The sequence below is a fragment of the Lactuca saligna genome, chromosome 3 (genome assembly GCF_052625555.1).
Source record: "Lactuca saligna cultivar CGN05327 chromosome 3, ASM5262555v1, whole genome shotgun sequence".
In the NCBI taxonomy this organism is placed as follows: domain Eukaryota; kingdom Viridiplantae; phylum Streptophyta; class Magnoliopsida; order Asterales; family Asteraceae; genus Lactuca; species Lactuca saligna.
This window is the reverse complement of record NC_136419.1, coordinates 140,312,140-140,384,228: the sequence shown is the minus strand read 5'-3', so window position 1 is coordinate 140,384,228 and position 72,089 is coordinate 140,312,140. Positions and strand designations below refer to the sequence as shown.

Here is a 72,089-nt window from a genome sequence, read left to right as displayed (position 1 = left end):
GAAGGACTCGGGACTCGCGACCCGACTCGTCGAGTCGTTCTTCCGACTCGCCGAGTCGCCGCCATGCAACTGATTTCTACTTGATTTTGTTTGAATCCAAAGCATACAATTGATAGATCTGAGTCCAATAAGCTGTTTTACCACGTAAAGTTTCCAACTTTACGTGCACAACCTCATGAATAAGGGAAATAAGGCTAAAAGATGCATAAAATGGGTAGATCTATGGTTATCATGCAATATAACTCCAAAAAGACAGTAGATCTGGGCTCTACAACACCCCAACATTCAGATCCATAGATATTCCGACTTAATAAGACATTCATGCAAGTGTAAGGCTTGGAACAAGCACCAACTAGCTCTTAAGAGAGCTCTAATGGAAGTTTAAAGCATATAACAAGATGGAACTCCGAAAATACCTCAATTAACTCTGATTTGGCCTTGGATCTTTGCACTACAACACTTCTCCTTGCTTCTTCCTTCTTCTCCTTCTTCACACCTTCACAAAATGGCACCAAAACACATATAAGCTCTTCAATGGAGGTTTGGGGCTCTAACACTGTGTTCTCAGGGTGAGGGAGGCGAGAATGGGGGCTATAAGGTGGTATAAATAGTGGGCAAACCCGGGGATTTAGGGTTTCACCCAGACGGACGGACTCGCCGAGTCCGGGATATGGACTCGCCGAGTCCCCGGCTCCCGCGTGCACAAAATACGCGACCCAACTCGGCGAGTCAGGCTAGAACTCGCCGAGTCCCTCTTGAAAACTTAGACAATTAACAATTAATTAACATACCGGGAACGGGTCGTTACATATATAGACCGGGTCGGAGGGCCCATCGATACTGACCGGGTCGGAGGGCCTAACGAGCTGTGACTGGACCGGAGGGTCCGACGAACTGCGGGACTGGAGGGTCCCGCTGAGACATCTTGACCGGAGGGTCGGGTTTAGACTTGAGTGTCGTATTTGTGATATGTGGTATTTTGGGGAACTCACTAAGCAATTATGCTTACAGTTGTTGTGTTTGATGTCTCAGGTACCAGCGAGGACCGTGGGAAGGCGAAGGCTTGACTTGTACACACCCACACCGATGGAGTTTACGTTAGAGAGATCTTGAGATTTTTTTGAAAACACTGTTGTTATGGTTTTGAGATTATGATATGATATAGATTTTGTTGTTTAAAAATAAAAAAATTAAATTGGAAAATTTAGGTTGTTACAATGTTTCTCTTATTGAAGACCCAAATGATCTTCGTGCTCTTAAGTTTGTTAATGTTCTTAACAATGGAGTTCAATGTGATGTTCTTGATGTTCAAGAAAAAGGAGTTCAAGTTGATTCTCATGATGAAAAAGTTTTTTTGCTCGATTGGAGTTCAAACCGATTATATTTTGTGTTCTTGTGATTCGTTTGAAGGTATGATTCCTTATCGGAAGCCGGTGATCCAAGAAATTCACAAATATCAAACTCCAAAAGATTTGATTCAAACTTACAAAGTTGATGTTGTGGAAAGTGGGTTTGTTCATGAGATCAAGTCTTCAAGATGCAAAAATATGAGAAAGAAAAAGAAGAAGAAGATTAAACGGAAGAACAAGCGGGTTTATTCACAAAAATCGTCAAATGTTGTTGTGAAATCTAAATCCGTGAAGCAAATTTGGGTTCTAAAGCAACAATCTCCAAATGTTACATTGAATTTGAAGTCAATACCTAAATGTGTTGGTGGTTCTTTTGAAGATGTACTTGGATCGTTGAAGAACACGAAGAACGAGTTGTACATCACGCCTAGTGAGTGGTATAATATTCGATTTGGATATTTTCTCATTCCAACAAATGAACCAAGATATTCTAAAACTGATTCGTTCGTTGAAAATGGAACTCGATTCATTAAAAAGGTATCTCAAACTCTAAAATGGATTCCAAAATGTTCATGATTTCGATTCGTACTTTGCATTTTTCAATTTTTGATCGATTTGTCTCATTGGATCTAATCTATTTCAACCCCATTGTTAATCTAATTATTTTTGTTTAGATCAAAAACTAAATCAAAATCTTATTCAAATATTTTTTTTGAAATCAATTTTAGTTATTGTAACAAAATATTTTTATTTTCAAATGCTCTTAAACATTGTTCATATGATGAATAGATTGAAGCCCAGCCCAACTCAAAAATCGTATATCGTTCATGATTTGTTGTAGCCCAAAACATGATCATTATTCAGTGAGTCCAAACTTACGCATAATTCCACTTGATAGTTACTATTTGTAATCCATTCACTGTGTTCTATTTGATTGTACGATTACATCTCATTTCCGTCAAAGGATTTCTATATTTGAACGTTGACTTGGGCTTGATGTAACATTGGAGTCGAATGTCTTGAAGTCGACTAGTTTGATTTGGAATTAAGAAGTCGTTTTGTATGTCGATTGTATTTGGAATCGATGGTTTGGAAACATATTGAGGAAATTGATTTGAATTGACCTTTTGAGGTCAAACTATGTTATATTAATTTCGAATCTACAGGCTAGATCGATTTTGAAGGGTTAATTGATTTTAGATTTTGAATGGTTACAAGTTTATGATTTTGATTTCGAAATGAGAAGAAGTGCTTTGATTGGTGTTATTTCAGTTTGATAAGAGCAAAGGAAGTTCAATGGTTCATATTCGACGACTGAATGTTTGATAATGAAGGATTAAATGATCGATTTGGGTATATTGGATGTAATTTTAAGGGTCTGATGTTCACATGTTTGGATGAAGAAGCGAAGCCAATGGGTTATCAATTGTTGACTGATTTGGGTATAGAATCAGAATGATTGGAGTAGATGGTCACCTGAATTTTGGAGTCCCTGTGAAAGACCCCAACTTTCGTATTTTTGAAAGACCCAAACTTTCGTACTTCACAATATTATTACTCCAAAACATGCTATTTGCATATTCATAAAAGCAAAATTTTACATTGATATAAAGGATTTACAAACTATTGGATACAAACCTTCTATTACAAAGTCCTATATATATATATATATATATATATATATATATATATATATATATATATATATATATATATATATATATATATATCACATAACTACCCAGGATATTGTCAAACATAAAAAGTAGTATAAAAGTACTATTACAAACTATTCTACATCTTTCAATAGTATGTAAACCTACTAGTTATTTATCACCTGCAATTGTTAAATATTGATAGGGTAAGCGGTGACGCTTAGTGAGTTCAAAAATAGATACAATATAATGTTATGCCATATATATACTTCAATGTGGCAAAGCAAAGAGGAACAATAAGATGTATGTGAGATCATGTGACAAGCGTTCATATCAATCAAAGACATTATTCAAAGATTTTCTTTTCAATTTTTGATATACATCAATAAAGCTTTGGTCCAAATGGCATAGATGACATGCAATTTCTGATTAACCTCTTGTTAGATTTCAGGCTTATAGTCCTGTCTAACCATTTTTCAATGCCATAGAATAGAAGTCATTCTCTTACGGAGACATGCTCTACATGGCTAGAGACTACGTACCAGTACCAATGTGAATCTAAGTCCTTTCACTAATCACATGGTCAAAGATATTACAATTGCTATAAACATAGCGAATAACACGAGAAAATAACTCAGAATGATAATACTGAAAAGCACATAGCACATATAACACATAACGTACAATTGTTCCTATATATTGAACTCACCTTAAGTTAACCGGGGGTTAAAATCATAATTTTTACAACACTTCGACTTTAAATATGTCTTTTTATGTTGAAAACCGGGAGCTTGATTGAAAACCGGGCTCTGCGAATGTAGGGCTTCAAAACTGAAAAGATAAATTTTACGGGCCTCTCGGGGCTCTCGGGATGTGTTTCGGGAGATAAAATTGAATTCGGGGCTTCGGGGAAAGTCAAAATGAAGAAAATATGGAAAGAGGGGCTAAAAGTGGCAAATTTTTGAAGTTAGTCGGAAGATCTCGCAGGTCCTCTTTATATAGGGCCGAGGTTTGGAGCTGGCTTAAGCAGCGAAGGGCTCGGTGGCAGCAGCAGAGCGAAGCAGGTGGTGCGAGAGGGGAGGCTCGGATGCGAGGCGGGTAAGCACGACGTGGAGGGGCGAGACACGGACACCGCAGCGAGGCGCGTCGGAATTTCCTTGGACCGCGCTTCAGTCGAATCGTTAAGCAACACGTGGCATTGCGAGGTGAGGCCACGTCTCCGGTGACGCACCTGCTTCGTGCGAGGTGACGTGGCCGGCTACTATTCATGCGAAATTTTTCGATTTTCGGGCCCCGAACTTCTAAAATCCATAACTTTTGCATACGAGCTCTGTTTTTGACGTTCTTTATATGCACGTGTAGCTAAAATAACGTTCTACAACTTTCGTTTAGACTTCGTCGGCTAGTTTTGAATTTATTTTTAATATTATTATTTTTAACAGACCGGGACAGGAAAATCCGTTAAAAATTCATAACTTCTTCATTCGACATCCGTTTTCGTCAGACTTTTTACCGTTGTACTGCATATGATGAGACCTTCGATTCTCGTTTAGGATGTATCGGTAAAATATCGCTCGATCTAAAATTCGAGTTTTTAGCTGTCTACTGCTAAGTTGAAATTTCAAAAAATCATAACTTCCTCATACGAAGTCAGATTTTGGCGTTCTTTTTATCGAATTTATCGGTTTAACGAATACTACAACTTTCATTTAGATTACTAAGGCTAAAAAGTAGTTTATCAAAAACTCACTTTTTACGTCATTCGGTGCCGTGCCGGTTTTGTCGCACATCTTCGGTTGGTCATAACTTCTTCATTTATTTAAAATTTCATATTTTCCCTAAATTTTACTATTTGGATTTTAATTGGAATCTCATAAGACTTCCAATATTTTCTGAGTGATTCTAAACATAGTTTTACTTCATTTCTAGTAAAAACCATCTGTTAGAACTCAACACTCAATTTTACATAATATTTCACAATTTTATTCATTACAAAACACGATTTTAAAACGTGTATGTTACAAATACCTCCTCCTTTTGAGGATTTCATCCCCGAAATTACATCGATTAAAATAAATGGGGATATTTTGCTTTTATCTTATTCTTATTCTCCCAAGTATAGTTTGGGCCACGATGGTGTTTCCACTTGACAAGCACCAATTCTACTTCTTTATTGTGTAGCTTAGTTGTTCTTTCATTCACGATTCTCTTTAGGCTCTTCTACATATCTTAACTGATTATCCAATTTCACTTCGGATAATGGAACTGTCTCATCGTAGATGCTCAAGCATTTGTGCAGATAACTTACATGAAACACATCATGAATACCCGCCAAATCTTCAGGCAATTCTAAGCGGTAAGCTTGCTTTCCAATTCTCTGGATGATTTTGAAAGGACCAACAAATCTAGGACTCAACTTTCCTTTCTTCCCAAATCGCATAAGGCCTTTCCATAGGGATACCTTCAGCATCACGAAATCACCCACTTGAAATTCTATAGGTCGTCTTCTCTTTTCCGTATAGGACTTATGTCGATCCTGGGCTGCTTTCATTCTTTCTCGTACGATTTGAATCTTGTTGGTGGTGTCTTGAATCATTTCAGGGCCTCCAAGGATCTTCTGTCCTACATCACGCCAACATAACAGCGTACGGCATTTGCGACCATATAATGCCTCATATGGTGGCATTTTGATTGAAGTGTGGTAACTGTTATTATACGAAAATTTGACAAGCGGTAAGTATTTATCCCAGTTACCACCGAACTCCAAAACACATGCACGAAGCATATTTTCTACTGTCTAGATTGTTCTCTCTGTCTGACCATCTGTTTGAGGATGATAAGCGGTACTGAGAGCAACTCGAGATCCCAATTTGCGTTGCATACTTTCCCAAAAGTGAGAAGTGAAGCGAGTATCACGATCGGAAATGATCTTTAGTGGCACACCATGTCTTGCAAGAATTTCATCCATGTATACTTGTGTGTATTTCTCTATTGGAGCTATTTCACGCATGGCGAGAAAATGTGCACTCTTAGTCAGACGGTCGACGATTACCTAAATGCTATCATGCTGTCTAGCAGTCTTTGGCAATTTGGTAATAAAATCCATGGACAGCTCTTCCCACTTCCATACAGGAACACTAAGGCTTTCTGGAGTTCCATAAGGCTTTTGGTGTTCTGTTTTGACTTGTAAGCATACTAAGCATTCCTGTACATATCTTCCAATGTCTCTCTTTAATCTAGCCCACCAATAATCAACTCTTACATCATAGTACATTTTACTTGTACCAGGATGTATTGATAGCTTAGACTTATGAACTTCATCTAAAATCTTCTGTCTTAATCCACCAATCTTTGGAATCCATAACCGATTCTTAAATACTTTTAATCCTCGTGGATCATCAAGTAAAACATCGGCATAATGTACCATTCCTTCCTTCTTTACATTTTCTGGCTTTAAGGCTTCAACTTGCCACTTCTCCAGTTCATCAAGAATGGTGAGCTTCACCGTAGTGTGAGTAATAGTATAACACATACTATTACGATACACTTTTCTGCTAAGTGCATCTGCAACCACTTTAGCCTTTCCAGGATGGTACAGGATTTCGTAATCATAGTCCTTGATCAGCTCCATGGGTCGTTGTTGTCTCATATTCAGAGTTTGCTGAATGAATATATACTTGAGACTCTTGTGGTCGGTAAATACTTGGCATTTTCGTACCAAAAAGGTAATGTCTCCAAAGTTTTAGGGCAAATACAACTGCAGCGAGTTCAGGATCATGAGTAGGATAATTCTTTTCATAATCTTTCAGTTGTCTTGAGGCATAGGCTATCACTTTACCATGCTGCATCAACACACAACTGAGTCCCAATCTTGAAGCATCGCTATATACGGAGAAATCATCATCACCTTCTGGGAGTGATAAGATGGAGCATGAGTCAAAAGATCTTTTAGAGTTGAGAAAGCTTTTTCTTGAGCTTCACCCCATTCGAACTTCACTTCCTTCCGTGTAAGACTTGTGAGAGGTACGGCTATATGAGAAAGTCTTTAATGAATCTCCGGTAATATCCCACGAGACCTAAGAAACTTCGAATTTCGGAAGCATTACGGCGCACTTCCCAATTTTGAATGGCTTCGATTTTGATGGGATCTACAGATACACCGTTACTAGAAATAATATGGCCAAGAAATTGAACTTGACGGACGAGAATTTAGCATAAAGTTTCTCATTTCGAAGAAGTTCTAAGATTTCACGAATATGAACGGAATGATCAGCTTCAAACTTGGAATAGATTAGAATATCGTCAATGAATATGATGACAGACTTATCGAGCATTGGGTGGAAAACTCGATTCATCATATCCATGAATACAGCAGGAGCATTTGTCAAACTGAATGGCATGACAAGGAATTCGAAATGCCCATAACGAGTACTGAAAGCAGTCTTCGGTACATCTTGCTCTTGTACTTTCAACTGATGATAGTTAGATCTCAAATCAATTTTTGAGAAATAGCTAACCCCCTGAAGTTGATCGAATAAATCATCAATGCGAGGTAGTGGGTACTTGGTCTTGATAGTCACCTTATTCAGCTAACGATAATCAATGCACATTCGCATCGATCCATCCTTCTTCTTGACAAACAATACTGGAGCACCCCAGGGAGAGGTACTTGGTCGAATAAAGCCTTTGTCAAGTAATTCCTACAGTTGGATCATCATTTCTTTCATCTCGGCTGGTGCAAGACGATAAGGAGTCTTTGCAATCGGAGCAGCACCGGGCACAAGGTCAATTCGGAATTCTACTTGTCTGTCTGGAGGAAGTCTAGGCAGATCATCGGGGAAAACATCGGGATATTCGTTAATAATGGGAATATCATTTACAGTTTTATTCTCCTTTCTTGAGATGTCAACTATATAGGCCAGATAGATAGGACAACCTTTCGATATGAATTTACGAGCTTTGAGGAAAGAGTTTATTTTTAAGATTCTTTGTTCACCATAAACATGAATAGGATCTTCCCCTTCAATAGGAATGTGTACCATCTTTTTGTAACACAAGAGTTCTGCATGGTTCTTTCACAACCAAACCATGTAGAGAATAATATCGAAATTGGGCAAAGAGATAGGGATTAGGTTAGCAAGAAAACTATAGCCTTCAATTTCTATGACACAATCCCTATAGATTTTATTAGCAAGTAATGATATACTTCCTGCAGTATCTACGTGAAACGGTTGCGCGAGTGCATAGCAAACAGTTTGAAAAGAATGCGCAAATTCATAAGATACGAAAGAATCCAAGGCACCAGAATCAAATAAGATGTGAGCAGGTCTAGAGTTGACAAGAAATGTACCCGTCACGACATTTGGGTCCTCACGTGCTTCTTCTACGGTAATCTGGAATGCACGACCCTTAGCTTTTGGCACCTCCTCCTTTTTAGTTGGAGTATTCTTCGGTTGTTAGACAGGGACTTGACTTCTCGCTGGTTGTTAAACAGAAGCTTGACTTCCCGTCACTTGGCTGGTAAGAGTAGGACAAAAACGCTTCTTGTGGCCAGTAATACCACATGCATAACAAGTCACATCCTTCATTGGGCAAGCTGGCTTGATATGACCTGTTTCTCCACAACCATAACAGACAATGGATTCCTTGTCTATTTTGCATTGACCCGGGTGATTCCTTCCACAAACGCGACATGACGGCGATTGAATAGAAAAAGATTGTGACCTACCATGGCCACAAAAAGCACTCTGAGATTGTGCTTGCTTGCTTGGATCAGTTCAAATAGATTGAGCTGGTGGAATAGTGGAAACAGGAGTAGTTCTTTCAGTACGTGGATGCTTTGGAATAGTAAGAGTGGCACCACGTATTTCTAAGTCATGCTCACGCCTTCGAGCATACTCAACGGCTTTATTGAATGACATAACATCCCAGTTGACAATGAAATCATGGATTTAGTGTCGTAGTTCCTCCATGAATAACTGAATTTTCTCATCTTCAGTTGGAATATACTTTGTAGCAAACCTTGATCTTTGATTAAATTGAGTTTCATACTCATCCACAGTCATTCCTCCTTGTTTAAGCTCGAGGAATTCCTTATCCAATATTCTCCTCATATCTAGAGGACAATACTTCTCTAGCACACGAGTCTTGAACAACTCCTAGGATAAGTTCTCCTGGTCACATCCATCGAGAGCTTCATATGTTGCTTCCCACCAGAATAAAGCTTCTCCAATGAGCATTGCAGAAGCGTAGATAACCTTGTCTTCATCATCCACATGAGAAGCACGAAATACTTTCTCGGTGTTCTGAATTCAAGTTAGAACAATTATAGGATTAAGGACACCAGAAAACTCCGTAGCACCACTACTCTTGAAATCTTTGAACGAGGGATGCTTCACCTTTCCACTTGAAGATTCTCCAGCGACTTTCTCTTTTCCTTTATCATCATTCTTTTTGTCTTCTTCGAAAGTTTGTCGAATAACACCGGTAAGTTCACCTAGAAGTCGCTCCTCACGAGGAGATACTGGAGTATTCACTTCCGCGGGTTGAGGATCTCCACCAACATTAGGGGTATGGCTAATTACTTATTCAACCATCGATCTGAAATACGGAGTAAGATAGTATTTTAGAATATTAGGGTTTACTATTACCTAATACTTTTACTTATATATTTCCTATGGTTTGTATCCCTATACTTACAATGATTAAGTTCATATATTGAACTTCCTATAGTTTAAGTCTAAATACCAATCCGTGGAATTTAGTTCGCCTAAAATACTGCTCTGATACCATGGTTGAAATATCCCAACTTTCATATTTTTGAAAGACCCAAAATTTTGTACTTCACAATATCATTACTCCAAAACATGCTATTTACATATTCATAAAAGAAATATTTTACATTGATATAAAGGATTTACAAACTATTGGATACAAACCTTCTATTACAAAGTGTTATATATATTACATAACTACCCAGAATATTGTAATTTATACAAATATAAAAAGTAGTATAAAAGTACTATTACAAACTATTCTACATCTTTCAATAGTATGTAAACATACTAGTTATTTGTCACCTGCAATTGTTAAACATTGATAGGGTAAGCGGTGACGCTTAGTGAGTTCAAAAATAGATACAATATAATGTTATGCCATATATATACTTCAATGTGGCAAAGCAAAGAGGAACAATAAGATGTATGTGAGATCATGTGACAAGCGTTCATATCAATCAAAGACATTATTCAAAGATATTCTTTTCAATTTTTGATATACATCAATAAAGCTTTGGCCCAAATGGCATAGATGACATGCAATTTCTGATTAACCTCTTGTTAGATTTCAGGCTTATAGTCCTGTCTAACCATTTGCCAATGCCATAGAATAGAAGTCATTCTCTTACGGAGACATGCTCTACATGGCCAGAGGCTACATACCAGTACCAATGTGAATCTAAGTCCTTTCACTGATCACATGGTCAAAGGTATTACAATTGCTATAAACATGGCGAATAACACGAGAAAATAGCTCAGAATGATAATACTGAAAAGCACATAGCACATATAACACATAACATACAATTGTTCCTATATATTGAACTCACCTTAAGTTAACCGGGGGTTAAAGTAGTAATTTGAACAGCACTTCGACTTTAATTATGTCTTTTTATGTTGAAAACCAGGAGCTTGATTGAAAACCGGGCTCTGCGAAGGTAGGGCTTCAAAACCGAAAAGATAAAATTTTCAGGCATCTCGGGGGTCTCGGGACGTGTTTCGGGTGCTAAAATTGATTTCGGGGTTTCGGGGAAAGTCAAAATGAAGAAAATATGGAAAGAGGGGCTAAAAGTGGCAAATTTTCAAAGTTAGTTGGAAGATCTCGGAGGTCCTCTTTATATAGGGCCGAGGTTCGGAACTGGATTAAGCAGCGAGGGGCTCAGTGGCAGCAGCGGAGTGGAGCAGGTGGCGCGAGAGGGGAGGCTCGGATGCGAGGTTCGGCTACGAGGCAGCTAAGCACGACGTGGAGGGGCGAGACTCGGCACCGCAGCGAGGCGCATCGGAATTTGCTTGGACCGCACTTCGGTCGAATCGTTAAGCGACACATGGAATTGCGAGGCGAGGCCACGTCTCCGGTGACGCACATGCTTCGTGCGAGGTGACGTGGCCGGTTACTATTCATGCGAAATTTTTCGATTTTTGGGCCTCGAAATTCTAAAATCCATAACTTTTGCATACGAGCTCCGTTTTTGACGTTCTTTATATGCACGCGTAGATAAAATTACGCTCTACCACTTTCGTTTAGACTTCGTTGGCTAATTTTGAATTTATTTTTAATATTATTATTTTTAACATACCGGGACCAAAAAATCCGTTAAAAATTCATAACTTCTTCATCCGACATCCGTTTTCTTCAGACTTTTTACCGTTGTACTAAAAATGACGAGACCTTCGATTGTCATTTAGGATGTATTGGTAAAATATCGCTCGATCTAATATTCGAGTTTTTAGCTGTCTACTGCTAAGTTGAAACTTCGAAAAATCATAATTTCCTCATACGAAGATAGATTTTGGCGTTCTTTTTATCGAATTTCTCGGTTTAACGAATAATAAAACTTTCATTTAGATTACTAAGGCTAAAAATTATTTTATCCAAAACTCACTTTTTACGTCATTCGGTGTCGTGTCGGTTTTGTCGCGGAACTTCGGTTGGTCATAACTTCTTCGTTATGACTCGGTTGGTCATAAGACTTCCAATATTTTCTGAGTGATTCTAAACATAGTTTTACTTCATTACTTGTAAAAACCATCTGTTAGAACTCAGCACTCAATTTTACATAATATTTCACAATTTTATTCATTACAAAACACGATTTTAAAACGTGTATGTTACACCCTGGGTTGTCGACAATTGGGAATCAAGATGTAAAATCGAACTTTATTTGGAAACGAATTAAAGATGATTAGGAATCGAAGATTTGCATTTTGATGTCAAAGGCTTGAACGAAAAGCGCAGGGTGATAAAGGAATTTACATTACTTTCGAAGGTCTATGGAATTTGTTGATCGACGAATTTGGGTGATTGAGTATTCGATTATTGAATGATGGGTCAATGTGTGAAGTCATGGTCGATTGATTTCGAAGTGATGAGGTTGATGAAACGAAGTCTGGAAAATCAATGATTTTGAGTCGATGTTTTGATTTTGAATGCCAAAAGTGAATATTTGTGATTTTGAACTTGATTAACGAATCATAGATGGTCAAATAACGAAGGGTTCGTGTTCGCAAGTGATTTGGGAAGTCGACACTTAATAGTCGAAGATTTTAAAGTCGATGTGCGAAGAATTTGACGAACGTGCGAAGAATTTCACTAAAACTAACGAACCAGAAGAATTTTTTTTCGTAATATGCTCTTAAAGTTTCGTGTTTGGGAAACAATTGGGAGAAGAAAATGTACAAGTTTCGAAATTGGTACTTAGAGTTTCAAAAATTTGACAGTTTATACATATTTCGAAATGAGGACTCAATTTTCGATATTTTAAAGCTTTGTGAAGAACTTTTGAAAGTAGTACCTGATGTTTCGAAATTTTGGAAGTTTATACCCAAAGTCGAAAATAGTGTTACAAAGCTGAGAAACTGAGAATATTCAATTCTGGTCATTGTAGTTTGTGCGAATTTACGCTTTATACCCAGTTACGCAAATGGGGTAGAGTTTCACATATTTGGCTCTTTTTGGTGCAACGGGTCCCTGTAGAATTAAGAAAATGACAACTTTTACTCGGTTTTTGAAAAATATTGCAACTTTCACCTAAAAAGTCAAAAATTTTCACAAATTGGAAATTTTTTGAGGCTTTTCGTGATTGTTTTTCTGTGCAAGATTTTTGGTGATTCATTTTTGGTACACATCAAGGAGGAGTATTGTATTATTCATTCCTCAGGCGCTTCTCATCCTTAATGGGTTTTATAATCATTTTTTGATTATAAAAGGGGCAGAATGATGGGTATTCGAAGCAGGTTTCTCGGATATTCGTTTGCGTATTTGAAGACCGGTGTTAATTCGAGGGGGAGTTTAGGTATTGATCGCACTAGCTCGTTGGAGACTGAAGTGGGGGCATCCAATCCTAACATTGAGGGGGAGAATGTTAGGGTGCAAAGTCACGCTTGGATGAGGCTTTACCCACTTGTATGTGTAATGAGTTGCCTTTCCTTTATAAGGAAGTGAGTGACACTCATTTTATGAAAAGAACCATTTGGAGTGTTAGACTAGAGAGAGAAAAACTTTCTACAAACCCATTTGTATATTATTTCTAGATCTAATAAGAGCTTAAAAAGATTTATTTACTTCTTGTGTTCTTGATTTTACATGATGATTCACAAGATCTTTCATATTCCGCACATGTCAGCATATTCAACACCATTACAGGATCTCATAAATGGAGTTAGCCTTCATGACGTGTGGCTATAGAGGCAAGTTAAAGAACACTTTCACAGTGCGTCGGTTCAGGGGTGGAGCAGTTCGTTGGTGGAACACTCTGGGGAAAACCCTAAGCCCTAATGAGCCACTGCAACTGACATGGGCAGAGTTCTTGGTGCAGTTCAAGCGCAAGTTCTGGTGGCCCAAAATCTACTAGAGTTGGAGAACATGTTTCTGACATTGACAAAAGGCAGCACGTCAGTCGACAGTTATACTAATGCCTTCACCAAAAAAATGGAGTTTTCTTTGTGCATCGTTCCAAGCGAGCTGAAAAAGTCGACCGGTATGCAAAGGGACTCCCATGGGAGTATGCAGTGCCAGTACGTCAGGCACATACTCTAGAGGTAGCTAACTCTACTACCAAGTCTGTTGAGGATATGATCAAGGGAAGAATCGCCAGCAAAGTTGAAGTTGGTGAAAAGAGAAAGTTTGAAAGAACTTCAGGTTCCAGCAAGAAAATCAAATTTTAAAAGTCTGATTCGAAAACGTTTGGAGAAAGATTTACCTTTAAGGCATCCTATTCTCCGTTTTGAGTTTCTTTTGGAATCGTCTTCTTTTCAAAAAGATCTTCTCCCTTGTTCTTCCCTCTTCCTATGATCTTGACCTGCAAAGTTATTTCCGAAAGCTCCCATTATGACTAAAAAGTTCACAATAGGCCAACTGCTTATATTATAATAAAGTAACTAGGAAGGAGCGAAAGCTACTCGACCAGATAGGAGAGGCGACCAAAGGAAGCTGGTTCACCTTCTCTCATCCATTACAACACGGGTCGTTCCAATCCCGGATGAAAAATAGAAAGACAACGACTCTAAACTTCAATGAATCAACCGAAGGTTGCTGGTTATAGCCCGGCTGTGACTGTCTTACTTGCTATCTATCCGTGGGGAAAATGTATCTGATTTACTTAGTAAGTTGGGACCTGTCCAATTGCTAGTTTGGTTGGATTTGTTCATTTCGAGTGGCAGAAAGTCCTGGATTAATTTGTACCAGTGTAGGTCCCTAAGTGGTGACTTTTCCCCCTTGAGGTTGTGGCATTGGATTAGTCTACATACCCAGTAGCTTCAGTGACATTGGCTGCTTTAAGGTATGCGTAGGAAAAGGGGGCGAATCAAAATGGTGTGAAAAGTGCAAGAAAAAGCACTCTGGGAAATACAGTGAGGATGTAACTTGCTACAAGTGTGGAAAGACAAGGAATTATGCCAAGGAGTGTCCGTCCAACAAGTGAGTGTCGTTTGGATATAGCGAAGAGGGGCACATTTTGATAGAGTTTCCGAAGAAAAGGAGGCAGCTAGACCCAATATTCCCCCAAAGCCAAAAGTAACATCCTTCCAGATGACACTAGAAGCTGCTAAAGAAGAAGTTGATGTCACTTTAGGTACATTTCTCGTAGACGAATTGCCTACCCAAATATTGTTTGATTCTAGAGCCAACTACTGCTTTATTTCGCATGAATTTGGTAGAAAACTAGCTTTGCCTGTCGATAGACTAGATAATGCTTTATTAGTCAAGGTTGTTGGTGGCCAGTTTGTACCTGTTATCCATATTACGAAAAACATCTTCATCGATTTGAATGGGAATAAGTTCCATGAGGAATTATTGCCTATTGAGCTAAATAGTTTCGACATCGTGCTCGGAATGGATTGGCTTAGCACCAACGATGCCGAGATATTGTGTAGGGAGAAGACAATAAAGGTAAAACCGCCTGGAAAAAAGTCATTTATGGTATATGGGAACAAACGTAGAGTAAATTATGGGATCATTTCGCTAATGAAAGCCAGAAAGTGTTTGGCTAAAGGATGTACATCATATTTGGCATTCGTAATTGATGTAAAGAAGGAGAAAAAGGAGATGCAGAGGATTCCTGTCGTTTATGATTATCCGGAAGTATTTCCCGAAGATCTTCCCGGATTACCGCCTGATAGACAAGTGGAGTTCAGAATAGACTTGTTACCAAGAAGCACTCCGATAGCAAAAGCACCTTACAGACTAGTAGCAACGGGTATAAAGGAGCTGATGATGCAATGTCAGGAGTTATTGGACAACGGTTTCATTAGACCTAGTTCATTACCCTAGGGAGATCTGATGTTATTCATGGAAAAGAAAGATAGAAGTATGAGAATGTGCATCGATTACAGAGAGCTGAACAAGGAAAGAATAAAGAATAGATATCTGTTGCCAAGGATTGATGACCAGTTCGATCAACTACAAGCTTCAAGTTATTTTTCAAAAATTGACCTAAGGCCAGGATATCATCAGCTGAAGGTGAGAGAGCAAGATATCGCGAAGACTGCATTCAGAACACGATATGGACACTATAGGTTTTTGGTTATGTCGTTTGGACTAACCAATGATCCAGCAACATTCATGGATTTAATGAACAGGGTTTGTAAATCATTCCTTGATAAATCTGTGATAGTGTTCGTAGATGACATTCTGATTTACTTGAAAAGCCAAGAGGAGTACGACAGACACTTGTGATAAGTGTTAGAAGTCTTGCAGAGGGTGACGTTTTATGCAAAGTTCTCCAAATGTGAATTTTGGATTCGAGAAGTCCAATTCTTGGGTCACATGGTCAATCAAGAAGGGATAGTGGTTGATCCAGCGAAGATTGAAGCTGTGATGAAGTGGGAACAACCGAAAAGTCCTGCGGTGATCCGAAGCTTTCTGGGATTAGCCAAATATTACCGAAGGTTTATCCAAGGCTTTTCTTCGACTGCTACTCCCTAATATCTTTGACCCACAAAGGAGCAACTTATGCTTGGGGTGATAAGCACGAAGAAGCATTCGAGTTGCTAAAGAAGAAGCTATGTGAAGCATCGATTCTTTCTCTACCCGATGGATTTGAAGACTTCGCTGTCTATAGCGATGCGTCTGGGGTTGGATTGGGTTGTGTTTTGACCCAAATAGAAAAAATAATAGCCTATGCGTCTCAACAGCTAAGGGAGCATGAAAAGAACTACCCCACTCATGATTTGGAGCTGGCAGCAATAGTTTTCGCTCTAAAGATATGGAGGCATTACCTCTATGGCACGAAGTGAAAATGTAACAGCCCGAAATCCAGGTATTCTTCTTTTGGCCTTGCATCTTGGTTAAGTTGGTGATTTAGGGTTTTCATGGTAGGCGAGTACGCTGGGCGTACAAGGTGTACGTTGCGCGTACTCGCACGCCTCTTTTGGACGCGTTCACCCTCAGGTACGCGGGGCGTACCCAAGGTTACGCCAAGCGTAACTCATTCAGACCCAAACCCTAATTTCCTTTGAAGGGGCTATAAAAGGAATGTGTGGCTGGACTTCTCAGCCACCATCCCTTAGAGTGAAACCCTAAAAAGAGTGTACCTTCGTTCTTTAGCCATTGTGTGTGCATTCTAAGCTTGGTGGTGCCATTCCAAGGTTGCAAAGGAGAAGAAGAGCTTGTTGGAGAGGCTAGAAGTGGTGCTCAAGTGTAGATCTAAGCTTTGCAAGGGCTAAAGCTTCATTTTCAGGTATAAAGTTCGGATCTTGTCACTTGGTTCATGTTGTATGCTTTAGATGTCATTTTCTAGGGTTTAAGCCCCAAAGGTGAAGACTTTTGTGCAAATGGCCTCCATAAGCTTAGATACTTCATATTTCTGATCTTTTGGAGTTGTAGACTCATAAAAATGGCATCTTGGACGTGGGTATTCCACCATGCATGAGATCTAGGTCCTTGAGTTTGAATAAAAGGTTGTTATGTGATGTTGGAGCCTTTACAACCATGCCAAGGCTTAAAGGTCTCGACTTTATGGATTTAGACACACTAAAGGAGTCGGATCTGGAAGTTGGAGTAATGACTTAACCGATTAAGACCAGAAATGAAGAGTGGTTGATTCTGATGGTTACGATGGGCGTAACTTCCAGTACGCGCAGCGTACTCGGTGGAGACCCCGATCCGGGGGAGTTGGCGATGTACGCCCCGCGTACATCTAGCAGTACGCCCCGCGTACTCTCAGGGTTGACTTTTGTTGACTTTTAGGGTTTTGGTCAACATGAGGACTTTAGGTCAAGGAAGGGTAAAATGGTCTTTTACCCTCTGAGGAATGATGATAAGGGGTAAAGTTTTAGTGGTGGAAGTCTTTGTGTATTAAATGATATTTTTATGATTAGGCGAGGTAGAGCCGTCGTTTGGATTCGGTGATAGCGAGGATGCGAGATCTTAGACTTTCCACGAGGTGAGTTTTCTCACTATACTGTACCCGGAAGGGTTTGACTGTGTGACCGGAAGGTCGAATATGATATGAGGTATATGTATTATATGTGATAAGTTATTCGTGATATGTGTCATGTATGATATGCTTGATATGGGCCGGAAGGCATTATGTTATGGGCCGGAAGGCGAATATGTTATGGGTCGGAAGGCGTTGTGATGTGGACCGTAAGGTTGACGTAGGTAGGACCGGAAGGTTTACCTAGTCGGAACGGAAGTCCCCTGAGATACATGGACCGGAAGGTCAGGGCCTGGAAAGGCGTATGTGCGTAAGTTGTATTTTGGGGAATTCACTAAGCATTTATGCTTACAGTTGATGTGCTATGTGTTTCAGGTACTAGCGAGGACCGTGGGAAGGCGCCAGCATGATCGTACACATTATCGGGGGAAAACTATTTTTATGATCTTTGGGATGTATTCTGTTGTGACAATATTGTTTACGTTTGAATTTGAAATATTAATCGATGTTTTGATGATTACAAAAATGAAAAAATTGGTTTTAAAATTACGTCGTTACAGCAAACTTTTCACTGATCATAAGAGTCTTCAATATCTCGTTAGTCAGAAAGAATTGAATATGATGCAATGACGCTGGCAAGAACTACTTAAGGACTACGATTGTGAGATACTTTACCATCCTGGTAAAGCAAATGTTATCGTTGATGCTCTCAGTTTGAACGTTAATCTTGAAAGAAAAAGGCCATGAGCGTTGAGAATAAAAGTTGTCTTGACAATTGTGGAGAGTATAAAGAAAGCTCAAGAGGAAGCTTCTGAATAGAATAACCGGAAGGAGGAACGTTTGGGCAAAACATTGGTGTTTGGTACAAACGGTCATAGACTGAAGGTATTCTAAGATCGTATTTGGGTACCTAAGTCAGGAGGAATAAGAGATCTTCTAATGGAAGAAGCTCACAAAACCATGTACTCAATTCATCCTGGCAGCACTAAAATGTATAGGGGCCTAAAACCCTATTATTGGTGGCCGACGATGAAGCTCGATATTGCAAAGTATGTGGCGGAGTGTGTCACCTATGCAAGAGTCAAGGCACAACATTAGAAACCATACGAGAGTTTAGAACCTTTGTATGTACCTATGGGTAAATGGGAAGACATTGCTATGGACTTTGTCTCTAAACTTCCCAGAACAAAGAACGGTCACAACATGATTTAGGTGGTTGTTAATTGTTTCACTAAGATTACGCATTTCATAGTAGCCAATGAGAAATGGTTTATTGCTAAGCTTGCGAATGCTTACGTGAAGGAATTTGTGAGGTTTCACGGTGTTCCGTTAACGATTGTGTCAGATCATGACAGCCGTTTCACTTTGTGATTTTAGAAAAGCCTACAATAGGAATTGGGTACCAAGTTGTGTTTGAGTACAGTTTACCATCCACACACTGATGGTCAGAGCAAATGAACGATACAAATTCTTGAAGATATGTTGAGAGCATGTACCATGGAATTCCAAGGTAATTGAGATGAACATTTACCTTTGGTAGAATTTTGATGGGTTTCGAGCAATACATCACTCCTATGGTGTACATGAAAACCCTAATAGCTTTTGGATCTAGTTTGTCTAATGAACATGCAACTGAATATCCAAAGCTATAAAACCTAGATCTAACATATCATAAAGTGAAATAAGAGTTTAGTAATTACCTTTGATTGTTCTATAGCAATAACAGTAAATCCTTGCTTTGATGGCTTCAGAAAGCTTAGTGCATCAAGTGTTCCACCTCTAATGGAGTCACAAACACCACTAAGCAATTGGATGAAGGAGAGAAGAGAGGGGAGGCACCAAAAACGGCTAGAAACCCTAAAGGAAGTATTCACCACGTTTTTGGGGCCATAAGGGTTCCTTATATATGCTAGCTATTAGGGTTTACAGCTAGGAAACCCTAATCTGACTGCTTAAGCCCTAAGCAGCCCATAGACTCCCTCTTTAGAAGCCTTAGACAATTTCTAATGGGTTTCCCCATAGAATTCGTCCACTCCACCTTCTATGGAGTTCATATGCCCATTTATGTAATTATCTTATAATTACACAATAAGTACCTTAAGTTTAATTAATCTCTTTTAGCCGAAAATTAATTCTTAATTAATTCTTGACTAATATTAATTAAACATTATGATTTCTCCTTTAATATATTATTCTCATAATATATTAGTAAATCATAATTAAACCTTTCTCTCGTTAATTCATCCTACATATTGCTATGGTGAAGGCAACCCAAAAGGACCATGCTCACAATCGGGTCAAGTACATACCAAAATAGTTATGGTCTTAGACACTAATCCAACAGTCTCCCACTTGGATAAGTCTAATAACTATTTTTCATGACTTCAGAACCTGATCAGCAATCGTAGCTTTCAAAAGCCGCTATCAACTCTGATCTTATCAGATACGCGTGTCCTTTAGATAAGGGATCATATATTTCTCCATTCTGAAGATATCGCATAGACACAAGACATGAATTTTAATCATTTTCTCTATATTGTTTCCGACTTCTGATTTATGATGACTGACAATAGACTACAATTGAACACATCAACTTAGTCCCGGCTTGACCAAGCACTTAGGTGTCATCACTAAATCATCTAGGGTACCACATATATCGTTTTTATCCCACTTTGGGTAAAAGGAATGAATAAACCTCGACTCAAATGCTCGCTTGCACTTACTCATCAAATCGGACACAACAATAAGTTTTATAACACCAATTTACTGGTGCGTTTACTTATCATTAATGTGCAACTGACCAGCAAATAAAAACTCACACATCTTGGTTTCAAGAATATACTATATTATCGTCTCACAATCACTCGTGATAAAATCCATGAAGTGTTTCTCTTGATTGTAGGTTTAATCCAATACTCTAATCATATTAAAGCACTCATGAACTCTGCAACAAACTTGTGTTATGTCTAAACTTTTAGACAATCTACAGACTCTTCATGACAGTCTTGCTTCATACCTACTTCCAACGTATGACCGACTGTGGAGGTTCGAATAACCCGGTTATTCTAGAAGTCAAAACATGCAAAGTGAAACACAATAATAACATTTAATCCTATATGGCCCCAAAGCTTTTGAGCGTAAATAAAACACTTTCATTTAAACACCATATTGATTACTCATTATTGATTGTTTACTATTTCAGAAAATCAACTTATTACTTGAATTACAACAATAGTTGTCCCATGCTATGAGCATGCACACTATGTTTCCTATGGTCCATGCTTTGTGAAATAGATCAATTGAAAACTTTTTCAATAATGCTCATTTCACAATTCCCAATCCTCATCGTTAGTGTAAGAACACAAGGTTCTTGCCACTACTAGAATATGTAAGATTCTAACATTTTACACAACGATCCTTTCGTAAAGTCATAGCACAAAAGTCACCAAGACCTGGCCAATGAAATTACTAAGTACTCTATCAAAAATTGTTACAAAACAATTATATAGATGTGATGTCTCACACTCAAAGAACATTCCTTTGAACATCCTTTTTGCATAAAATTTTCTAATCTAGACATAAAATTCTTGATATCCAACTCCCAATATGGATACATTTCCATATTTTCCATATGAAAACTCATTCTAAATAGAATCTTATTTATTCATAATAATGTCCATATGATCCATACAGTACTATACTTCCAACTACTCACAAGCGACCAATCCTGAGCGAACTTTGGATCATCCTTTGACAGTGGTTTAATTATTTTAGTCAAAACCAATTCTAATCCCTTTTCCCTCTTAATGCACTGGGCATTTGGAAAAAATTTATAATGGTCAAATATTATAGCATATGCAATCGATCCTATACCCGAAGCGTATGGGACACAATTCATAATATCTTACATATAGACGTGATACTTTACCTGTCTTTTTCTATAAAATTTCTAATTGACATGTTCTCACAATTTTGATTATGAAAAAGGATGTCGTAATCATAACCAAGTTTTGAGAATGCAATTATCCTTTCCATATATAGAATTTCCTCATGTTGAACCATTCCAACATAACATTCATATATATATTTGACTAAATTTGATTAAAATTCCACAATCTAAGCCTTTAGATTTGCAATGAAGTATAATATCCTCTCCTTTAATTATAGCAAAACAACTTTTCAACCCTTGAAACTTCGCAAAGTATAACTCTTGTTTTCTATAATTAATATTGCTAACTTGCAATACTTACCATAATAATCATGCTGCCACTAACATGATGATTATTTCCTTATCAGCATCACACTTATGCTCCTACTAGCTTTGACATGTATTCAGAAAACAATGAAACTTCCAGAAGACAATGCTTATTGAATTCCTTAAGTTCATATTTCTAATACTTGATGCTTTGATAAGCCTTTATCTAAGCTTCTTAAACTCATACACCTTTGCCTTAGAAAGTTGATATGTGTGTCTAAACAAATTTAGAACTTATGTTACTAACTCCCAAATGTTCAGACTAATTGCCAAATCTCAAAATTTGAACTATGAAGAGGGATGTTGTAATCATAATCGAATTTGAGAATACAATTTACACAACTGCTATCTCCTTAAAATCTCTCTTAGTGAGAGAATTTCCTCACAGTCATTTTCATGAAGGAGATAAATCTTATGACACTTAGATTTTAAAGTGTATGTGTTCCTATCCATGTGAATTTGTCATAACAACAATCATAAGACAATGTTTGTGACAAATCCAACACATATGGATTGAACTTGTTCAATCTTGATTTCTTACCTTATGTTAGCACGAATGCTAACCATTTCTTCCAGGTTGTTAAGCAGATCACCCTTACCTTATCAATGTACTTTCCATTGATCAGGGTGCCTTGCCATTATGCATTCCAATTGAGAACTCATAGAACTCATATTGCATAGTTGGCTTAATTTGGAATGGCACAGAAACAAAATTATGTCAACACGATAGGCCGCCATTCTCAAGTCGTGTGCTAGTGATCAACTATTGGTTTATTCTTGATTAGCTCTTGTAATTTTCAAGACAATTGTGACTTCCACTGACTTCTTCACATATATGTTTCTCTTTGTCAAGGAACTTTTCTTGACAAAATAAATACTCAAGAGTTAGTGTGAAATCCTATTAAGACTAACACTTCGCTCAATTGGTTCTTGTTGGTCTTTTTCTTCTGCAAGACATCAAAACTTACCAATTTCAAATGTGCAGGAACAAGAAGACCTTTTCGAATTCCACATTTGTTGAGTGTTATAAACCTACTAAAGATGTGTCACTTAATTCGCAGTCTTGGAGTATGACTCTAAGACTCGATATTTGAACGAAGTATGATTGACTTCTTGATTTAACTATTTCTTCAATTCTCGATTCCTTTTCTTAGACATGCAATTGCACTAAGACTCACTTAGAGGATGAATCTTGATATGGTTCTCAATCTTTAAGGCGATCACAAAACACAATAAAAGGTACTCTCCCTTCTTCTTAGAATAGAGAAACTTTTATCTTTCTGCCTACTCGATTCTTCTTATTTGTTTTGCTATTGATTAAAACTCTTTCAATCAACTCAGAATTACACTCAATCTTAGAAGTATAACCATATTTACTAAACTTTAGTAAATCATGACGACTATCTTTGTCACTCTTGTGGTAGACTCGATCAACGTACGACCTAGTGTACTCGATCTCCTAGTCCTTCAATTGACACTTTGTCAAAGAATTAGTCTAAATTTCCCAAATGTGAAAGTTTTTCATTCGTCATACAATACACGTCGCATGATTCCAAGTTTCTATCCACTTGAAACTTGGGCGATGAGAATCTCTTCCTATTTTGTAAACTCTCGACACTTCCACAAATAACTTAATTAAGAATCAAATCCATTTTGCTAATAATATAAATACACAAACATTAATTTTTCATATAAGCCATTATAAGGATAAATAAATAATATAAAACCTAAAATTTATTTTATTCTGGAAAAACTTGTCCTTACAATGCAATTCAACTGAAAAACTATGTTATTATATATTTCTTAGCAATCTGCCCTAACTCTAAAGTAGCAACTCAAAAATCCGATCTTTGAATCCATACAATCGAAATCCATTTCTTCGTGATCAGATTCAGCACGCTTCTTCCTTAAGTTTCCTTTCTTTTCTTCGATCCTTCAAAACATCAAAATGTAATCTTATCACATCATCTATTAAGAACCAAAAATAGGAACTTATAGAGTTATTTAATGGATTTTACCTAAAGTAGAGCCATACGTCTTGACTCTCCTATCTCTTAGATTTCTCAGGTAAACAGAGCAGCTTCGTCTCCAATGCCCATTCTCTTGGCAGTAAAATCAAATGGACTCCTTTGGTAGATAGCAAGGGACAATCTCAGCCTTTTCTGGACTTCCAATGTAGCCAGTGTCCAATGAAGTATGGGAGTTTGATCGACCAATCAAGTTTTCTTGACCAGTGCGCCAAATCATTGCTCATTCAGCAGCAATAACCAAATAGTTCAAATCAATGAGGGCCACGTCATGAACCATCGTATAGTACTCTCTTATGAACTCACTATACGAATCAGGAAGTGACTGAAGAACCCAGTTAATAGCCAACTTCTTTGAGATATCGACACCCAACATCCTTAACCTATCAATGCGTGACTTCATCTCTAAGACGTGTGCACACACAGGTTTCCCATCTTTGTGTTTACTTGGCAATAGGGATTGAGTGAGCTTAAACTTTTCAAGCCTTTGAACTTGTGGGTGAGGGAGAACAATTGGAGGAGGTGGAAGAAGTGAAGCATGACTCTCATTTCCTTGATCGTATCTTGGAACATCATCTTCATTTGGAAAGCTTTTTCCAAGTGATTTGGGAAGACCATTGTAAGATTCTGACATCTAAAAAAATGGGAAAAAAATTCAAGTTAGTTGATAAGAGTCCTTGATGTAACACCTAAATGAAACATCAAGGCTAGTATCCAACACAATACTCTTCAACCTAGAAGAGGGATGCCGTAATCTAGTTGCAGAATATTTGAAGGTAGGTAAATGACGATTTACCAATTTCCACCATGAAAAACGAAAAAGAAATTTATGTTTTAAATGAATTGAAATTCCTAGATCTTTTGAAATTCATTGAACTTTTCAATGGTATGTTTAATCTTGATTATGCCCTTCAAGTTTGCGACTGGGATGCCGATGATCATAAACAAGGTGTGAATAACCATGCGAATCACATGGTACACTCAATGCAACTATCACCTAACCAATGTGTCGGTTAGCCACACATGCTCCATTCATCTATTATAAACATCGAGCCACCCTTTGTCACCAATGTCAATCCCAAATTAGTGTGCCGGTTAACCACACACGCTCCACTAACATTTGACAAGGGCACGAAGTGTAATTCCATGGATTAGCATACAATTTCACATTTTGCCTAAAGTAAATATGATTTGGGAATTTGTAAAAGCATGTAGTTACTTTGTACTTTATTATATTTATAATGGAAGGTTTTTGTCCTATCCTACCCGTTCGACTAACGACCCTCCACTAGTCAAGAGTGCGGTGGGTAAGAGTGGATACCATTCAATCGCCATTTTATAGGCAATTTCCTTAGACACTACTTATAGACCAGCTTCGTGAATGAGGCCTACTAACAATAAGACTGACTCTTTACTCATATATATATATATATATATATATATATATATATATATAATATTAGACTTTTAATGTTACACTTTTAAATTACTAGGTGGTTTTATTAAATTCTCTTTTTAATTAAAATTTTAATTAACGTAACAAAACCATGTGGGTGTAATTTGAACTTTTCAAAATATTACACAATTAAACTATTAATAAAAAAATTTTAATTCCAAACTTGAGTGCAAGTTTTGAAACATTTCAAAACATTAGGGTTTAACAATTTAAATTTCAAAAACAATACTTTTAAGTTCAAATTTAAACTATAAAACTTAAAGGAAGTAATTTGAAACTATTCAAACTTTGTCAAGAACATTCTAGATCAACAATTCAAATAAGGCAATTATCTAATTTTGACCTAGTCCAATTTCTTGCAAGATAATACACCAAATAATTCAAATAATTAAATTTAATCATATAAGGAAGTAATTATTCAATTAATATGAAATTATCTTTTATTTTGGCAAAGATAATCACCCAATATCATAAAAATCCGATTTCTATCAATAAAAAACGTTTTGGTAATTTTCCCACTGCAAAAATAGGCAAGAAACCCGAAAAAACCTCCATCTGATGCTCTGACTCGTCGAGTCAGGCTTGGACTCGTCGAGTTCACTATGGACTCGGCGAGTCACCCAGTTGACTCGGCGAGACAAGTCGAAAAAACTCAAAATTTTTGATTTTCAGCCAATTTTCGATCAAATACGCATCAAATTCACTAACAAACTGCCCTAGGCTTTGATACCACTTATGGGTTTTGAGCAATACATCATTCCTATGGTGTACATGCAAAACCTAATATCTTTTGAATCTAGTTTGTCTAATGAACATGCAATTGAATATCCAAAGCTATAAGCCCTAGATCTAACATATCATAAACTAAAATAAGGGTTTAGTAATTACCTTTGATTGTTATATAGCAATAACAATCAATCCTTGCTTTGATTGGCTTCAGAAAGCTTAGTGCCTCAAGTGTTGCACATCCAATGAAGTCACACACACCACTAAGGAATTGGATGATGGAGAGAAGAGAGGGGAGGCACCAAAAACGGCTGGAAACCCTAAAGGAAGTATTCACCAGGTTTTTGGGGCCATAAGGGTTCCTGATATATGTTGGCTATTAGGGTTTACAGCTAGGAAACCCTAATTTGACTGCTTAAGCCCTAAGCAGCCCATGGACTCCCTCTTTAGAAGCCTTGGAAGCTTTCTAATGGGTTTCCCCATAGAATTCGTTCACTCCACCTTCTATGGAGTCCATAAGCCCATCTATGTAATTATCTTATAATTACACAATAAGTCCCTTAAGTTTAATTAATCTCTTTTAGCCACAAAACTAATTATTAATTAATTTTTGACTAATATTAAATAAACATTATGATTTCTCCTTTAATATATAATTCTCATAATATATTAATAAATCATAATTAAACCTTTCTCTCCTTAATTCATCTTACATATTGCTATGGTGAAGGCAACCCAAAAGGATCATGCTAACACTAATCCAACAAATTCTCCTACAATAATAGTTTCCACTCGAGCATAAAGATGGAACCTTATCAAGCTATATACGGACAAAAATGGCGTACGCCGTTTTGTCGGCTTGAGGCTGGGGAAAAGCAATTTATGGGACCTGAGATAGTCCATCAAACTACTAAAAAGTTGAAAATAATTAGGGAGAGAATGTTAGAATCTCAGGATCGTCAAAAGAGCTATGCTGACAAAAGCAAAGACCGATTACTTTTGAAGTTGGAGATTCGGTTTTTCTTAATACCTCACCATGGAAGGGACTTATAAGATTTGGAAAAAGGGGAAAATTAAGTCCAAGATTTATTGGATCATTTAAAGTTCTTCATAGGATTAGGAATCAAGCTTACAAGATAGAACTACCAGAAGAATTGAATGGTATTCATAACACTTTTCATGTGTGTTATTTGAGGATTCACGGGAGAAGTTCCCGACATGATTCCACTTTAGGAATTAAGACTTGATGAAAACAAGAGGTTAATTGAAGAACCATAGGCAATCATTGACCGAAAGACTAAGAAGTTGCGATGCAATATGGTCGAGTTAGTGCTTGTCCGTTGGAAACATACGAATGGGCCAAATCACACCTGGGAAATGGAGAGTGACATGATGAGTCTCTATCCGCATTTGTTTGTTGATGTGTAATTCTGGGGACGGAATCATCCTAAAGTGGAGAGAATTATAATGCCCGTGGTTCTAGACTATACATTCATGTTGATGTAATAGTCTAGGTTAACCTTTGTAACTCATTTTGAAATAATGAAAATGTATTATTTGAGTATTATGTGTTTTATGCTTAATTGTATGGCTTAACTGAATTAAGAATAAATATAAATGTAAAAATAAAATGTTAGATAAAACCGATATCGATACATGAAGACGTAGTGGTCACGACAAGGTTCTGAATGTATAAAGAATGTCAAAATCCGAGTTATAACGAAGAAGTTATGACCTGTCGAAGTTTCGCGACAGAACAGGTACGACACTACGTGATGTAAATAGTGAATTTACCATAGAGCGATATTTAGCCTTAGTGATCTAAAAGAAAGTCGTAGACTTCGTTAAACCAAGATCGTGCATAAAAAGAACGCCCAAATCTGACTTCGTATGAGGAAGTTATGATTTTTCTAAGTTTTAGCTTAGCAGTATGCAACCCGAAGTTCGGATTTGAGATCGAGTGATTCCTAACCGAAACAATCTAAACAAGAATCAAAGATCTACTCAATAGTAGTGCTACGGAAGAAAGACAGACGAAAACGGACGTAAGATGAAGAAGTTATCAATTTCTAATGGAGTTTTCTTGTACCAGCCTACTAAAAATATTATAATAAAAATAAAGTCAAAATTAGCCGATGGAGTCTAAATGAAAGTCGTAGAGCATAGTCTTACCAACTCGTGGATATAAAGATCGTCAAAAACGGAGCTCGTATGTAAAAGTTATGAATTTTTAAAGTTCGGAAATGCGGAGTACGCCCAGCGTAAGGGAGTACGCCCATCATACTCGTGTTCTTGGCCACAGATGAGCCACATCGCAGCCTCGAAAGCCTCCGGGCTTATCCACCCAGTATGCCCAGCGTACATGTCGACAGGGGAGTATGCCCAACGTACTCTGAGGTTACGCCCAGTGTAATCAGGGGTTCAATAATCTATAAATAGAACATGAAGGCAGCTGAGTTTTGTTGCCAAATTTCTTCTCTCTCTCTCTCTCCCCCATATTACCTTGTTTTACATGCTAGTTATACCCCCGAAGCCCCACGGTCAGTCTTGCTACCTCTTTAGTTGCCACCCCCTACTTGCTCGTATCATCCTGACACCCAAAGCAAGTCCCGATGCTTTGAAGATCCCAAGAAGAAAAGAGTTTCGAGCCGAAGCTCTACTCGCAAGAAGCCCGGTGTTTGTGAAGATCTCCCGGTTTCATCGAAGAATTGCTACTTGTAGAGCCGTAGTGTTGTACGATAATCATCTTATCATGTGAGTGTGTAGTTACTTTCTTCTAACACATAAATATGAAGTATTTCCATAAAATACGTGTTATGTGTTTATATGTTATGTGTTATTTGAAATGAGTATTGGTTGAATGTTTTATACATGTTTTATGTTGTATATATATTTATATTTTTATCTACAAATATGTTGGGTAGAACATAAGTAGATAGTGATGTGTGATGAAATAAAAATGATGAGAGTCCTCGATGTGATTGTGATCTAGTCATCCAGCAGAATATGGATAATGACCACAGACTTTTCTAGACAGTTCAAGAACGTTGGCAGGCTCATAACCTGTAGGTGTAGTGAACTTGGGTGTTCATTTGTTGTATTCTATCCCCCTTATGGTTGCCTTAGGACATTCATTGCTGAGGAATCCCCTTTGCAGTAGTGTCTGTCCCAATGAAAATTCCTAGACTAGGTCCCTTGTGATAGTTGTTGTTTTAGGGACGTAAAGTGAGGATAACGGGAATGGGTATCGAGTTATTGTTGGTTGGTGAAATTAAATATAATTATTTATTGTGGGTTGAAAACCCTATAAGCTAACAAGCATCCCAAGCCTGACCCACTCATTTTCTTTGTATTACAGGTAGTGGCGCGAGAGCATAAGTTGGAGAACTTGTGAAGATGTTTTTGTTTATAGACCAATAGTTGTATGTAACTGTGTAAGGTCTATGTTTTATTGTTGATGCTTTTGTGTCTATATCGGAACATGACATCCCGAGTTTTGTTATATATGAATATACATTTCTTTAAGAAATGCTTTGGTAAATATTATTTTATCATATTTTGTTTGGGAACAAGTTCCGCAACTCTTTTAAATTAATGGATTACTCTGAATTTATTTTAAAAGCATAAATGAAACCAATCTTTTCTGGCCGTGATTTTAGAGATGTCACACTAATAGTTTCCTTTTACTTGTTATAAATGTAAATTCAACCCTTGGTAATAAAAAGTTCACTACTTATAATACTCATAGCATGGTTAATCTTAGGCAAACCTACGTCAATTCTACACGTCTAGCACAATTGTAACAATATCACTTATGGTTATAATGATAGTTTCACATGACTCATTTATCCTTGAAACATTTGTAATAGGACAAAGAATTGTCTCACAAGAGACCTACGGGTGATCATCCATCACCAACACAATAGCTTGACACAACTACAATCAAGTTAATAATCGAGCAACATGTAGCTAACTTACTGGATTGAAAAGGTGGAATCAATATTCCATGTCAATTCCTATGCAAAAAGCTGTCATGTTCAGTTTTTCACGTGTACTTTTATTGGCATCTCCATTATTTGGTGGAACTACTACACAAAAATCATAGACACTAGACTCAGCCTATGTAACAATTTGGAGAAAACACTAAACATGATGCTCACCGAAGTATACTGCTAAAAATGAGATATAGAAAGAAGAACAACCACTAGTGTAGGAAAACCTTGTTATGAAAATGTTGAGACTGGGCATATTGAGAGGAACTGCTCAAGACTAAAGAACCACGAGGTAAAAATTGAGTCAGAGAAATCGTGATCAAAACAAGGAAAGAAAATCAAGAACCATCAGTAGTAACGGGTGAGTTTCTAATTAACCACTTATGTTGAAGTACTTGTAATTAAGTTATGAAAATAAATATTCATGAACCTAAACTTAAGCATGTATTAAGTAATGAACCCATTAGACTGGAGGAAATATGTAGAGTAGAGGCAATTAGTGAACTGTCGAAAATCTACTGGTGACTTTTAATAAATTTTACCCTAACGCATAACGAATCATGGTTTTATGTCAATCTAGTGTCTATATCCACTGAAAATCCAATATCATTGTCTATATGAAATGATTTTTTAGAGTCATGCCGAGTCATTGTACGACCCCTTTCACTAATAAAGTAACCATGAGAAATCAACATTTTTTCATAGACTTCTTGCCATATCCAAGCAAAAGCTTTGACATTATCATAGGTATGAACCGACTACCTATCCATCATGTCAAGATCTTGTGCTACAAGAAAATTACGTGACTACCTACCCAATGGGTAAACCATGGTCACTTATGTTGATAGGTCGGAGAAAAAAAGCTAAAGCTTCCTTCCTACCTTAAAAATCAAATGATGGACGGTTGTAAACTTCTCTACTTAGTGCGATTTAAGTAATCTCGTGAAGGAATTTAGCAAATGTGAAGGATTGGATCCGGTGTGAAGGATTAATCAAATTTAATGGATTTAATCATGTCACATCCCAAAACTGAGAACGGCGGAAATGGTCTAGGGCGGAGGACGTCATGTAATGTATCACAACAATGCAAAGTAGTAAACAAGCAACAACATCATCCATTGCATTAATAGTATAATTTTAAATACATGTGTGTTCTTTCATAGTATAAAACAACATAATGAATGTTCAAAATAAAAGACGAGTCTTGACTGCTCCGTCTTCACAAAACCTGGTTGTCGTACCTGTCTATTTGTGACCTGAGAATACAAGTTATTTTGAAGGCGAGTATCAGCAATAAAGCTGGTGAATTCATAAGTATTAATGTGTCTTTGATTTGTAAAACTGTAAAGAAAGACTTGTAAATGTTTGAAGAAAAGTTTGTATCAATGAACATGTTTGTAAGTAATTATAAGTGTTTGACAACCCTAGAAAATCCTATATTTCCTACTAGTATAAAAGTAGTCTTCTACAAAGACCTAACTATTTTGAAAGTAGTCTTCTACCAAGACCCGACTGTTTTGTAAGTAAGCATCACTGTAAATGTGATGGTTTTTCCCTTGTATAACTATTATTATAAAACTATAGTCTACCTCATCGTTTATGCGTATGTGTCACAATATAAAGGTAATAAGGAAAATAGTCTATCTATATCAAATATATCCTACCTCGTCATTCATGTGAATGTGTCACAAAGTAAAGGTAAGAAGGAAAATAATATAATAACTAAAATTGTATCCTTTGGTACTAGGATATTCACGGCGTGGAAACTCGCCGAATAGTACAACCATAGACATCCGTCGATGAGCATTTTCCCTACTGTAGCTAACAGTCTTGGGTGTGGAATGGTAATTCTCGAAACGTTTGTAATAGATTCTATGTAATACTATCTATTAAATGTATCAATGTAAACGTATTTATGTAAACGTATTCATGTGAGCGTATCTATGTAAACGTAACGTATTTATGTAAACGTATTAATGTAAGCGTATCTCTGTAAACGTATCTATGTAAACGTATTTATGTAAACGTATCTCTTCATATAGTATGTAACGTATTAGTATAGACTCATGAATGAACTGACTCTTGTGTGATTCCTTGTACTTGGAATAGTAAGTAGTATCTCCTCACTATACCTATTATAGTTACTATTAATGTACGTGTATAACCGAAAGTATGCCTTTGCTACCCAAAGGTACTTAACTGACTGATGGAACTTTTATGTCTATATATGTATACATGATATATAACTAATATTTAGACGACATTCGGATGAATAACCGGTGCTCTAAGGCCACATCCCAACTAGGAAAAAGAAATAAAGCGAGCTAGCCATCCTAAGTCCTTTAAACATTACTTATATAACTATACATATATAGGTATGCATTTGACAATATAAAAGTATAAAAGAAGTTTTGTAAAACCTTTGAAAAGTTTAATAACTAAGAAATGATGACTTAATGTCAGTTTATAAAACGATTTGAATGTAGTTTGTTTGATAAGACAGTTTGATAAAGAGTTTTAAGCATGTAAAAACGTTTGAGAAAGTCATTTGAAGTAATCTGTTTGGTAAAATAGTTAAAAGTATAGTAAATCCATTTGTATGCTAGTTATTAATCACATGTGATTGATATAATAACTAGCATGATTCAACTTGTACTCCCCCACCCCATAAAGCATTTATAAACATTTAAAGACATTTAAAAGGTTAATTAAGGGGTATGAACTCACCTATAGTGAGTGGATTGTATGGAAGTGTCGGATAAGTGGTTGGTGTCAAATGAAGACCTAAACACACAAGATGATCCTAATAACATATAAAGACATATGTATATATACAATTAGTGATTATAACACTAATTAGACAAGTATAAACATTTTAAGGCGTGGAAAATTGTAACATACACGTTCTGAAATTGTGTATTGTTATTATTAAAAGTGAATAAAATTGAGTGTTGAGTTCTAACAAGATGTTTTTTTTTACTAAAAATGAAGTAAAACTATGTTTAGAATCACTCAGAAAATATTGGAAGTCTTATAAGATTCAAATTAAAAGCCAAATAGTGAAATTTAGTGAAAATATAAAATTTGAAATAAGTAAAACTTAATTATTTAAAGTTGTAAATAATCTCGTTAGAAACTTGTAGGCAAAAACCTCGTCGAAATCCGAGTTATAACGAATAAGTTATGACCAACCGAAGATCCGCGACAAAACCGGCACGGCACAGAATGACATAAAAAGTGAGTTTTTGATAAACTACTTTTTAGCATTAGAAATCTAAATTAAAGTCGTAGTATTCGTTAAACCGAGAAATTCGATAAAAAGAACGCCAAAATCTGACTTCATATGAGGAAGTTATGATTTTTCGAAGTTTCAACTTAGTAGTAGACAGCTAAAAACTCGAATTTTAGATTGAGCGATATTTGACCGATACATCCTAAATGACAATCGAAGGTCTCGTCATTTGTAGTACAACGGTAAAAAGTCTGACAAAAATGGATGTCGGATGAAGAAGTTATGAATTTTTAACGGATTTTCGTGTCCCGGTCTGTTAAAAATAATAATATTAAAAATAAAGTCAAAATTAAACGACGAAGTCTAAACGAAAGTTATAGAGCGTAATTTTAGCTACGCGTGCATATAAAGAACGTCAAAAACGGAGCTCGTATGCGAAAGTTATGGATTTTAGAAGTTCGGGGCCCGAAAACCGAGAATTTTCGCATGAACAGTACCGACACGAAGCAACTACGTCACCTCGCACAAAGCTACTGCGTCACCGGAGACGTGGCCATTCCAAGAAACAATGCGTATCGCATGCTGATTCGACCGAAGTGCGGTCCAAGGGACTTCCGACACGCCTCACCTTGGTGTCCGAAGCTCGCTCCTCCTCGTCACTCCTCGCGTCCGAGCCTCGCAGATGCGACGTGGCCCTCGCTGCTGATGCCACCGAGCTGCTTCGCTGCCTGGTTCCTTCCCAGCCGACTTCGGCCTCGGCCCTATATAAAGGGAGGCTGCGAACCTTGCCAACTAACTTTGTAAATTTGCCACTTTGAGCCCCTCTTTCCATATTTTCTTTATTTTGACTTTCGCATTAGCCCCGGTATCAATTTTAGCACCCGAAACACATCCCGAAGCTCCCGAGAAGCCCGAAAATTTTATCTTTTCGTTTTTGAAGTCCTACCTTCGCAGAGCCCAGTTTTCAATTAAGCTCCCAGTTTTTAACATAGAAACTCATATTTAAAGCCGAAATGTTGTCCAAATTACTATTTTAACCCCCAATTAACTTATGGTGAATTCAATATATAGGAACAATTGTATGTTATGTGTTATATGTACTATGTGCTTCTCAATGTTATTATTCTGAGTTATTTTCCCGTGTTATTTTATTCACTATGTTTATAGCAAATATAATACCTTTGACCATGTGATCAGTGAAAGGACTTAGATTCACATTAGTACTGGTACGTAGCCTTTGGCCATGTAGTGCATGTCTCCGTAATAGAATGACTTATATTCTATGGCATTGGCAGAAAGTTAGATAGGAATGGTATGTAGCCTCCGACCATGTAGAGCATGACTCCGTAAGGGAATGAACTCTATTCTATGGTATTGGCAAATTGTTAAACATGGTGTGAAAACCTAAAATCTACCGAAATGCTAAACAGGGCGTGAAAATTTGAAATCTATCATATTGATAATCAGAAATTATATGTCTTCTGTGCCATTTGGGCCAAAGCTTTATTGATGCATATCCAGTATTGAAATCGTTATGTCTCATTGAAAAGTATATCTTTGAATAAAGTCTTTGATTGATATGAACGCTTGTCACATGATTTCACATATGTCTTGTTGTTCCTCTTTGCTTTTTCCACATTGAAGTATATATATGGCATAAGATTATATTGTATCTATTTATTGAATTCACTAAGCGTTATCGCTTATTCCTCTCAATGTTTAACAATTGCAGGTGATGAGTATCCTGTTGGATTAGTGTCTAAGTCCATAACTATTTTGGTATGTACTTGACCCGATTATGAGCATGGTCCTTTTGGGTTGCCTTCACCATAACAATATGTAGGATGATTTAAGGAGAGAAAGGTTTAAATATGATTTATTAATATATTATGAGAATAATATATTAAAGGAGAAATCATATTGTTTAATTAATATTAGTCAATAATTAATTAAGAATTAATTTTGTGACTAAAAGAGATTAATTAAATATAGGGAACTGGACTGCAATTATTGGATAATTGAGTTATTGGGCTAAGGAATGCTAAAGGAATAAGGGGTGAACGAAATTATGATGGAAGCCCATCACATTTTCGTCCATAGCCTTGTCCAAAAGGTTCCATGGGCTGCTTAGAGTTTAAGCTATCCATTAGGGTTTTGTCTGAAACCCTAGCAGCCCACACAAGTATATAAAGGACCCCTTAGGCCCCAAAAACGTGGACAACTGATTCTCTAGGGTTTCTAGTCGTTTTTGGGCAGCCTCCTTACTTCTCCTCTTCATCCAAGTTGCATATGGTGTTTGTGACTCCATTAGAGGTACTACACTTGTGGTACTTGCTTTCAAGAGCTAAGGAAATTCAAGGAACTAGTTGTTATTGCTATATAACAACAAAAGGTATGTATTCTAGCTTTATATATGAATTTCGAAAATTATAGTAGCATGCCAGGTTTCTTTTTGTGTTCATAAAGTTGTATAACTAATAGTGAAAACATAGATCCAATACTAGGGTTGCATGCACACATAGGATTGTTTGTATAAAACCCATCAGTGGTATCAAAGACATTGGTTTTTGTTTTCAATTAGCTTTTATTCAAATTTGTGAACTTGACATATTAGGGTTTATGGCTAATAAACCCTAAAGGCTAGGTAATTTTCGCAATTAGGGTTGCAAAACCCTAGATGGCGATTTTTGCTAGGGTTTCCCAAATCCTTTCCTTAGCCTCCATGATTTTGAAATCTAGGGTTATCCAACCCTTGGATTTCGAAATTACCTCCTTCCCCAAGGTTAGATCCTAAATTTTAGGGATTTGGATGATCCCATATCTTGTAATTATCTTTTAATTGTTAAATATGGTAATTAAAGATCTTGAATTATCCCATCCCTTATTTTCGAGATTTAGAGAGGGATTCAAGGGATTAGGATATCTTAGATGTATAATTGGTAATTATCCTCATGATCTAGATAATCCCTTGTGATTTAATAATTTAAATTAATTGTTTAATTTATGGTAATTATTAAATCAACAGTTTTAATATTTAAAATTTTAATTTAAATGTCTTAAATTCGAAAATTTTAACTGAGATTAAAACCTAATTGTTTTGAAGAGTTTCAAAACTTGCCCTCAAGTTTTGGAATTTAAATTGTTGATTAAAAGTTAATTTTGAAAGTCTAAATTCCAAAACCCTGATTTTGAAAAGTTCAAATTAAACCCTTATGGTTTTATTAAATTAATTAAGTGTATAATTAAAGAGATTTAATAAATCCATAATGATTTTGGTTAATTAAAAGTATAATTTAAACCACCTAGTATTTTAAAAGTGTAAAATACACCCTTATACTATATATAACATTAAAAGTTTAATATTATATATGTATAACTAAAAATTCAGTCTTACCGTTAGTAGGCCTCATTCACGAAGCTAGTCTATAAGGGGTGTTTACGGAAATTGCCTATAAAATGGCGATTGAAAGGGTATCCACTCTTACCCACCGCACTCTTGACTAGTGGAGGGTCGTTAGCCGAATGGGTAGAATAGGACAGAAACCTTCCATTATAAGTATAATGAAGTACAAAGTAACTAAATGCTTTTTCAAATTCCAAAATCATAGTTACTTTAGGCAAAATGTGAAATTGTATGCTAACCCATGGAATTACACTTCGTACAATTGTCAAACGTTAGTGGAGCGTGTGTGGTTAACCGGCACACTAATTTGGGGATGACATTGGTGGCAAAGGGTGGCTCGATGCTTATCATATATCAATGGAGCGTGTGTGGCTAACCGGCACATTGATTAGGTGATAGTAGCATTGGGTGCACCATGTGATTCGTATGGTTATTTACACCTTGTTTGTGATCCTCGGCATCCCAGTCACGAATAGTAGGGCATAATTGAGATTAAACATGCCATTGAAGAGTTCAATGAGTCTCAAAAGATCTAGGAGTTTCAATTCATTTAAAACTTAAACTTCTTTTTCGTTTTTCATGGTGGAAATTGGTAAATCGTCATTTACCTACCTTCAAATATTCTGCAACTAGATTACGGCATCCCTCTTCTAGGTTGTAGAGTATTGTGTTGGATCCTAGCTTGATGTTTCATTTGGGTGTTGCATCAAGAATTCTAATCAACTTAACTTGAATTTTCTCCCGTTTTGTAGATGTCTGAATCTTACAATGGTCTTCCCAAATCCTTTGGAACAAGCTTTCCAAATGAAGATGACGTTCCGAGATACGATCAAGGAAATGAGAGTCATGCTTCACTTCCTCCACCTCCTCCAATTATTCTCCCTGACCCACAAGTTCAAAGGCTTGAAAAGTTCAATCTCACTCAAGCCCTTTTGGCAAGTAAACACGAAGATGGGAAACCTGTGTGTGCGCACGTCTTAGAGATGAAGTCATACATTGATAGGTTAAACATGTTAGGTGTCGAGATTTCAAGTGAGTTGGCTGTTGACTGGGTTCTTCAGTCACTTCCTGAATCATATAGTGAGTTCGTTAGAGAGTACTATATGATGGACCACGACGTGACCCTAATTGATCTCACCTATTTGCTTATAGCTGCTGAATCAGCAATGATTTGGCGTGCTGGTCAAGCAAATTTGTCTAGTGAATCAAACTCCTAAACTTCAATGGACACTGGAAACATTGGAAGTGTTGTGCCAAAGGAGCCCATTTGCTTTTATTGCCAAGAGAAGGTGCATTGGAGACGAAGCTGCCCTAACTACCTGAAAGATCTAAGAGATGGGAGAGTCAGGACGTATGGCTCTACTTCAGGTAAAATCCATTATCTAACTCTTTTGAGTTCCTATTATAGATTCTTAATACATGATGTGATAAGATTACATTTTGATGTTTTGTAGGATCGAAGAAAAGAGAGGAAGCTTGAGAAAAGAAGTGAGCTGAATCTGATCATGAAGAAATGGATTTCGATCGCATTACTTGAAGAATGGATTCTTGAGCTACAACTTGGAGTTAGAATAGATTGTTAACATAGTTTTTCAGTTGAATTGCATTGTAAGGACAAGTTTTTCCGCAATAAAATAAATTTTGATTTTGTGTTATTTATTTATCCTTACAATGAAATATATGAAAAATTGATGTTCATGTACTTATATTATTAGCATAATGGATTTGATTCTTAATTATGTTATTTGTGCAAATGTCAAACGTTTACCAAATAGGGAGAGTTTCTCATCGCCCAAGTTTCAATTGGACAGAAACTTGGAATCATGCAATGTGTATTGTATGATGAATGAAAAACCTTCACATTTGGGAAACTTAGACTAATTCTTTGGAAAAGTGTCAATTGAAGGACAAGGAGATCAAGTACACAAGGTTGTGTATTGATCAAGTCCACCACAAGATTAACAAAGATATTTGTCATGACTTACTAAAGCTTAGTAAATATGATTATACTTATAAGATTAAGTATAATTCTAAGTTGATTGAAAAAGTTTCAATGAATAGTAGAACGAATAAAGAAGAATCAAGTAGGCAGAAAGATAAAAGTTTCTCTATTCTAAGAAGAAGGGAGAGTACCTTTTTTTTTATGATGAAGTCTTAATGATTAATACCATATCTCAATTGATCCTCTAAGTGAGTCTTAGTGCATTTGCATGTCTAAGAAGAGGTATCAAGTATTGTAGAAATGGATATATCAATAAGTCAATCATACTTCGTTCCAATATCAAGTCTTAGAGTCAAGATTGTGACATTGAGTGAAAAGTCTTAAGTAGGTTTATAACACTCATCAAATGTGGAATTTGGAAAAGTTTTCTTATTCTTGCACATTTGAAATTGGTAAGTTGTGCTGTCTTGGATAAGACAAAGACCAACTAGGACCAATTGTGTGAAGTGTTTTGTCTTGATAAATGCTTCACTAACTCTTGAATATTTGTTTGTCAAGAAATGTTTCTTGACAAGAGAATCTTATATGTCAAGAAGTCAGTGGGAGTCTTAATGGTCTTGAAAAGTTTCAAGAACAAATCAAGAATAAACCTTATCGATCATCACTAGCACACGACTTGAGGTTTACAACCTATTGTGCTGACATTGTTTTGTTTCTGTGCCATTCCAATTGAGTTAATTGTGTATATGAGTTCTATGAGTTCTCATTTGAATACACACTAAAGCCTTAGTCGATGTAAAGTAAATTGATATGTAAGGACAAGTTACTAAACTACTTGGAAGACATGGTGGGTACTCGTGTTACCATAGGGCAAGAAATCAAGATTAAGAAAGTTCAGTCCATATGAGTTTGGATTTGTCGCAAACCTTGGTTTTGGCAAATTCACATGGATAGGAACTCATACACCATAAAATCTAAGTGTCATAAGATTCCCTCCTTCATGAAAATGACTGTGAGGAAATGCTTTCACTAAGAGAGATTTTAAGAAGATAGCAATTGAGAAAATTGTATTCTCAAATTCGATTATGGTTACGGCATCCCTTTCCATAGTTCGAATTGTGAGATTTGGCAATTAGTTTCAACATTTGGAACTTAGTAACATAAGTTATGAATTGTTTAAACACACATATGAGCTATCTAAGGCAAAGGTGTATAAGGTTAAGAAGCTTAGATAAAGGCTTATCGAAGCATCTGGTATTAGAAATATGAATTTCAGAAATTCAATAGGCATTGTTTTCTGGAAGTTCATTTGTTTTCTGAATACATGTCAAAGCTAGTGGGAGCATAAATGTTATGCTTATATGATAATCATCATGATAGTGGGAGCATAAGTGTTATGCTTATGGCGAGTATTGCAAGTTAGCAATATTAATTATAGAAAAACAAAGATACAATTTGCAAAGTTGCATGGGTTGAAAAGTTGTTTTGCTATAATTAAGGGAGAGAATATTATACTCTGTTTCAAAATCTAAAGCTTAGATTAAGAAATTTTAATATTTTCAGTCAAAGGATACATTGTGTGTTCTTAAAATTCGATTATGATTACGGCATCCCTCTTCATAGTTCAAATTGTGAGAACATGACACATAAAATATTATGGCAAAAGATTGGTAAAGTATCATATCTTTATGTAAGACATTATGCATCGTGTCCCATACGCTTCGGGTATAGGATCGATTGTAAATGCTATAGTATTTTACCATTCTAAAATTTTCCAAATGTCTAGCGCATTAAGAGGGAAAAAGGACTAGAATTGGTTTTGACTGAAAGAATTTAACAACTATCAAAGGACGATCCAAAGTTCGCTGAGGATTGATCGCTTGTAAGTAGTTGGAAGTATGGTATTGGATGGACCATATCGACATTATTATGAATAGATAAGATTCTATTAAGAATGAGTTGTCATATGGAAAATGTGGAAATGTTTCCATATTGGGAGTTGGATATTGAGAGTCTATGCCTAGATTAGAAACTTTTATGCAAGAAGGATGTTCAAAGGAATGTACTTTGAATGTGAGACTTCACATCTATGGAATTGTCTTGTAACAATTTCTAAGAAAGTACTTTGTAATTTCATTAGCTACGTCTTGGTGACTTTTGTGCTATGATTTTGCAAAGGGATCGTTGCATAAAATGTTAGAATCTAGCATATTCTAGTAGTGGCAAGAACCTTGTGTTCTTACACTAATAATTAGGATTAAGGAATTGTGAAATGAGCATCATTGGAAAAGTTTTCAGGTGATCTATTTCACAAAGCATGGACCATAGGAAACAAAGTGTGCATGTTTAGAGCATGGGACAATTGTTGGTATAATTCAAGTAATGAGTTGATTATCCGAAACATTAAATGATAAATCATGAGTAATCAATATGGTGGATAAATAGAAGGGTTTTATTTACTCTCACAAGTTTGGGGCCATATAGGATTAAGTATTGTTGTTATGTTTCACTTTGCATGTTTTGACTTCCAGAATAACTAGGTTATTCAAACATCCACAGTCGGTTATACGTTGGGAGTAGGTATGAAGAAAGACTGTCATGAATGTGTCTGTAGATTGTCTGAAGTGTTTAGACATGGCACAAGTTTGCTGCAGAGTTCATGAGTGCTTTGATAAGATTAGAGTATTGGATTAAACCCACGCTCACTTGGATCACTTCATGGTTTTATCACGAGTGATTAGTGAGACGATAATATTGTATATTCTTGAAACCGAGACATGTGAGTTGTTATTTGTTGGTCGGTTGCACATTGATAATAAGTAAACGCACCAGTAACTTGGTGTTATAAAACTTATTGTTGTGTGTGATTCGATCAGTAAATGCAAGCGAGCATTTGAGTCAAAGTTTATCCATTTCTTTTACCCAAAGTGGGATAAAAGCGATATATGTGGGCCTCTCGATGATTTAGTGATGACACCTAAGCGCTTGGCCAAGCCGGGACTAAGTTGATGTGTTCAATTGTAGTCTGTTGTCAGTCATCATAAATCGGAAGTCGGGAAACAGTATAGAGAGAATGATTGAAATTCATGTCTTATGTCTATACGATATCTTGCGAATGGAGGAATATATAATCCCTTATCTAGAGGACGCGCTATCTGATAAGATCAGAGTTGACAGCGGCTTTTGAAAGCTACGATTGCTGATCAGGTTCTGAAGTCATACGGAAAATAGTTATTAGACTTATCCAAGTGGGAGACTGTTGGATTAGTGTCTAAGTCCATAACTATTTTGGTATGTACTTGACCCGATTATGAGCATGGTCCTTTTGGGTTGCCTTCACCATAGCAATGTGTAGGATGATTTAAGGAGAGAAAGGTTTAAATATGATTTATTAATATATTATGAGAATAATATATTAAAGGAGAAATCATATTGTTTAATTAATATTAGTCAATAATTAATTAAGAATTAATTTTGTGACTAAAAGAGATTAATTAAATATAGGGAACTGGACTGCAATTATTGGATAATTGAGTTATTGGGCTAAGGAATGCTAAAGGAATAAGGGGTGAACGAAATTATGATGGAAGCCCATCACATTTTCGTCCATAGCCTTGTCCAAAAGGTTCCATGGGCTGCTTAGAGTTTAAGCTATCCATTAGGGTTTTGTCTGAAACCCTAGCAGCCCACACAAGTATATAAAGGACCCCTTAGGCCCCAAAAACGTGGACAACTGATTCTCTAGGGTTTCTAGTCGTTTTTGGGCAGCCTCCTTACTTCTCCTCTTCATCCAAGTTGCATATGGTGTTTGTGACTCCATTAGAGGTACTACACTTGTGGTACTTGCTTTCAAGAGCTAAGGAAATTCAAGGAACTAGTTGTTATTGCTATATAACAACAAAAGGTATGTATTCTAGCTTTATATATGAATTTCGAAAATTATAGTAGCATGCCAGGTTTCTTTTTGTGTTCATAAAGTTGTATAACTAATAGTGAAAACATAGATCCAATACTAGGGTTGCATGCACACATAGGATTGTTTGTATAAAACCCATCATATCCTATATAGTTTTATACTACTGAAAGATTTAGAATAGTTAATACTATTTATCTATATTTTAATGCTCATGTATGTATATGAATAGTAGATTCCTGGTTAGACATGAAATGTAATAAAACTTAGTCGGTTTGTATCCAATCCTTTGTAATCATTTTATCAATATAAAATATTGTTTTATAAATATGCATGTAGCATGTTTTGAGGAAGTAACTTAAGAATAATATTAGAATAGTATGAAAGTTTGGGTCTTTCATAAATACGAAAGTTGGGGTCTTTCAAAAACACTTTGGTCAAAGTGTTAGGAGGCCATTGGGTTGCAACAAAGGAATGCAAGGCATTTTAACTGATTTTATGGTCAATGGACCATACTTATTGGAGTTTACGGCCCAGGGGAGTTTACTCATGGTCGTAAACTCTCAAATGGGTCTCCAAATGAGGCTTAAAGGTAAGGTGTCTTATGTGGTTAAGTGTTCCAACGCTTAAACAAGAGGCTAGGTGAGTTTAAGGTCCAAGAATGACCCTTACATGTGTTTACGGCCTGGGGACTACTTCCCCATGAGTTTACAGCCGTAAACACATGGTATGAAGTACCATTTCGTTTCTTGAAGTCCCTAGTTCAATGGTGTAAGGTTCTACACTAAGATCCAAGGCTTGGTAAGGGACTAGGGTGCCATTTGCACCACTTATAGGGGTTTACGACCCAAGAACATGTCTTGGCCATAAACTCCTTTGATCTAGTGTTTCTTTGTGTTTTCTAAGGCCTAAACATGTTAAACCTAGTGTAAAACGAGTTAGAACAAGAGTACTTACGATATAGGAGCTTGCACTGATCGGTTTTGGCCAAGAACACTAGTGTGTGTTCTTGGTGAAACTTGAAGATCTACAAAATGGAATGATTTTACAGATGAAATCATGTAAGATCACTAGTTCATGTAAGATATCAACTAGTTAGGGCAATAAACTTACGAGTTTTGAAGATCGGGGACGAAGATCGGGATGATACTTGAGAGGATTTGGGAGTAAATCATCCAAGGGAAAGGAAGAATGAAACAAATGGCTAAAACTTGACCATATAGGGGGAGTTTACGGCCGTAAACTCCATTGTTATGGCCGTGAACTCTTTGTCACGATTTTATGTCTCGTTCCTTGTGTTATAACTTCAGCAGATAAACCCCGACACTTATCCCTTAAGTGTACAAGGCTCCGAACGCTCAAATAAACTCCTAATTGTGCTAAAAGATAACAAAAATGAGTTTGAATTTTAATGAAATGTTTGACTGTAGAGGATAGAAATTTTCGGGTTGTCACAAATCAAATGTAAAGGATTTGATCATATGTGAAGGCTTGGATAATGTCAAAGATTTAATCAAATGTAAAGGGTTTGATCAAATGTGGAAGAGTAAGTGAAGAATTATTAATGATGATTTATATTTGACATTTTTTATTTTCTTGAGATGGTTTTTACAAATAATGTTTATAATATGAATTTAAAAATAAAAATTTTGGTTTGGAAATTTGGATGTTACATATTGATATCAGAGCCCTGGTTTGAGGAATTTAGATGAACACTTGTGGGATTCCGAACTCAAACTAAGGATCTGAGAGTTTTCATAAGAGATTTTCAAAAGTAAAACAAAAAAATTTCAAAAGAGAAAACTGGATTCGTATGGAAGGTAGTATTGGGCCCTTACTACTAAAAGCATTGGATCCATATGCGACTCAAGAAGGAATCTTAGTGTAATGAGGAACTTGAAGGAGTGTCTAAGTGTTTGTGTATGCTCCTTAGAATGTTTGTAATAGTTTTCATGTATGTTTCAGTATGGTCGTTACCCGAGGTTCAGGCTCTAGCGACCCCGAGAGGCCGAGTGCTAGTGGTGATGGGATCCATAGGATCATTTCCGTTAAGGTGGATGTGGCGATCAGGGAGGCCATACCAGAGATGTTCAGGTCTATTAAGACCATGTTGATCGATACTTTTGATGAACGCTATGTGTCCGTCCCTGAGGCTGTTGTTGTCGCAACCGTTGTTGATGCGAGACCGTAGGGTGGTGATTCGTTGTGGTACCAGGACTTCAACAACATGAAGCCACCAAAGATTAATGGGATACAGGACATGATTTCTAAGATAAGATGAATTTATCATGTATAGGGTTGTTTCTACACTTGCTCCTTTTCACAGAATTTGAAGGTTCGCCTTAAATTGAACCTGCTTCTCTTGGGAGTGAAGGATTGGTGGAAGTTTGTGATGGATGACTACTTTCCTCTGGAGCATTCTGTAGTGACTTCGGAGAGATTTAATGATATATTTAGAGATGATTTTGTGCCATTGGTTGAGAAAGAGCGGTTAGCATAAGAATTCCTATCTCTCAAGCAAAAGACAAAGATGGCGACTGAGATCACCAGGAAGTTCCATGAAAGGGCTTTGTTTTGCCTTAAACATGTGTCTTCGGAGTAGGCACATGTGAGTTCATATCTGAGTATCCTAAAGAGGGATATATATGATTTCATGGTGAACACTTCATATTGAACATTGGTGTAGTTGTAGACCAATGTCAAGAGGATGGAGATTGAGTTGGAGACACATGAGAGAGAAGAGGGGGAGACTCATGATAGAGATAGGAGGCCAGTGCAGTCACAACCGGCGACTAAGAGGTTCAAACTTGTTTACTCAAAAGTTGGAAGCCAGAAGGGCCGAACTTGTAGCAAGTGTGGAAAGGGTCATGAGGGACAATGTCGATCAGGGACTATTTGTTACATGTATGGAGAGGAGGGGCATATGGAAAAGGATTGTCCCAAAGGATTTCGGGTTAGCTTCAATTGCAACCAGACAGGTCATACTAGGTCCAAGTGTCCTCAACTTGCATTGAGGACGGTTCATGATCTGGCTCCCACAACCTTGCATATTATTGATGGCCGATAGGGGAAGGCCGATGCTCCAAGGGCTAGAGGGAGAGTGTTTAAGTTGACAGTAGAAGAGGCCAGAGCAGCACTGGATATCATGGTTGGTATGTGTTTCTTTAATATTTTTGTTGATTTGTTTTATGTTTTCTTATGATATTGCTCTTGTTAGGTACTTTCCTTGTGAATTTTGTACGTGCTCTAGTGTTATTTCACTATGGTGCGAGTCGATCTTTTGTGTTATCATCCTTTTGTCATGGTTTTAGCATTGCTCGTGAGGCCTTGAGTTGGCCATTGAGGATTTCTATTGCTAATGATCATGCAGTCTCCGCTACTGACATCTATCGGTGATGTGTACTGTAGATTGTTATTTTTGGGTATCCGATCGACCTTATTCCTATTGCAATGGGAGATGTCTGCGCTATCGTGGTTATGGAATGGTTGAGCCGTTTTGGGGATCTAATTGACTGTGAGCAGTAATTGGTGACGTTTTGAGATCCTAGTGGGGGAGTGCTTACCATTTACGGCGAGTGTATGAGGATGAGATCAACCTTTTGTTCTACCGTCAGGGCAAGGCAGTGTTTATAGCATATGTGCATGGGTTATCTGGCATATGTGGTGGATACTCGGGTTGATGAGAAGAGACCGATTTCCATTCTTGACGTTCTTATTGTGCATGATTTCCTTGATTTTTTTTCGGATGATTGTCAGGTATGCCTCCCAAGTGGCAGGTGGAGTTTCATATTGATATGACACCTGGTGTGGCATTGATTTCCAAGGAACTGTATTGCCTTGTGCCACCCGAGATGCATGAGTTATCCTCTCAGCTTCAGGATCTGTTAGGAAATGAGTTTATTCAGCCAAGTAGTTTTCCGTGGGGAGCACCGATCCTTTTTCTCAAGAAAAAGGATGGTTTGCATCGGATGTATATTGACTATCAAGAATTGAACAAGCTAACGGTGAAAAACCATTATCCATTTTGAGGATTGATGATATTTCGATCAGTTGTAGGGGTTGTCTTGGTTTTCCAAGATCGATCTGAGGTGTGGTTACCATCAGACGAGGGTGCGAGAGGATGATATTGAAAAGACGGCCTTCTGAACTTGTTATAGATATTACGAGTTTGTGGTGATACCTTTTGGACTCACTAATGCACTAGCAACGTTCATGGATCTCATGAACCGTTTGTGTAGGCCCATGTTGGACCGTTCAGTGATTGTCGACCACAGAGAAACATAAGGAGCATTTGCATGAGATTCTTGGGGTTTTGAGGATGGAGAGGTGATATACCAAGTTCTCCTAGTGTGATTTCTGGTTATGTGAGGTTCAGCCTCCGTCTAAGATTCGGAGTTACCTCGGTTTGACAGGATATTATCAGAGATTCATTTGAGACATCTCCAAGATTGAAGTTCCTCACACTAAGTTGACGAGGAAGGATGTTGTGTTTAGATGGAGGCCTGAGTAGTAGGCATCATTTGAGACTCTTTGGCAGAGACTTTGTCAGGTGTCGGTACTTACCCTCGATGAGAGAGTTGAGGAGTTTGTGGTCTATTGTGATGCATTAATTTTAGCATAAGGTGTGGTGCTGATGCAAAGAGGACATGTTATTGTGTATGCTTCGAGGTAGCTGAAGCTTCATGAGGCGAAGTATGCCACCCATAATCTGGATTTGGGAGTGGTGGTTTTCACCCTCAAGATTCACCTATAGTTTATGATTCCGGATATTTTGTGACACTAATATTTTGATGATGGTTTATATTAGACATTTACGATTTTCTTGAGATGGGTTTCATGAAAAAAAAAAATTATTTGTGTTTAAAAATGAAAATTTTGGTTGGGAAATTTAGATGTTATAATTTGATATGATACTTAGAGACATTATCTATTCAGTGGACGGTCATAATGTGTTTAGATGCAAGACCATTGTAATTGGAGGTAACTTTAGATAAAAATTTTCTAGTAATACAAAGAGACAATCATTTAGATATTATGTAGACATCATTACATTCATCAAGATTATGATGTGAATGTACAGTTTTATGTTTAATCGTAAACATGAGGCTTCAAGTTGGTTGTCCAACTAATAATTTGGATGAGATAAAATCATTTGTTGAATGAATTCATAAAATTGGTGATGGTAATATTGTTGGCTCTAATGATGATGAATATGAAGTTAAATTTCCATAAGACATTATGATTTGCTCAAAATGTGACCATATTCTTTTAACTATATCCACTATTTATCCATCTTTTGAAAACGATCTTCGTGATCCATCATATTTTCAAGATAAATCTATTTTGGTCCATACAAATGAAAAAAGTCAATGCTTTCGATGACTATATGTTAGAAGTGATGAAAGATGAAGGGAAAATGTATTCGAGTTTAGATTCTTGGTGTGAGACAGGGTAACAAGATTCTCTTGAGGAACCAATCTACTCTCCAGATGTGTCGAAAGGTTTTAATGCATTTAGAATTCCCAACCATAAACTTACACTAAAAATAAGTGTTCTAGTCATGTTATGTCGTAATATCTACCAAACCAAAGGATTGTTCAATGGTACTAGAGTACAAATTGTTAGGCTTGGAAGACACATCATTAAAGCCCGTATCATATTTCGTAGATTCTTAAACGATATTACTTATATACCTCACATGAAGTTAACTTTGCCTGATAAAAGAATCATATTTCGTTTTCAACGGAGGCAATTCCCCCTAGTTTTTTGTTTTCATATGAGCATTAACAAAACTTAAGGACAATCATTATCAAATATTGGATTATACATGTGTATGTCTATCCTCACTCACAATCAGTTATATGTCGTTTCTCGCATTCCAAGTAAAAAGGCTTGAAAGTACTTATATGTGATGAGAAAGGTCATCCAAATAATAAAACAATAAATGTTGTCTACAAATAGGTTATTCAACAATTGTTAATATTCAGACATTTCATTTTTTTTTTCAAACGTTTCATTGTTAAAAATAACCCAACGTTCGTTTCCGTTACTTATATATATATATATATATATATATATATATATATATATATATATATATATATATATATATATATATATATATATAATAATAATAGGTTATTCAACGATTGTTGATATTCAGACATTTCATTTTTTTTTCCAGACGTTTCATTGTTAACAATAACCCTAAGTTCGTTTCCGTTACTATATATATATATATATATATATATATATATATATATATATATATATATATATATATATATATATATATATATATATATATATATCCAACTTTTTATATCGTTTTTTTATATGTTTCCTGCGTATTATCCTGGTCATAATCTAGTATTTTATTAAAAATTATACAAATATTATATAATTATCAATATATCATGAGTCAAACTATGTTCGTTTTGCAGGAATTATTTACTTTAACAAATCTTTGAATATAGTACTTTATATATAATAATTTAACAAAAAGACGTGTCATGCATGAACATGTAACTACTTAAAGAATAATTCAAAATAGTGGTTACAATTTGACTCTTAGAAATTAACACATGTTGTAATGATATTGATCAAATAGAATATGTAAATGATGTTTTGAAGGAGTAGAGGTTAAAAAGATCCAAGAGTAAACTAGTTATATTTTACTGAAGAGACAAAACAAATTATGTTGAACTTACATCAAGAAGAGGAATCAATCCATCGAATCGATATTGAAATTAATCTCATTTCGAGTATGGAGCTCAAGTTAACAAAAAAATTGTTAACGAAATATACGATATTGCTTAGTGAATGCACAAAATATAATTTCAGATAAAAAAAATATACCCAGTTATATTTTATTTAAAATAATATACTTTAAAGATTAATATTCTCAAAATTTTATATTATAAATTAAATTTATAAAAAATCTATCTTTTAAAAATAAATTATCGTTCTGTAATGAAACAGTTTATTCGTTAATAACCTTATATTTCTATTATTTTTCTACAATTTGACATTATCAATTTGAACGAATATTTATTTATTAACATAAAAAAAACGTTCCGAATATAGAACGCTTCGTTGATCGCAATGCAAATAGTTTCCCTTTCAATCAACCGATAGTCGCCTCTCTCTCTCTCTCTCTCTCTCTCTCTCTCTCTCTCTCTCCATATTCTGCTTTCCACTCAAAGCTTTTATCCTTTCGATCGACATCATCCACTAATCATCTACTTGATTACTTCTCAAACGCATCGGATTTATCTCAGTGGGTAGAGGAATCAGTGTCAGTTAAAGTCGAAGAACGATGGGTGCTTGCGTTTCAAATCATCAAAAAGCTTCTCCAATGAAACCACAAAAATCGGTTGATTCTACTAAAATAACAGATCATAAGGTAGTGATTCATCCTTCATTCGGAAGCGAGAAATTTCCGACCATGAATGGTCATGTTGCTGTTAAACCTCAGTTGCCTCATTCTCAATCACCCGCTACTATTTCCGATTTCGGTATGACTTCCATTTCTGTAATCGAAATTGTTCATCTGCTTAATCCGATTAACTTCAGTTGTATTCGATTTCGATCTTATATTTGATTTACAGCTGACACGACCTTAGGATTTAATTGCTTGATTCACGATGGTTTTCAATTTTGATTAATTTCAGTGTTTTGTTGCTACTTTTTTACTCAGTCACAGATTTGATTTCTTCAACTCGTTGCAAAATTGATTAATTCAGTTTGTTCTGCTTTTGACTTTTTGATGGCTGCTAATAATTCACAGTTTCACACTCTTCTTTCAAAATTGGATCAAACGTTACGTTGATCATATCATCTAAATTCTAATCACATCGTATACAAAAAACAAATCAAATTTGTTGCAAATGATTCTGTTTTCACTTTTCACATGATCTTCATCTGTTTACGTCGATTTATTTGTTTATTATTCAAATTTGTTTTACTCTACAACATGTAATGGTGGGTGTAACATGCGTTGCTGTTTTTATTTGTTGGTATTGAAATACGAATATAAACAATTTATATTATGAGTGAACGATTGAATAATCATTTTGCATAATGGCCCACAAATTAATATTCTTTAGTCGACAATATAGCCATAATAATTGTTAAGAATACATCATTTCAACGCTTCATTTTTTTGACTCTGTTTTTTTTATATAGTTTTGCACATTAAAAGGCATGATCATGAGTTCCTTGATTTTTATGGGATCAAAATCAAAAATGGGTCCAAAGTTTTTTTGATTATTTTATTACAAATATCTTAGAAAAATGTTTTTGGGTATATATATGTAGACTCTAAACTCTTTTATATATATTTTTGATGCAAATGTTTTTTTTTTTTTTTTTTTTTTTTTTTACATTGTAGGTAGTAAAGAGGAAACGTTCTTTGATTCTCAAGCATGGATGGATTCCGACTATGAAGATGAATTCATGAGCGTTAATGGTGGTAAGAATACATAAAGTAATTAGGTCAATATTTGAAAATTTTTAAAAACTCAACTCAACGTATTTTTTTATTGTAAAATCTTCCATTAGTCATATATAATAACTTGGTTTATTTCACAATTTTAACAACTTTAACAATTTCAACAACTTGTTCAATCTTTTTATTTCGCCGTTTGTATTTATCTCCAAAAAATTAATTTCAACTACATTGATTTTCAATTTGTCCAAACTTTCTATTTTTACCATTTGTAGTTACAACATTAAATTTTAAACCAATTTTATACGAATACTCAAATATTTATCCATATGACTATTTTCCGATATTTACTCACGTCATTTGGGTGCGTACAGACTTTACACCGTCGAGAGGCAACACACCTTTGCACCATATCTCGACCATCGAAACCAAACACAGTCAACTGAACACAGGAACTGGAACTGGAACAGGAACAGGGACTGAGTGTTCTTTAACGGACCACAATGAATCGGTTGGTCCCACACGTGAACCGTCACCAACTCCATCGGACAAGAAAATGAGACTTTTGGACCTTTTCAAAGAAAGTGTAAGGGAAGATGAGGAGCATGGAGATGATGATAACAAGGAAATTGGTGAACCACAAAAAGGAGATGGTTTAAAATCAAAGAGTGAGAGGCATGTAATTGGTTTGGGTTCTTGCTTCTCGAATTTGCTCTATGTTCGTGGGTCTGAAAGGCAAAAGAAAAAGAGTTTAACTTCGAGTGTGATTGTTGGTTGATAAATTCGCCATTTGTGTTTTGATGATGTGCGATGGATTGTGATTAAACATCCATTGTCTCTATGTAAAGCGGAAGTTAATTATATATGGTTGATATATACAAATATATAAGTTTTTGATTGAAAAACTACTATTTTGTGAATGTATGTTGTAGATAAAAAAGTTATCATTTACATATAGTTTTATTTTAGAAAAAAAAAAAAAAACAACAAACTAATCATATATATCACTTTTCAAAATTTAGTCGAAATGGTTGACTAGAACAACCATGATTTTCGCATATATAACTAAGAGTGAACATATTAACCGAAAAAAGAACCAAAACCAAATTATTCGAAATAAGATACCTAACATTCAACCATTATGTAATAATATTTGGAATTAAAAATTTAAAGGGTAGCAATGTATTTTATGTTGTTTAGTTTTATTACAGCAAAGTAATTTTTGTTTTTATCTCATTTTCGACTCATAACAAGTATTAACCATTAACCAAAATCAATATTAACCAATACCTACTGGTTACCAAAATCCATTTACCACTTATAATGGTTATGGTTTAGTTTTAGCTAAAAACCAAACCAAACCACCCCATACAAATTCCTATATAAAAGTTGCGGAAATCTCTTTTTCAAACAAAAATATCTTTATCTAAAAAAATATATGTTTTCGAAGAAACCCACCGCTTAATCGTAACGTTTTATATAAAAATGACAAAATTGCACAAATAGTCCTTGTGGTATGTCGAAAATTGTAACTTTGGTCTAAAAATGTTTGGACTAGCACCAGAGGTCCAAAGTTTTCATGTTGTTGCGAATTTGATTCAATTTGTTTTGAAAATATCTAAAGTGATGGAATTGCCATTAGTATTTTCTTTTTCTAATTTTCCTTTATTAATTTTGTATTTTCTAATTAAAAATTAAACCAAACATAAAAAGAAATATATAACCCTATTACACCCAAGTGTTTTTTATAACACACATAAACATCATATCTCTCTCTTCATTATGTCAAAAACAACTACCACCGGCAGCCGGAGCACCACCATCGTCCGACCATCAAAACCACCGCCGGAACCCTAGAACTATCCGGCGCCGACTTCGCCAGAGAAAAAAAAAAAGAGATTTGAACCATCATAGACCACCATTTTTCTTTCTTTATGTTGCTACGACAACCACCACTCTCTTTCTCTCCCTTCGCTGTTATCAATCGCCTGTCGGACCATCTAAACCACCACCGACGACAAAGATCTCAACATCATACGTTGGATCTGTGATTTCTGTCTGTGTCGTTTGTCTTTCCAGTGTCACAATCGGATCCTTCACTGTCTTTATTAGCGTCTTTATCGACTTCGGAACCCTAGGGTCGTTCGTCACCGGCTCTATAGTACCTCCGTTGGTGGGTCAAGTTTATTCTACCCCTGTCTGTGGTGAAACAAGAATGATGATGAAAAGGTCAAGCAAGATGATGCCATCATCTGTATACAAACTATAGCGCTGCCACCGCCTCTACAAACCCTTGCTTCGATCTCATTGATAATTATTGCTACCGAAATGCAACAAAAATGATGGATGTATATAGAGTTGTTTGCTCCGGTGATTGGTTCCTTGTTGCTGAAAACCTTTATTGATCTTCATCTTAAAAAATCACTCCCATATCCTTAAAACCTTTTGAGTTGTCGGACCCTTCTGCTTTGTTGTCAAAAAACGTCTCCGACAACAGAATCTTCTCGTGGCCGAAATGCTTAGTCACCGGAATAGCCATCGGAATCTGATTTTTTTTTTCTGAACAAGAGAGAAATATAGGGAGGGGGTGATAATACAATTTTTTTTTTCTTTTTTAGTTTTTGTAATTTAAAAACTAAATTGAAAATGAAAATACAAAGGGCAAAATCATCATTTTATAAAAATTCAAATACAGATCGGACCAAACTCGCAACAAAATGAAAACTTTGGACCACTAATGTTAGCCTAAACATTTTTGGACAAAAGTGACAATTTTTGACATTCGTGCAATTTAGTCTATAAAAATCTAACCAAGTTTGATACAAATGATACCGATATTCTGATTCACATGATCTTCGTCTGTCCATATAAATTTGTTTCTTTTTCAAGATTGTTTTACTCCACAACATGTAATAGGTGGGTGTGTGATGCGTTGCTAGTTTTGTTTGTTGAAAACCATATGAATTGTTAAGAATAAAATTTGTCAATATTTCAAGTGATCATGAGTTCATTGATATTTATGGGCTCAAAAGTGAATTCGGGTCTAAAGATTATTATTATTATTATTATTATTATTATTATTATTATTATTATTATTATTATTTTCAAGTATGCATGATAGTTACGGTTGCATTTCTGTAAATATTTTAAAGAGAATTTTTTTTCTTATAAATATTTGATTTTTTTTAACAGCGATAAAATTTTATTAATAAAACTAACAAGGCTCTAGGATTACAATTACATTATACAGAAAAACTCGTAGCGGGTTTAAACACCAGATTTCCAATCTTGATTAGGAACATTCGTCGGTGTTTTCAACCAAATGAAAGTGTTCGTCTTAGTTTCTTCAAAGATCAACGAAGGGGATGATGGTGTGTTGTTGAATGCTTTATTATTCCTTGTCTTCCGTAGAAACCAATATGCAGAGAGTAAGATTAAATGGAAGGTTTTTTGTTTTTTGAAGTCAACCGTAGAGAGTCGGGGATTGATAGAAGATCCATTACTGACCCAGGGGCAAAAGTGGATACACCACACCAATTTGAAATAGAGTTCCAAACACACTCAGTGAAGGTACATGAGATCAACAGGTGGTCCACCAATTCTTCAACAACACCGCATAAGTAACAATTTGTATTTGTGATCGAAACACCTCTTCTAGTCAAAGCCTCTAAACATGCTCTCCAAGCAAAACAATTGATTTTCAAAGGAGCCCATCTATTCCATCGAAAGGAGTTACTTGCCACTGTGTAATACTTTTGCTCAATTAACTTTCTAAGAGTGATAACAATAAAGGTACTTGAGTTAACACCCTCAGCTTTGAGTAACCAATTGTCAAATGTATTGGAAAAATTGAATTGATTGATTAAATTGCAAACTGGGATGATTCTAAATCGGATTGGAATGGGCGATTCCAGCACCAATTCCACATTCCGGTCTTGTCTAGGTTCGGGTGCCTCTCTGCAACAGTACAATTTTTTGATTTCTCTAATGCAAACAAGTTCGGGAATAAGATCTTGAGCGGGCTATTGTGCGCCTATTTATCGTGCCAAAATTGTGATTTGATTCCACACCCACCTCAAGATGCATAAGGCCTGCAATATCAGTATCAAGATTATAAAAATCAGTGTCAATTGTAGCAATATTTTTCCATGGGCCTGATATATTGTTCTTAAATGGGATGAATTTATAGCATCGATTAGAGATGTGAATCGCCTTCACAATTTTCACCCAAAGATTGGATGGGTCATGTTTATAAATATTTGATGCATATGTTCCTCTGTATCGCACCTAGGAGACTTTCTTTGAGTGTGAATGCGGGTGTTTATTAATTAAAGACATTAAATGTGTATTTTAATCCATTATACTATATATTAAAATTATCCATCCTTAGCTACAGTAAAATTGCTAAGGATGGACAAAAATGGTCCCCTGTTTATGTGGGTTTGTTCATTTCTCTTTGTTTTCTTTTTTCCTTTGCAATAGGTCAATTTGTGTCAATTTGATGACCACATGTTTGCTTCGGTCCAATCATATTCAGATTTGTGTACATGGTCGCAACCACCCGTATACCACACACCCACCGCCTTCATCTCTATCTTTCAAGAAACACCTACTCCTCCACCTACTCTCTTCTATTTCTTCTCCACCCATCACCGCTTCCTCCACCGATCCTTTTCTTCCACTTTCGATTGTATTTTCATCGTGTTCCACCTATACCGCCATCTTCCCTCTAAATTGAAACACAAAGGCCACAAATCAAACTCACAAGAGTTATGAGTTCTCGATTCCTCTATGATTACACCGGAGACTTCAGTTGATCGATCACTCACTTCGCTTCTATCATACCGCCATGGCTGACGCGCTTTCGTTTTCCCTATTTCTAAACGTAAACATGCTTTCGTTCCGTCCTCTTCGTCTGCATCGCCTGACGGGTTCACATATTCTTTCTGTCGTTGCCTCAAGTCACATCCGTCTCTGATCACTCGACGTCTGCTATAGCCTCGGTCGATGACTCTGCCTCCGCCATAAATGATGCGTCGATTACATATACGCCATTGTAGATGCAAACGATTTCTTTCTGATCAAATTGGTTTTCCCGTAAGTAATTTCATTTGTTTTATACCTTCATTATATGCTTTAATTTTATAAACCCTAAGTAATTGGTTGTATGAAATCGAGTCAAATTTCTTTCATGCAGGTTGTAAATGTTGAAATTTCCATTATGTTTGGGCGATATAAACAGGTATTTGAAAAATAGAAAACTTTATCATGTCTGTCGATGAGTTTATCCCTTAATTTACTTGGAAACAAGTAAGGTTTTAACAACAAATTATGTGAAACTGACAAGATATTTGATAAACTAGGATTCCTATTAGAAGGCTCGGTCGCAACTGAAATAGACCGACATAGAGAGATTGCAGGACATCGAACCATTCGACTGTTTCTGGTGGTGGTGTCGCAATATCGGTTGCCAGTGATGGTGGTCGGAAGCGCGGTCCTGGCGAATTTGGGGGTATTACCCCAGCTCCTTTCATCTCCACCGACATCATTCGATTTACGAGTTTCTGCATTGGTAAGCTACTAATCTACTAATCTTCATTGTTATTGTTTTTTATTCGATTTTCCATTTCATTGTCTCATTTCATCTCCTAGGGTTTTTTAAGTGTTTGGAGGAACGAAATTCGATCGGCTGCTACCGGTTCTGATCGTTACCCTGCTTCTCTACATACCCCCTTGATGAGTTCTCCGGAGCCTCCTCCCTATATTCCCGGTACAGTATATGTCAAATGCTTTAGAATTTTATCCAGTTTACATCATGTATGTGTTTTAACTTCAATGATTATCTTAGATTGTCAAAGCAGATACGTGTCTGCCTTATATGATGATCGGAGGAACTTGTGTCCCATCATTTGTAGCTGAATATTGCTGTAATTTCGTATCTGAGTTAGAGATGCCCTTTTTCATAGCCAAACTTAAAACATTTCGTATCTAAAATTGAGTCAAATTTCATTTATGTAGGTTGTAAAATGTTGAAATTTTCATTATGTTTGGGCGATATAAACAGGTATTTGAAATCATGCCTTAATTGTAATCCTTTTGTGTTTACTTTTACACTTAAAGCTATTTTAAATGAATATAAGGATGACATGAATTTATTTCTTTTTCTATCTACAAAAGTCATCATTAAAAAAATGTTCAACAATATCAAATCATAACTGAAACAATAAAAAAAAAATAGTAGAACCAGACTAAAATTAAGGCATGATTTTAAAATAATTTAATTATTGTCATCACTTAAAAATGTTAATGTTTGTTGTTAATAATAATGAAGATTTTGATACGTTAATATATATTAATATATGTACATCTCCAGCTTTACGAGCTTATTTAAAATACAATAAAAATTCATAAAGAAAATCAAGGTCGAAAAGGAATGTAGAAGGTGTGTCACACTGTCACATATGTTAACAAATCCAATTTAGCAATATCCATTTGAAGGGCCATAAATATATAATTGCAGCTATAAAGAGATGATATATAAAATTTAAATCCTTATAAAAATTAAACCCATTGTTTTTCAATACCACATAAACGAAAATATATTTCAGTTTTTTAATATTTAATATTAGGTTTTAAAAAAAGAAAAATGATTTGACAAAGCTAATGCTTTTCGTTAGGTTTACCAAAACTAGAAAACTATGTTAGAATGGTTGCATCAAGCTGGAAAGGCTGGGCCGAAGCCGGGGCCCACATTTAAAATTATCCACTTTTGTTGCAGAGCAACTGTTTCCATACCAGGGTTGCTATGGAGGACAATATGGTCAAACTGAACATCAAGCTCATAGGTATATAGTGTCTACTCTGTTTGCTTCTAATAAGAAAAAAAGTTAATCATCAACCTTTAATGTAGTGTATGAAAATTTTCACCTGTAATGGAATTTTGTAATCCTTTTGTGTTTACTTTTAGATGCTGGTTATACCATGTAGACTGTAAGCTTTGGCTTATCAATAGAGTGCACCAAAAACATTACAGCTATTACATGCATTCATTAAATGAATATTTTTTTTTGGCTTATCAGTAGAGTGAACAAAGGAACATTTTTTTTAACATTTTCATTATATTTCCAATAATTATTTATGATTTTTTTATATAATTTTCATTTTCTAATAATTTGATGTCATCAAGAGAAGATGCCAAACTAGGCTAACCAGAAACCGGTAATATAAGAACAAATATATACTTTTTATATAAAAAAAATGGTTGTCATATTTTTACATATATTTTTACAGGGCTGGAGGGACACACAGGCTTCCTAGCTTAATTGGAAGCTCAATAGCCAAAGAACTTATTTTCACGGGCCGAAAGATAACACCCAAAGAAGCATTGTCATTTGGTATTTTATTTGTATCTTTATATACTAATATTAAAAATATGTAACATATAAATTAAAATGTCTATATTGATAACCAAATAAATATAAGCACATTGTTATTATGGGTAGAAAAATAAAGGGCAGACCATAGAATAATTTCATGTATGGCTAAAAGAGTGATTAGCCACGGTTTAGAACTGGAGATCGGGTCTGGTTTATTGGAGCGAAAACCTTTGTACAAAGGCGAATGGAATAAATGTACTTTGGTTAGTTGATATTGGCAACGTACTTTTGTTTTGTTTTGTTTTGTTTTTTTCTTTTTTGATGAGGTGTAGAAGTTTCTTGACATGTACTATGGGCAGATGGTTATGTTGCTTTAACATGGAGTTATAGAGAGAAAGTTTGTCATTTCAGTAACTAGGATGGGAGGTGATGATGACAGGAAAGTAAGTAGGGGCAAATCGGTCATATTGGGATCACGGAGTGTATTATTGGTTTGGTAACTTAGGATTAGACTTTTAATTCTTATACAATAGATTCAAATTCAATTTTTTGTAACTATATTTCTTACCCATAATAACAACATACTTACATTTTGATACCAATATGAGCAATGGTCATCAAATCACCAACGATATATTGAGGATCCCGTCGGTTTTCTTCTAATTAGTGCTGAATCCAACCCCCGCGAAACGGGGTTTCCTATCTAGTTTATATAAAAGTTGGATGAATTTTGGTGTGTTTATTAATTAGTACAAGTTTATTTACCAAATAAATATACATTACTACATTACATTTTACGAAAACATGGTAAAGTGATAGATAAAACTGCACAAATGGTCTCTGTGGTTAACTGAAAATTGTTACTCTAGTCCAAAAAGGCTTGGACTAGCAGTCTAGCACTAGAGGTCCAAACTTTTCAATTTCTTACGAGTTTGGTCCAATTTGCTTTAAACATTTTTATAATGACAGTTTTGCCCTTATTTTTTATTTTTTAATTTTTTTATTTATTTAAATCTTTTTCTAATTAAAAAAAAAGAAAAAAGAAATAGCTCTCTCTTTCTCTCTCTCTCTCTCTCTCAACCAAACTATCCTCAAAATGGTTTCATCATAGATTAGTATACCTAATCTGAAAAATCACGAATCACCATCATCTTTGTTTCTCTTCACCATCCATCATGAAGGAAAACCCCAAAGTGATTTCACTTACAGGGTCGACATGATCTTGACCATCGTCCAAGACAACTATCTAAAATTGATTTCATCATCGACGAGATCTTGATTTGATTTAGGAGAACGAAAGCAGAGATGGTGTGGGTTAACACAACGATGGCGACGATAATAAATAGGGAAGATGGACTATCCAAGACACGTAGTTCTTACTAGTGAACATACTCTTTGGATCTCGAACCTCCTGAGAATCGACGAGCACCACCAATGACATATTAACAACTTCAGATCCAAGCTTCAGCGATTCCGGTAGTTGAGGAGCATTCACTGCCAGTCAAACTATCCTCAAAGCATTCTCGGAGCAACCTACGTAAGTGTGGATTCTCTGAATATGGCATGATGTTGATTCTTAGATTTCTCAATAGAGGTGAAGGCGATGGTTAGCGAATTACAGTTTCCTACCCCTCCAGATTTAGCGATGGTTGTAGCTTGATGTCGATTTGTGGAATTCGTCCTAATTGTTACGATGGAGAGATTTGTTTTGGTGAAGATCATCCCTACATCTACAAAAATCGATTTTAGGTTTAGGGTTCACATCAGAAATTGATTCAGATTAAGAGATAATTGTGTAATCCATGTCCTTCCCTCTTTCATCTAGTTTATTTGTTCCTGTCAATCTCTCTGATCTTTGTTGACCCAGTTCATTTACTGTATTTCCGATGGATGATTCGATTTGGTTAATGTATTTCTGGTTTGTGGCTAGATTTTGTTTGATTTTCAGAACCACAGATTAAAATCTTCAAGGAAAACTTTTGTGTTAAGCTTTTGGCTGGGAGGTATAAATCAGAGAGAACTCTAGAGAGAGAGAGAGAGAGAGTGAGTGAGAGAGAGAGAGAGCATTTTTTATTTTTCTTTTAATTAGAAAAATATTTAAATAAATAAAAAAACTAAAAACTCAAAAAGTAAAGGCAAAATCATCATTATAAAATTTTTTAAAGCAAACTGGACCAAACTCGCAACAAAATGAAAACCTTGGACCTGTAGCGCTAGTCCAAACCTTTTTGGACCAAAGTGACAATTTTGAACAAACCATAGGGACCATTTATGTAGTTTAGTCAAATTGATATCTATTTAATTTTTTTTATAAAAGAAAATAAATAAATCCCACAAAAATGTACCAAATGGTCCTTAGCTTCCCCTATCCATTTCTTTTGGTCACCGCTCGTCCACCTATTCTTCCTCTTTGGTGGCATTTGTTTCTACTAGCGACCATCACGATACCACTTGCCATCTCAAACACTTTATCACCCTCTTTTCATCACCCGACCACAATTCTATAGACCAACAACTCTCATATCCATGATTCTTGACAACCACAATATATTACAATAGGACTTGCTGTTAGGTCTTACCAAGTATGTATACACAATTACAGGAATGGCTTCAATGAAGGGATGGTTTGTATGTTGTTAGAAAGGAGGATAGATTTATGGGTGACTTGACTTGTGCAAAACAAAACCATCTATAACATCCAAAAATACCACCCAAAATTTTTTGTTTAATAATTACTAAATACATCATGTCAATATCATAAAATAAAAATCGTACGTTAATATCTCAAAATCATAGTAAAGTATCACGAGAAAACTGTATCAAGACTGTATCAAATCACAACTATGAAAAGCTAAGCAACTCCCAGGACAAACTGAAGCTGTGGTGTGTGTGATGCCATCAACCCGAGCTCTTCCCTTTACTTGCGGAAGTACCTGAAAACAAAACTGAAACTGTAAGCACAAAGCTTAGTGAACTCCACCAAGCTACCACATACCATACAATAATATATATAACACATACTGAGCCTTGCCCACTGCATCGGATCGAAGTTCGGAAACTGCATCAGACCGAAGTCCGAAACTAACCAGGGCCTTTCCCTCTGCATCGGACCGAAGTCCAGGACTAACTGCATCGGACCGAAGTTCGGAACTAACTGGGACCTTGTCCCCTGCATCGGACCGAAGACCGAAACTAACTGCATTGGACCGAAGTCCGGAACTAACTAGACATAACATAACATAGCATAAACATATCAACTAGCATCAACACATAAACTGCATACTGCATCGGGTCGTAGCCCGGAACAAATGTTCTAAAAAGCTCGTCATGGCTCCGCCATGGCGCGCCATGACTCCAAGGCTTGCACCTGCCGCCAAGCTTTGCCGAAACGCTGCCTTAACTCATATATGTGTATAAAAATGAATAATAGTTGAAAATACATATAAAAATATTAATTATATAAAAATTTGCCACCTTAAGTCACGTCTTACTAACGTCGTGAATCGCCAAGGCTTGGAAAAGCTTGAGGATTGACATTGCCACCAAGTCATGCCTTACGTTATTTAGAACCTAGCCCGGAATACATAACACATAAACTCTGTCTGAACCACGAATGCATCAAACATTCTAACTACTGCATCGGACCGAGGTCCGAAAACTACTACTAATTAAATGGGCCGACATTGTGGCCTTAGACCCGTTCCTACTGGAAGGAAACTCACCTCGTAACGCTGACTGTCGAGATGCTAACTCTGAAACTGTCTGTCAGCTGCTCCGGAACTCCCCGGCTACAATTTCCATAAACACTAAGTCAAATACTGATAACTAATCTTAGGGTGAAATGACTATTTGACCCCTGGTCAAAGTCAATTTCCTAGTCAAAGTCAACTTCCTAGTTGACCGGACTCGCCGAGTTGGCTCGCCAACTCGCCGAGTTCCTTCCATCTATTTTAGTTTTATCCCGTTCTACTCGTCGAGCTTAGCAAAGACTCGACGCTTTCTTCTTCTATTCACACCTACTGAGTCCGAGTTCATCCGACTCACCGAGTTGAAGAACAACTCGTCGAGTCTAAGGCAATCTTCATCGGACTCGCCGAGTTGCTCATCCAACTCGCCGAGTCCACAACTATCTTCATAGGACTCACCGAGTCCTTCGTTCTACTCACCGAGTTCATCTAGTCCTTTTTCCATACAGACTTGATTTGAGCCATGCAGCGGCTCGAAACCACAGATCTACGTTTCAAGGGCATGCTTATCACGTAAAGTTGCAAACTTTACGTGCATGCATAGCTTTAGGGGCTTCAAATGTCCAAACTAAGCCCTTAATGGGGTTCTAAGCTCAAGAGGGTCCTTAATCACGAATATGACTGAAACTTAACACTTCTAGAAGGTAATGAGAGTCCAGATCCGAAGTATAACCCAACCATAAGGTTCCTTTACAAAGTATTTGGGGTTTTTAGGCTGAAAAGAAACAATTTAGGGACAAACAAGATCTAATAGATCAATAACCAAGATTGAAGCTTTATTACCATAATGGATGGCCACAAAGGAATGTATTTTGGATCTAATTCCCCCTCCTTGACCTCTTCCACCTCTCCCTTCTTCCACTTGCTCCAAAGTGCACCAAAAGTCCCTTCACAAGGCAACAATCATTCAAACTTACCAATGGAGGCTAGGGTTTGATAAGGAATGCTCTGAGGGTGATGGAGGCCGAGATGGGGGCTATAAGGACGTTTAAATAGGTTGCAAACCCTAAGGATTAGGGTTTCCTCCTGGCTGGCCAACTCGCTGAGTCCAGGCGTGGACTCGCCGAGTAGATCACTAAAAGCCCGCATCCAACTCGGCATCTACTCAGCGAGTTGGGGCTACAACTCGTCGAGTAGCTCTTACAAAAGAAACATTTAATCAATATGAATACGTACCAGGAATGGGGCGTTACAATTCTCCCCCACTTATCTTAGACTTCGTCCTCGAAGTCTGCTGACTCCAGAAACAACTCTGGGTAGTGCTCCCTCATCTCCTCCGCCGCCTCCTATGGCCACTCTGAACCCTTCCGGTGCTGCCACTGCACCTTCACCAACTGAACCACCTTGTTCCTCATGGTCGTCGTCTTCCGATCTATGATCTCTATGGGTTTCTCAATATAATTTAGGCTGCTATCAACCTGAATGTCCTACAAGGGTACTATTGCTGTCTCATCCACCAAGCACTTCCTCAACTGAGAAACATGGAAAATGTTGTGGATCTGATTGAGCTTTACTGGAAGATGCAACCGATAAGCAACCCGTCCTACCCGGGCCAAAACCCTAAAAGGACCGATGAACCTGAGGCCCAACTTGCCCCTCTTCCGAAACCTGATAACACCCTTCCAGGGTGATACCTTCAGGAGGACCATATCGCCCACCTGGAACTCCAATTCTGAACGTCTTTTATCGGCGTAACTCTTCTGCCAACTCTGCGCAGTCTGCAGTCTGCTACGAACCTGCTGGATCAACTCTGTCGTCTTGAGCACCACTTCGGTGCTGCTAATGACCTACTGACCAACCTCACCCCAACAAATCGATGTCCTGTGCTTCGTCCCATAGAGCATCTCGAAAGGAGGTCGATCAATACTCGCATGGTAACTATTGTTATACGAAAATTCCGCTAGCGGAAGATACGTATCCCAACTGCCACCGAAGTCTAGGACACATGCCCGCAGCATGTCCTCGAGAGTCTGAATCGTTCTCTTGCTCTGTCCGTCCGAATGAGGATGGAAAATTGTGTTAAAATGGAGACGAGTACCCATCTCGTTGTGAAATCACTTCGAGAATCTGGAAGTAAAACGGACATCTCGGTCTGACACCACTGAAACAGGCACTCCATGCCGTGCCACCACCTCTCGTACATATATATCGGTTAGCTTCTCAGCCGATATGCTATCCTGGATCGGTATAGAATGGGCACTCTTCGTCAACCGATCCACTATAACCCAAATCAAATCCACTCCATGTGTGGTTCTGGGAAGCTTAGTGATGAAATCCATAGTGATATCCTCCCATTTCCACACTGGTATGTCCAACGGCTGCATCTTGCCGTGAGGCCTCTGGTGCTCCGCCTTAACCTTCCTGCAGGTCATGCATCTTTTCACATACCAGGTGACATCCCGCTTCATGCAGGGCCACCAATAGTCGGGTCGAAGATCCCTATACATCTCCGTTTCCCCTGGATGGACGGAAAATCGAGACTTATGGGCCTCGTCCATCAACACCTGCCGTACTCCGCCCAGTACAGTACTCATACCCTCCCATGAAGGGTCAACAATCCTTGGCTATCATAGTCAAAAGAATCTACTCGGCCCACAATCCTCTCACACTTCTGCCTCTCCTCCTTAAGGCCCTCGGCATGCGCCTCTTTGATTTGCTCCAATAATGGAGTAATCACTGTCATCCTCAAACAAATTCCTCTGATCGGGGCCGCCACTACCTTGCGACTCAGAGAGTCGACCACCATGTTGGCCTTCCCTGGGTGATAAAGGATCTCACAATCATAATCCTTCAACACATCTAACCATTGCCTCTGCCTCATGTTCAGATTCGGCTGATCCATGAGGTACCTCAAACTCTTGTGATCCGTGTAAATGGTACAACGGACCCCATAGAGGTAATGTCTCCAAATCTTGAGGGCAAACAACACTTCCCCCAACTCTAAATCATGCGTAGGATAATTAGTCTCGTGAGGCTTCAACTGTCTCGAGGCGTAAGCTATCACACGGCCTCGCTGCATCAACACTGCTCCCATACTTGCGATCGAGGTATCACAATAGACTACAAAATCCTCTACTCCCTCTAACAGGATAAGAATCAGTGCCTCGCACAATTTCCTCCTGAGGGTCTCGAATGCTGCCTACTGCTCAGGCCCCCAACGAAACACCACCGACTTCTAAGTCAGTCGGGTGAGCGGTACGAATATCTTGGAGAAATCTTTGATGAATCTCCTATAGTACCCTGCCAAGCCTAGGAAGCTCCGAATCTCAGATGGAGACTTCGGGACCTCCCACTGCATCACGACCTCTAGCTTGGCCGGATCTACTAGAATACCCTTCTAGTTAACGAGGTGACCAAGGAACTGCACCTCGTGCAACCAGAACTCGCACTTGGAGAATTTCGCAAAAAGTCTCTCCCTCCTCAAAGTCTCTAGCACCTCCCTCAGGTGCTCCTCGTGCATTTCCTGGGTCTTGGAATAAACCAAGATATCATCAAGGAACACTATCACAGACCGATCTAGCATCGATCTGCATACGCGGTTCATGAGGTCCATGAACACGGCTGGAGCGTTGGTGAGCCCGAACGGCATCATCACAAACTCATAATGACCATAGCGGCACCTGAAAGCAGTCTTCTGCACATCCTCTTCTCTGACTAGCACCCGATGATACCCGGAGCGTAAATCAGTCTTGGAAAACCAAGACGCTCCCTGTAGCTGATCAAACAAATCATCTATCCTCGGGAGTGGGTAACGGTTCTTTACCGTTACCTTATTCAATTCGCGGTAATTATAACACCCGGGTTTTCAGGGCTAAGCATTTTTGTCAATGTAATAGTCTAGGTCAACTATTGTAACTCTTTTTGAAGTAATAAATATGAAATATTTGAGTATTATGTGAATTATGTGTGTTTATGTGTTTATTATTTAATTATAAATGTATAATTAATAAAGAATAAAAATGAGCGTCAAAATTAAAGTGTGAGATAATCCCGATATCTCTACATAAAGTTGTAGAATATGTCTCAAGATTTCCCGAAATTAATAAACTTATTTATTGTGGGTTGAAAACCCTATATGCTCACCAGGCTCCCAAGCCTGACCCACTCAGTTTTATGCATTACAGGTAGTGACGCATGAGCATAGGTGTGATGTTTTGGACGAGGGATTACGGATATAGGCCTGTAGATATGAAATAATGTAGTAAGGCTTATATTGTACTGTTTATACTTTTGATCTGTACAAACATGACATCCCGAGTCTTTTAATGAAATACATTTCTATGGAAATGCTTTTGATAAATCTTTATCATATTATTGTTTTGGGACAAATTCCGCAACCCTTTTATTAAAAGATAACTCTGATTTTGAAATAAAGTATAAACAAAACCGGTCTTTTATGGCCGTGATTTTGGGGATGTCACAGTTGGTATCAGAGCATTAGTTTAAGCGAACTAGGAATTTGTAGGATTTCTAGACTTAAACTTAGAATGCTAAGCGATGATTGTGAGGTGTGAGTACTAGCTTATTTTAGGAATTGTGCCTAAAATGCTTTTATGTGCTAAATGCTTTATGCATGATATGCCATTATTTTGTTCGGATCTATGGTCTGTTGCCGACCGGATCTGGAAACCTTATGTGTTTAGGATTCTAAATGTACGACTACGATATTAGAACTAGCATGTAAACGTTTCGGAGTGATAAGGACGATTTAAAACGTCTCTCCTAAATAAAGATCTGAATTCACCTTATTCGGTGTATAGATCATGATGGCAAGGACCCGTAGCGGAAACGTGAACGCAAATGGAGGTAGGAACCAACCCCCAGTAGTTCAGCAAATACCTATTGTTGAAGAAGTTGCACCTGAGCCAGTTACCATGGCTGGAGTTCAAGCCATGATTCAGGCTATGCTAGCTGAACAAAGGGAAGAAATGAGACGGATGCTCCTCGAGAATAGAGACGAACCTACCATACATGTTGAACCGACGGAGCCAGTTCCCGAGCCATCTGAGGAAGGGAACTATAGCCATCAAGTGAGTCAAATAGGGACTCAAGGTGAACAAAGGGATGGCCCAGAAGGAAGAAACAACAAGGATGGGCGGATGTACAAAAATTTCTTGGGTGCAAAACTACCAAGTCTCTCAGGAAGCCCAAAGCCTGTTGAGATTATGGACTGGATCTCCGAGATGGAGATGGTGTTTGAGAGCTGCGACTGCAATGAAAAGCAGAAGACTGCCTTCGCTGTGAGGCAATTGAAAACTGGAGTCTTGAGTTGGTGGAAGCTATTGGCAGATACAATGCCACGAGGAAAAGCCCTGAAAATGTCATGGGATGAGTTCTTGGATCAACTAAAGGCGCAGTACTGTTCAGAGATAGACCTGATTGATCTGAACAATGAGTTCCAAAATTTGAAGAAGGGGAGAATGAGCATCGATGACTATGCTGCTGCATTTACGGAAAAGATGAAGTTGTTTCCATACCTAGTGCCAACCGAACTTTCTAAAATTGAGAAATTCGCAAACGGACTGCCGGCTGACTTTGGCCCAACAGTCAAGATGGCAACCACTCTGAAATCAGCTGTTCGAGCAGCTAAGAATGTGGAGACCCAACAAAAGGAAAGATGTCTGGAAAGGGCTGAGGTCGGTGAGAAACGGAAGTTCGATGGATCCTCGAAGTCCAACAAGAAGAGTAGATTCTTGAAACCTGGTTCGAGAGGAGGAGGATCAGAAGCAAAGTGGTGTGACAAGTGCAAGAAGAAGCACTTTGGGAAGTGTGATGGAGGGATCACGTGTTACAAATGCGGAAAGCCTGGGCACTATGCCAATGAATGCACCCTTAACCAGAAGGCCTGTTATGGGTGTAATGAAGAAGGGCACATTTTGAAGGACTGCCCGAAGAAGAAGGAGGCAGGAAGACCGAACATACCACCAAAGCCGAAGGCGAGAGCCTTCCAGATGACGCTCGAGGCTGCAAAGGAGGCAGCAGACGTCGCTTCAGGTACCTTTCTTGTAAATGGTTTGCCTGCAAATATACTGTTTGATTCCGGAGCCAACTACTCCTTTGTGTCGCATAAATTTAGTGCGAAATTAGCATTACCTGTAGAAAAACTTGATAACGCCCTAATTGTAGAAGTTGCCAGTGGAAAATTCGTACCTGTTAGTAATCGTATTAGGAACATCGTCATTGACCTAAACGGAAACGAATTCCAGGAGGAACTATTACCCATAGAGTTAAACGGTTTCAACATCGTTTTGGGTATGGATTGGCTTAGCGCCAACGATGCCGAGATATTATGCCGAAAGAAGATAGTTAGGATAAACCCACCCGGAAAGGAATCATTTATGGTGTACGGGGACAAACGCAGAGTGAGTTCTGGAATCATCTCCTTGATGAAAGCCAAGAAATGTTTGTCCAAGGGATGTGCATCGTACTTGGCATTCGTAATCGTTGTTAAGAAAGAAAAGAAAGAGGTGCAGAATATACCGGTTGTGTGCGATTATTCGGAAGTCTTTCCCGAAGATCTTCCCGGATTACCACCTGATAGGTAAGTAGAATTTCGTATAGACTTATTACCAGGAACAACACCGATAGCAAAGGCACCTTACCGATTAGCACCGACGGAGATGAAGGAGCTCATGACGCATCTTCAGGAGCTATTGGACAGCGGTTTCATTCGACCTAGTTCATCACCCTGGGGAGCTCCGGTGTTATTCGTGAAGAAGAAGGACGGAAGCATGAGGATGTGCATAGACTACCGAGAGTTGAATAAGGCAACGGTGAAGAAAAAGTATCCATTACCGAGGATTGATGATCTATTCGATCAGCTGCAAGGTTCGAGCTACTTCTCAAAGATCGATCTTAGGTCAGGATATCATCAGTTGAAGGTGAGAGAGAAGGATATTGAGAAGACTGCATTCGGAACAAGATATGGACACTACGAGTTCTTGGTTATGTCATTCGGACTAACCAATGCTCCCGCAACATTCATGGATTTGATGAATAGGGTTTGTAAACCATTCCTCAATAAATCTGGGATAGTGTTCATCGACGACATTCTCATTTACTCGAAAAGCCAGGAGGAGCATGGCATGCATCTACGAGAAGTGTTGGAGGTGTTAAAGAAGGAGAAGCTTTTTGCAAAGTTCTCCAAATGCGACTTTTGGATACGGGAAGTCCAATTCTTGGGTCATGTTGTTAACCAGGAGGGAATAATGGTTGACCCCGCCAAGATCGAGGCTGTAATGAAGTGGGAACGTCCGAAGAGTCCCACGGAGATTCGAAGCTTTCTAGGATTAGCCGGATATTATCGACGATTTATCCAAGGCTTTTCTTCGATAGCTGCTCCATTAACAGCTTTGACCCATAAAGGAGCTACGTATACATGGAGTGAGAAACACGATGAGGCGTTCGAGAAGCTAAAAAAGAAGTATGTGAAGCACCGATACTTTCTCTACCCGATGGAGTCGAAGAGTTCGCAGTTTATAGTGATGCATCTGGAGTCGGGTTGGGTTGTGTTCTGACCCAAAGAGAAAAGGTGATAGCATACGCATCTCGACAATTGAAAGAGCACGAAAAGAACTACCCCACTCATGATCTGGAGTTGGCAGCGGTAGTATTTGCCTTAAAGATATGGAGGCATTACCTCTACGGCACGAAGTGCAAGCTCTTCACTGATCATAAGAGCCTCCAATATCTCTTTAATCAGAAGGAGTTGAACATGAGGCAACGACGCTGGCTAGAAGTTCTCAAGGACTACGACTATGAGATACTTTACCACCCAGGTAAAGCAAATATTGTTGCTGATGCTCTCAGTCGGAAAGTCAATCTTGAAAGAAAAAGGCCAAGAGCGTTAAGAATTGAAGTCGTCTCGATGATTGTGGAAAGTATCAGGAAAGCTCAAGAAGAAGCCTTAGAAAAGAATGACCGAAAGGAAGAACGTTTGGGAAAAACGTTACTGTTCGGTACGAATAGTCGAGGACTGAATGTATTCCAAGATCGAATTTGGGTACCTAAGACGGGAGGAATAAGAGATCTTCTAATGGTAGAAGCACACAAGACCATGTACTCGATTCATCCCGGTAGCACTAAAATGTATAGGGACCTAAAACCCTACTACTGGTGGCCGACGATGAAGCTCGATGTTGCGAAGTATGTGGCTGAGTGCGTAACATGTGCGAGGGTTAAGGCACAACATCAAAAACCGTATGGGAGTTTAGAACCCTTACCTATACCCATGGGAAAATGGGAAGACATCACCATGGATTTTGTGACTAAACTGCCCAGAACGAAGAATGGTCACGACATGATTTGGGTAGTCGTGGATCGTTTCACCAAGAGTGCACACTTCATAGCGGCCAACGAGAAGTGGTCTATGGATAAGCTCGCAAATGCTTACGTGAAGGAAATTGTAAGACTTCACGGTGTCCCTCTTACTATTGTGTCAGATCGTGATAGTCGTTTCACATCGAGGTTTTGGAGGAGTCTACAAGAGGAGTTGGGTACAAAGTTGTGTTTGAGTACTGCTTACCATCCGCAAACTGATGGTCAGAGTGAAAGAACGATTCAGACGTTGGAAGATATGCTGAGAGCATGTACCCTCGAATTCCAAGGGAATTGGGACGAGCACTTACCTCTGGTAGAATTTTCCTACAACAATAGTTTTCACTCGAGCATCAAGATAGCTCCTTATCAAGCCTTGTATGGGCAGAAGTGTCGTACGCCGTCTTGTTGGCTTGAAGCCGGAGAGAAGCAGTTTATGGGCCCCGAGATAGTCCATGAGACTGCTGAGAAATTGAAGGTGATTAGGGAAAGAATTTTAGCAGCTCAGGATCGTCAGAAGAGCTATGCCGACAAGAAAAGACGACCGATAACCTTCGAAGTTGGGGATTCCGTTTTACTTAAAGTCTCACCGTGGAAGGGACTTATACGATTTGGGAAACGAGGAAAGTTGAGTCCAAGGTTTATTGGACCATTCAAAGTTCTTCAGAGGATTGGGAACCAAGCTTACAAGCTGGAATTGCCCGAAGAACTCAATGGTATTCATAACACCTTCCATGTGTGTTATTTGAGGAAATTCATGGGAGATGTTCCCGACATAATTCCAATCTCGGAATTAAGGATGGATGAGAATAAAAGGCTGATCGAAGAGCCTGAGGCAATTATTGACCGTAAGACTAAGAAGTTACGACGCAAGATGGTTGACTTGGTGCTAGTCCAATGGAAACATTCGAATGGGCCGAATCTCACTTGGGAAACAGAGGATGACATGATGAGTCGCTATCCACATCTGTTTGCTGATGCATGATTCTGGGACGGAATCATCCTAAGGGGGTGAGAATTGTAACGCCCGGGTTTTCAGGGCTAAGCATTTTTGTCAATGTAATAGTCTAGGTCAACTATTGTAACTCTTTTTGAAGTAATAAATATGAAATATTTGAGTATTATGTGAATTATGTGTGTTTATGTGTTTATTATTTAATTATAAATGTATAATTAATAAAGAATAAAAATGAGCGTCAAAATTAAAGTGTGAGATAATCCCGATATCTCTACATAAAGTTGTAGAATATGTCTCAAGATTTCTGTACATATAAAGAATGCCGAAATCCGAGCTATAACGAAGAAGTTATGGCCCGCCGAAGTTTTACGGCAAAACCGGCACGACACCGGGAGACGTAAATAGTGAATTTACGATAGAAGACTTTTTAGCCTTAGCAATCTAAACAAAAGTCGTAGAATATGTTAAACTAAGAACATCGATAAAAAGAACGCCCAAATCTGACTTTGTATGAAGAAGTTATGATTTTTCTAAGATTCGGCTTAGCAGTGCACGGCCTAAAACTCGAATTTTAGTTCGAGCGGTTTTTGGCTTACGCAACGTAAATGAGAGTTGAAGATCTCATTAATAGGAAATCAACGGTA

At 37.2% G+C, this 72,089-nt stretch overlaps 1 protein-coding gene and 1 long non-coding RNA gene across 2 annotated transcripts; both read left to right on the top strand.

Moving 5' to 3' along the window:
* Positions 1-49,715: 49,715 nt before the first annotated feature.
* LOC145037307 (uncharacterized protein At3g27210-like) lies at positions 49,716-51,954 on the top strand. The gene is made up of 3 exons (XM_078985941.1): positions 49,716-50,117; positions 50,993-51,073; positions 51,424-51,954. The coding sequence occupies exons 1-3, from the start codon at positions 49,919-49,921 to the stop codon at positions 51,825-51,827; spliced, it is 684 nt and encodes a 227-aa protein (XP_078842067.1). The 5' UTR covers positions 49,716-49,918; the 3' UTR covers positions 51,828-51,954.
* Positions 51,955-56,440: 4,486 nt separating this feature from the next.
* LOC145033970 (uncharacterized) lies at positions 56,441-56,951 on the top strand. The gene is made up of 3 exons (XR_013677806.1): positions 56,441-56,621; positions 56,702-56,819; positions 56,898-56,951. It is a non-coding gene; the product is annotated as an uncharacterized LOC145033970 (long non-coding RNA).
* Positions 56,952-72,089: the final 15,138 nt, after the last annotated feature.

Coding starts and splice junctions, on each gene's coding strand:
- LOC145037307 (XM_078985941.1), top strand. CDS start 49,919: ATGGGTGCTTGCGTTTCAAATCATCAAAAAGCTTCTCCAATGAAACCA. Junction 50,118..50,992: donor CGCTACTATTTCCGATTTCG/GTATGACTTCCA, acceptor TTTACATTGTAG/GTAGTAAAGAGGAAACGTTC. Junction 51,074..51,423: donor ATTCATGAGCGTTAATGGTG/GTAAGAATACAT, acceptor GGGTGCGTACAG/ACTTTACACCGTCGAGAGGC.